At 45.2% G+C, this 71,489-nt stretch overlaps 2 protein-coding genes across 2 annotated transcripts in view; one reads left to right on the forward strand and one right to left on the reverse strand.

Annotated features, from left to right (window-relative positions):
- Positions 1-4,438: 4,438 nt before the first annotated feature.
- On the reverse strand, positions 4,439-42,769 carry ST3GAL6 (ST3 beta-galactoside alpha-2,3-sialyltransferase 6). Its single transcript, XM_010215023.2, has 11 exons — positions 42,683-42,769; positions 26,438-26,537; positions 25,637-25,705; positions 24,269-24,346; positions 18,745-18,848; positions 17,380-17,443; positions 12,334-12,429; positions 10,669-10,855; positions 9,438-9,575; positions 6,382-6,534; positions 4,439-4,616 (listed from the first exon to the last, which is right to left on the reverse strand). The coding sequence occupies exons 2-11, from the start codon at positions 26,524-26,526 to the stop codon at positions 4,536-4,538; spliced, it is 1,059 nt and encodes a 352-aa protein (XP_010213325.1). The 5' UTR covers positions 26,527-26,537; positions 42,683-42,769; the 3' UTR covers positions 4,439-4,535.
- Positions 42,770-70,288: 27,519 nt separating this feature from the next.
- Positions 70,289-71,489, forward strand: part of CPOX (coproporphyrinogen oxidase) — a 7,975-nt gene continuing 6,774 nt past the window's right edge. The window contains exons 1-2 of the mRNA XM_088533911.1: positions 70,289-70,709; positions 71,312-71,452. Coding sequence (XP_088390037.1) covers positions 70,289-70,709; positions 71,312-71,452 — 562 coding nt within the window. The remainder of the gene's footprint in view (positions 70,710-71,311; positions 71,453-71,489) is intronic.

Raw genomic sequence — 71,489 nt, forward strand, 5'->3', positions numbered from 1 at the left:
CCGAGGGCAACGTCTTTAAGACAATTTATTCCAAGGAAAATCATCTCTTTCCACCTGTAACATTCAGAGTTTCACTTCAAACAACCTTTGAGAGTGTTTTCAAAATACAAGTTGGCACTTTAAAAGTGTATAAAACTTAAGACAAATGGCAAATAAAATACATATTTACTTCTACTGAAAACAGATGTTGAGCCTTACGTGTTCTTAAAATCAGACTCCACTTAAAAGTTAAGATAATTATATTGCCCCTCAAGACATTTTTAAAGGAAAAACAGTGTAAGAAATGAGGCATCCCTCACTGATTACTAAACACCAAGTCTGTGACCCCATTTTAGTATCCATAGTTACTGGAAATATGATTTAATAGGATCTTTTAGGCACTCTAAAATTCACACGTAGTGCAATAACTTGTGGCTAATCTTTCGTATCAGCACTTCCCTTAAATATCATGGCAGAGGAAATGAAATACTTTTCTGACAGCACAAAAAAAGAGAACACCTAAAAGTCAGAAACAACAAATCTCTTAGTCAATACACATTTTCCTGCTGATTTTAAGTGTAATTTGGTAAATTTGAGCTGAGTCTTTGTGATGGTGCAGCACTTTGGGAGGGAGAGGGTGGCAGATGAGATTCTACTGACTTGACATTTAGCAGACTGCTGGAGAACAGGAAAAGAGGAAGAAAAGGGAATGAGTCTGTCTGACTTCACAGCTATTACAGAAAGATACATAGGAGATACCAGGCACCCAACATCATTGGCTGTTCACAGCATCCTGGAATACAAAATGTGACAGCTTTGCTACTGATGTTGTGACCAAAATAACGAACAGCTTTTAAAGGCAAGTTTCAGTGCAGAGACTTTACCTTCAGGACTGTGAAAATGGAAAAAGAGAAAGTCTTAATAGCAACTGACTCTCAGGAATGACCAGAGTACTTGGAGTTAGTGTTATTGCTTTTTCTGTAACAGTCCCAAGGTAAATCTTTGGTTCTGCAAAATGATTTTGAAAATGTGTGCTCAGATTAAACAGACACCATTAACTGCAGGTGTTATTGAAAAACATGTTATATAAAAGTGATACCTGTCCTCAGCGCAGAATATCAGAAATAACCATGTGAAGTGGAAGATGCTGATGAAGCGGGACTGGTGTATGCAGAAGCCCATCAAAACATCTTACAGAGGAAAAAATAAATCAGTTAGCTAAAAAAACCCTCCAAAACTACTAGCTTGTAAACCAGACTTTTGAAAGACACTACCCTACAGTTTATGACCAACCCCTGGCTCAGGCTCAAGTGAACGTTGTCTGTCTAAACATTAGTTGAAAAGTCACTCTGTGACACTGACTTCAGTGTGTGCGGACTCAGCATTCCTGCAGGAGCAACAGAATTGGGATGGGAGGATAAATAGGTGTCTCCATCAAAAACAGGGAACTTAAAGAAACATAAAGGAGCAGCTAAGAGGGATAAATGCCTGTAGACAGCATACTAAGTACATTGGGAAAATATCCCCCACCCCCTCCAAAAAAAAAGGAAAAAAGAAAATCCTAACCCCTACACACCTAAAAAAGCTGATGCAATGAATAAAGGAGACTAACATAAGTAAAAAGAGTTTGGGGGTACAACTTGTTGGGAGACACAAAGTCATTTTGCTCAATTATTTTGTGAGGGTTCTAACTAAAAGAGAGCAAAATGAAATAAAAAATGCAGAAAACTTCCCGAGGAAAAAATAGAATAAATTGATAGCTTAATGGGAAAATTAAAAGTCTCCGGAGAGGCAATAAAGCAGAGGAATCCACCATGTCTTCGAGAGCACAGCTCACTACCGTCACTTTCCGCAAAGGGCAGCACCAGCCCGAGAACCAGCTGCTATGAGAGCAGCAAGTGAAAGAGCTCTCCAAGCAAAAACCAGCAAACAGGCAAAAAACTCCCAGTTAGCCACTTGGGCAAGGCAATAGGGATGTGCCTGTACGCGTCGAGGTGGACACGGGCAGCAGAGAGCTCTGCAGCCCGGGAGCGCTGGGGAGCTCAACTCTGAGAGCAGGGACCGTGCGCGTTCTGGGGAGAGCAGAGGCCGTCCATCTGGCCCGGTGGGAGATGCACCACGGACCTCTGTGCCAAGAGAGCTCCGTCTGCACCACAACCTCTGGGAAAAGCCTTCCCTTCGTAGTCCTTTCAGTTTCAGTTACTCTTCCCAGCAGTCTAAACCACTGCAATTCTGCTCCTGTATAATCACATACAAACTTTTTTTAGTTAACTGAAGCCACCACCAGAAATAAAGGCTGGTAAAGCTAAAGACAAGGCTGGGTGTTTTCTGCTGAAGAAACACCTATTTATAGTCAAAATTTCAAGGAAAGACCTCCTCAAACCACAAAACATGCATGTTAAAGAAGGGGAGGAGGGGAGAAAGGAAGGAAAAATGAAAAACTGAATGAGAAAAACTGCCCTTGCCCTTCTGTCACTTTGTGGGGAAATCCTGGTCTCTTCCACTTCACCACCACAGTCACCTGCCCAATGCCCCAGTGCCTTCCCCCAGCCCAAGGAGAAGCAATTCCTGTGTGGCAGCTCCAGCAGAAGCTGTGCCCAGGGAACGATGCGCGGTCCTGCCCGGGGACACGCATCCCTGGATGCTCAGAGCTGCTGCGCTCGGGGCACAGCCCGTGCTGGGGACCCCTCTCTGCCACCGCTTACGGCACTCAGCGTAACTTCAGGTATGTCCAGTTTACTTGGAACAGGCCAAAGTTCAGCAGCCAAGAGGGGAAAACGCTACACGGCCACACAGGCCTCCTCTCCTCCGGATGCGACTCTCCCTCTCCAAGTCACACTGCGCGCAGTAATTCCCACACCGCAGAGCCAAGTCACTCAAAGGGAGATGAAGAGAACTACAGAAGTCTCTAAATACATCTCTCACACTGCAAGAAAGAAATTAGGGAAAGGTGAGATGACTCTTTAGTCCCTTCAATGCTTATTTCTTGGCGCGGGTACAGCGGGGCAGTTGTGTTCAGCACTCCTGCTCCCGGCCTGCTAGAGGTTCCACGGCTTACACTGCTCCCAAAGTACTGAAGATCTCGACACCGGTAGCTGAGGTTACTCTACCTATTTTAAAGACTTTTTCTTTGAACTTTGTGCTGTCTTGATCAAAATAACCACAAGATCTTCAAACAACAAACCTGCCACAATGGAAAAAAAAAAAAAAAAAAAACCACCTCTACACCTTATGCTTAGAACAGCATGCATCTTTGCATTGAATGCATGTATTTCACTGAATATTTGACAGCTGTCAAGGACATTCTCAGGCTGATTTAAATTCAGATATTGAGCAAGCTTGCCTGAGACAAATCTGTTCAGGAAACATAACTGTCCCATTACATTGCTCAACTTAAACCCCAAGTTTAAACCACTGCTAAGTGGTTTAGTTCAGCCACAACCTCTAAACATAAATGTCAAGACAGAGGAGAGGTAAACAATAGCCAAACAGTAATTCGACTGTTGTACATCTTATATATTCCCAGCATATACTACTGAAAAAAAAAAGGGACATTTATTGATGTGTTTCAAAGCTAGAAGTGTATTGCATCATCTAAAAAATGAATTGTGCTGCTATCGAAAAATCTATCTTGATTCTTGGGGAGAGAGCAGAAAGATGCACAGAATCCTGTTATGGAGATGTAGGAATCCAACAAACTCGATCTCTTAATTTAAACTCAAGTGTGAACTTCTCAGCCCCAGCTCACATTCCTGTTGTGATCTGGGGGAAGTGACAGCTCCACAGATGCTATTAAAATAAATCTTCAGTCTTCACACTCCCTCCCTTCTAAGCCAACGCACCATTTGTAGAATTTATTGGACACAGAACAGGGGGAGCGTATTTTTCCGTAGGCTGGTCCAACATGAGCACAGTCCATATCAACATTGCCACAAGTCAGATCGGGGCGTCTTCAGCCCTGGCTGACACAGACAGTACTTTGGAGCAGATGAGCAGTCCAGACTGGGGCTTCTTTGCTGGAGATGGACACCCTCTCCTCAGGAGCAGGGCAGGCTAAAACCCGTACACTCTGCACATCCCCTGCTCTCCAATATACAGTAATAGTTCACAGACATTGCTTTTAAAGCCACTTTCATGCTACCAGAAAGAGATTCAAGACTTTACATCCATCTACTATTTAAACATCAGTCTTCTCCGTCTTTGGACAGGGTAACTCTTTTGGAGGACGACATCAGAAAGGAAGATATTCCAAAGGAGTAACCTTTTGGAAAAAGTTCTTACTGATAAATAAATGATGCACATCACATTTTTTATACATCCCTGATACTTTTAGCTGAAAGTTTCATGTGTTTTTCTTTTTCATTATTAAATAGTTTCACAGAAATTCAGGCAACTCTTCAGGCTCCTAAGAAAGAGCTTCTGCCTGGAGAGGTTTCTGTGCTCCTTTTAAACAGTAAACAGTTACACTGCACTTAAAAATAAAAATATCATACAAAAAATAAAATTTGTTGAAATCTTGAAAGTAGTGATTGTTCTTCATATTTTCCATTCAGCTTTCACGTCAAATTGACCACAAAGTTCTTGTCTATAAGGTTCTTCAAAAATTTCTGTTCAGCATCAATGTTATGGTATTCATTCTGAAGAAATATAAGAAAATAATAAAAGTTAAATTCAAATTACTACCAGAAGCATTACTTTTTTGCTTGCCTTCCAATTTCCTGTGTTAAGTGGCGGATAAAAGGGTGGGAAGACTGAGGAAGGGACTTGTAAGCATGGGCTGCAGTACAATCTCCCAGGGAACTCGGTGCCACTGTTGCTCAAAGCCAGACTAGACTGTAAGGAAGAGGACAGTCCCTCAGGGGCAGGAAGGGAGGAGACGTGTTCTCACAGAAGGGGCTTCATTAGTAAAGCTCCCAACTCGTAACTGTGCTGACAGGAAGCAGCTGCATCACCACATTTACAACGCCAGGAGTCAGAAAATGACCAATCCTCAAAGCTCCTTCCAGGTTTTGGAAGAGCACACAGCAGACATTTGTAAAGCAGATGTGCTTCGCCACACAGCTTCTGTGCACTAGGTCAGAACCAACCCATCTTCCACGGTCCCTCACATAAGATCCTAGATAGAGGACGCCACTGAAGTAAATGGATTTCCCCCAAGACAGGAAGAACGTGTCTACCAAAAACCCACGTAAAAGGTCCTGCCTCAAGGGAGCGAACTGAAAATCTTTATACACACAATCCAACAAATTAAAATGAATGCAATACCAGTATTGCCTAAAACGCTACAAACAATTTATAAGACACGATAATACTAATTAGTTTATTACCTTTGGGGAGGTTAGCTTAAGTTTTAAGATTTTATGTCTTTTAGGAAGACACAACAGATGTTTCGCCAACCAGTGATCAACCTTACTGAAGCTTTGGATAGACTGCACGAAAGCGCTTGCTAGGAGGAACCTCAGCATGCATAGCTGAGGTTCAGTGCTGGAGGAAAGCTGTCTGGGAGCAGATGACATTAGGATTCATCAGCAACACATGAGGGGCTCCTATGGACATTGCACCTCTCCGTCCTCTGCGGGAAAGGCAGGAGAAAGAAAACAGCCTCAGAAGGACCCAACACACCGCACTGAAGCTCTGAGCGCATGGAAGAGAAAACTGCTCACGCTGAGGTGAAAGGCCCAGAGTACAGAGGCTAGGAGTACAGAACTGAAGGCAAGAGCAGAGAAAAAAACTGTAGGGAAGCAGGAGCCCTTTGCCCAGGGTTAGGAGAAGACCTGCTGCAGCTCCCTCCCTGCCTGAGCTGTGGCTTCCTCCTCCTGGAACCTATCTTTTCCTCTGTTTCTACCAAAACCACACTCAAAGAGCTGCTTTTCTTTTCTCCTTTCCATTTCTGAAGTTCAGCTCTTGTCCTAACTGCAAGTTTGTGGGTCTTCTTTCTTTCCTCTTAGCTCTTTTTTCACGAAATTTGGCAGCTATGAATACTTTTGCACAGCTGCCAATGAAAATGCAAATATGGACACTGCTTATTTGTGTTCTGACAATGCTAGCAAATACACTTACATAAAAAGAGCCACATAGCTTAAAAAATCAGTAATGCAAAACAGAATAGATAAATGGACAAAAGTAATGTAGACGCTATAGAATAAGGTGTAGCACTTAATTTTCAAATCAACTCAGTAGCCTCTCCATAACTGACCCAAATGAATGTTTGTGTTAAACACATTTTTTAAAAAATAAAGAGAAGAAGAAACTCAAGCAATATTAACACATGAGCAGTAAACCCCAGAAGACCACAGAGCTTTCTAACCTGCAGACCACGTTTTTTCTTCTAAATGCATTACCTTACAGCTAACAGCTATATATTCCTAAGCAGGCCCCTCCAGGTGAACAAATGCCCCTTACCTGCATCATCTGAGACATGGTGTCATTGCCATAGTAGTGCAAAGAGCTGTTTCTGTCGGTGAAGTCATACTTGAAGCCTGCCAGGTGAACTTCATGGCATATGTGAAAGGCGAGCGTGATGGCGATCAGACCCGTTGTCGGATGCTTGGGTTTCTACGAGGAAAGCACAGGAACACACACACACATATAAATAACTGCCACCACGGCAGAGAGGGCAAACCCAAGAGCAAGGGCAGGGGCACTCGTGCAGCCTAGCTCCCCTAGGACACATGGCTTTCACGCTGCATCGCTTGGGGCTCGTAGAAAAGCCTCCTGTGGCTTCTCCACAGCCAGGGCGCCTGCAGTGTTGGCCTCCCCTGGGACTGTCTTTGTAATAATTGCTGAGCCCCTACTCAAAACTTTCCCTCAGCTGAGGTCTCTCAGGCTTAGCAACCTCCCTCCACGAGACTTCAGTCAGACTTCTGTACATTGGAGACAGTTTCTCCTCTGTGAGATCTAGCTGAGTTAGCAGACGGGTTCAGCAGTTTCTAGGTGATGGAGACAGATCAACTGAACAACGTGACATGTCTCATTTCTTTATGAAACCAGACTAAAAGCCATTAGTGTACTGCTGCTCACTTGCCTATATTTGAGCTTTTTCCGAGCAGGGAAATTCCAGAAGAATAAACTTTCCCCCACTATTTTCACTAGAAAAAATGAAACTGCAGATAAAACCACTCATTTCTCCATACAGCAAGTTAGTTCATAAGTAAATGCAAAGTAAGATATCAAGAACAGGTCATAAACCAAACTGTGCAAAACTGAGAGCATCTAAGTGAAAATCAGTATTTCTTTTAAGAGCAAACAACTGAAACAACTGCAATCATCTGTCCTACCTAGTGATCAAACATGTTGATTTAACAGCAGCTAAAATGAGGTGAAGTCTGTAAGAAGACATGATCTCTTTCATTAGACCAACTGATTAAATTGAGGCAAAAAAAAAAAAAACTTGCAGAAACAGACAAATTTTCCAGACATATACACTCTTCATTGCTAAAATAATCATTTCATCAGAGATCAAAGAAGCCGAACATTTCTAGTATTTAGAGTTAAGCCTCAAAACTATGCAAACAATCATGTGCTTTTGGGGATTTTTTACTCAAGTGCCTAGTTACTTGCTTCCGAAAACAGACAGGGCAGAACAGTACTGGACCATTCTGCACATGCAGGAAGATGAGCTTGATGATGCAAAAAGGTATCTCTTTATATCATATGACAAACCAACAATCACCCAGAAAAGGAAAAAGTTATTAATAACAGCTCTGTCAGTTTTTAGGTGGATTTTTTTTTGACATTTTTACATCTTCCAGAGTACTCAGAAACACCGATGTAAAATGTACATAGTTGCCCGAGGGCTCTGCTGATTAGTAAAATAACTTTCTGCCTCTGAAGACCAACATCATAAACTTAGTTATGCACCTGTCACAATGTCTGTACTAGACAGACATTACTATAATTACTACATTAAAAATTACTACAGGAATGCTACATGTCAGGATCAGTGCAATCTGGAAATCTCTAGAAAATCACAGGCTGCAAAAAGCTCTGTCCAACTTTGGCTTTCAGAGGCATTCAGTTCACCTCAAAATAATGTGTTTTTAAGAAAGCAAGACTACTTTTAAAATAAATGGTCATGCTTAAAGCATGCTGCAGTCCACATCCACCCTAGGTTGGGGCAAATGGGACATGGTGGGCATGCAAAGATGCTCAGAGCCCTGTGACACTCTGCTTGGCTCTGGATAGGGGCACTCAGCGAGCAGGAGAGGAGCAGAGAGCACAGACGTGACCCACGGAGCTTGCAGCTCGAGCTGCCTGTGCCTCTGCATCACCACCAGGACATTGCACATACGCTTGGCTCGCTCACCGCCAACTTGACTTGACCTCCCACTGAAGAAGGAAAATACACGCAGAGAAAGGCAGAAGGGCCTGGGGCTTCAGGAAGCATGAAAGCCTTGGGCATTCAGGTGGCCCTTTGTCAGATCATTAGGCTGCCAATTACTTTTGGGGTTGAGTTTTCTCCACCCTTGCTTGAAGAGCTGAAGTACCACGGAGCCTTTGCAAGCATGCAGCTGAACTGGGAAATCCAGTTCGAGAGCTAATAAGTGAGACAAAGGCACTAATAGTCCCAAAAAGAAGAAGGAAAAAAAATCCACACACCAAGAAACACCTCGGGTTAAAAAAACAAAACAACTCCCACAAATATTAGAAAGTTAAGTCAAAAAAAAAAGGTTGAGGTAGACAATCCACAGCGAGGGCTTTGTCAGAAGTTTCCATGTGCGTCAGTCACTCGATCCTGATGAACAGGATGGGTAGCACAACTGTATCTGTACAAGCATTTATACTAAATGGTGCATGGCCAGGTCTGCACGACACACAGGAGGTCTCCACCTTGAAGTCTTACCTTACATCGAAAACACCCTTTAGTCAGAAACTAACAGCAGAAATGTGTTCTTGTGACCGAATAGTTCATCAGTGCATTACAACGTTTGGCATCAAGTCAGCAAGCATTAGAATGATGTTAGACACATCACCATGGCAAGGCAGGAGTATCCTGCATGGTCCTCATTCCTTAACCCCATACCACAGCAGGGTAAAAATGCAGCAGGGTAAAACTCTGAAAGCCTGGAGATTTCTTCTTTATTGTTTTTTAAACTATTTTTTAATCATTTAAGATCGCTTAATACTTATAGAGGCTCTTCAGATATGCTATGCTCCAGAGTCTGTTCATTTTTTTTCAAATTTTGTAAAAGGGATTATTTCAGCCTACAAATGCCATCTTATTTAATATTGATCATAGAACCCATAAAGAGACATTTTTGGCATATAAGGCTACACTCCACTTTCTTTCTGGACTATTTTTTTTTCTTATCTTTTCTAAGCATCACCTCAACCCAAACTCATGCAGCATAAACCTAAAAGATGTTCTAACACTGTCCATTATAATGGAAAGATAATGACTTCTGACTACACATTTGGTTGCACATAATTAAAAGGTTAATGACAAAAAAAAAGCCTACCTCCTTTTTGGGAAACCTTGTTGGGAAGTGAAGCCATTCATATGCAGCTTTTCTGGTGATGCTGGGATCAAGTATCCTGATTTGACTAGACTTATATATCATGTTCAAAGCTGGTTTCTTCCAAAAGCCTTTAGCACTCTGCAACAGTCAAGCAAACACACATTTTCAATTTTTTTAAGTTATCTTGACTTTGCAGTTTTTCTAGATCTAAACCAAACCGTAATCCAGGAACAGGAAGTTGAGGAGTAAAAGGAAAGCTGAACCTCCTGAATCTCAATAAATGCATATACCAAACTGTGTTCCTCCATAGACTAACTCCACACAACTGTACAGGCCTTGATGGACTACATGCACCAGTAGTGTGCCCTCAAGGCAATAAGGACTAATTGCATGGTTGGCCACATTAGCAAGAGCACAGCAAGCAGGTAGAGAGATGAGATCATTACTTAAGTACTCTGTCCAGCTGGGTCTCACAAGCACTGGTTTGGGCTCCCCAGCAGAAGAGATACACGCAAACTGCAGCCAGTTGAGCAGAGGGCCACTAAAATGCCTTGGAGGCTGGAGCATGTGGCGTGCAAGATGGGATTGAGGAGGCTGCACTTGTTCAGCCTGTCTTCAGTTAACTAGAAGGGGTAGAGAAGAGGCTGAGACAGGCTCTTCTCAGAGGTGCGCGGTGTGAAGGTGAGAAGTTCTACCCCACGAAGGTGGTGCACAGTGAAACAGGTGCCCCCTCAGAGAGGCCGTGGAAATATCCCTGGTGATATGCAAAACTTGCCCAGAGGAGGCCCTCAGCAACCCTGTCTGGTTTTGAAGTTGGCTCCGTTTTGAGCATGGAGTAGGGCTAACAACCTCCAGAGGAAAACACCTTCCAATGTTATTCTATGATTCCACTGAGTGGAAGGGCTAGAGCATGTGCACCAGAATATGAAACAGTGCTAGGGGAAAAAAAAATTAAAAATACGTGTTTCTAGGAGGAAAACTGCTTTGGGGTTGGACTAGATGACCTCTAGAGGTCCCTTCCAACCTTAAGCATTCTATGATTCTATAATCTGAAACTGTGGGGCAAGAAAGAACATAGAAGCGTATCACAGGAAAGGGAAACTGAACAGACCGATTGGGAAATCTGCTGCTCCTCCCAGCTGGGGCAACTAAGGTTAAATGCTGAACAGATATATTACATGCAAGAGATATGTGTCAAGCCAAGCCAAAGTGCATAAATAATTAAACTCACTATTTTCTGACCACTTAATATCTCCCAAAGCCACTTTAAATCTCGTGTTTTGAAGACAATGAGAACAACAGTTGTATTGGGGTCATAGTGGACTGGATCCGAGAAGATGGATTCCGGATAAGAAAGGCGGAAAGTGGTCCTCCTCCCGACATCCTCTTCGTACCCTATAACAGGACCGTTATTCATTCTGCAGAGGACACACAGACACAGAGATGGCAGTGACTATACCACACACCCGGGCAGAGGTCTGGAAGGCCAACAGCACATGCAGGTACACGGGGGGTTCGTGGCGCAGCGTTTATCGCCTTACACGGTGGAGGAGTCATTAGGAGATGCTTCCTGCACTCGCCTACTGACTCAGAGGCATTAAACACACACGGGAAGCTGGCCGAGATGGTCTGGAATGCAATTACACGATGGCTTATCCCGTATCGCTCACACAGGCAGCCTTCTCGCTTGGGCTCTAATGCAGAAACCGCAGAAGACTGAAGAGCATCCAGCTTGGAGAATTATGGATTGTTCTGCTTATGCCTCCAGATGATCCAAACCGTTCAAGAGGCAATGCAGGAATGTTTTAATATTCTTCACTGTATACATGGGGGCAGAGATTATGGCTGTTTGCCTGATACAGCTGTGTATGTGAATGCATGTATACACACATGTTTGTATAAATGTATGCATATATATGAAAAAAGTTGGACTATATTTGTGAAAAGATTTTAACTTATAGCTAATTGTATTTAAATGCATGACACTAATCTATACAAGGATTTCTATTTCATGAAGAATAAGTAGATCTACAAGGAGATTTTGAATTCAAATGTTACAGCCAAATTAATAAATAACAATAATAATGCAAATAGCTTGTTTGCATTATTTCACTCTGAGGAAAAGTAGTGTGTTTTTTTACCTTCTTTTTGGAAAGCATAAAGCTGCCATGCACCTAAAGTTTTCTAAAGGGAAGATTTTATGTGGATCTCTATGTAGTTTCAAGTTTATAAGAGGAGCTACAACTGAAGAATTCCACTTCAGCTTATCAGCAGGTATTTAAAAGCATGTCTAATTCTAGGTTTTGGATACAGCTTTTTATGCTTCTGTTTGAATACTGAAACGGTATTATGAAACAGCACGACAACTGATGGCAAAGCAACCAAAACAAGGTTGACGCAATCTAGAAATGGAAAAACTGAAGTGGCAGCAGAAGAGTTCTAAAGAAAGGAGAGCTTAGGGTGCCAGGTATGCTACCTGGCAGGACACCTACAGGCAGGAGGGCCGTTTCATCACTTGCCATCTCAGTTTATGCAGAAGAGGAAGCATGTTTTTTCTCATTACACAGGAAACTCGTCTGGGATCAAGGGGCAAAGAGGACTTGAGGCTATCACATGCTCAGACTCATCTCTGATAACATCACCTTGCAGGTGCATATCTGTAGGCTAAGCAGGTTGCACACCACCCAGGGTTCACTTCTCCCCCATATCAGTCTATGTAATAAAACTGTTTTTTTTTTTTCTACGTTATTTTTAAATGAACCTATGAAAGATTAAATAACTAAAAAAAGAATCTTCCAGGAATTTTCATCCATTTTCATGTGTATTAATAACTGAACTGTCTGAAAACAAAGGCCATTCCCACATGTACAAAAATTAAAAGGATAAACGTTATTACCTTATTATCACATCATATGAGTCAATTTTCTCTCCTAATGTCTTATTTCGAAGCACTCCTCCATTGCCAACCACAACACACCTTCGACAGGCAACACTGTAGACAGAACAAGCAGAACTTGAAAACCCACCATTTCACTTAGATCATTAATACCAATGTTGACACATCGACATTATGGGCATTTAGTTGATTTTACTGAACCGTAAAAGCATATTTAAATGTGTCACTATGAAGGAAGTGCATGTTATTGAGAAATAACCAGCGGGATATGCTTGATAAACAGCTGCATTCTCACACCACAAGATACAAATTAGACAGCATTACTAAGGATCTAAAGCACTTACAGGAAGCTATAAATTACATCTTATAATACACCCAATCAAAATAACTAATCCTTTTGAATTTGGAAAATATATTTAGAATATACACACAGTTAAAATGCACATGGGAGTACTCTATAAATGAAAATGCTAAACATATGCAATGAAATTCTAATGTTAAAGTCCCCCAGTGAGCTGTCCCATGTCTTCTAGTTGTCTCCTTCACTCTATACTGCTTTAGTGCAAAGCAAGCTAGTAAAACGTGTGTCTGGTTTTGCACAGAGTGCAAACAGGCTTGCTGCTGAGCTTACTCCAGATTTTTGCCTCTTCAGGGAAGTTTTACATCCAATATGAAAGACTGAAAACTCCTCCTTTCTACTACAAGCATTTTGGTTATAAAATGCATCTTGGCCAAGGAAAAATGTTCGTGTTCTGTCCAGGCACATTTGCAGTTTACTGAGCATGAATCCTCCCCAACATCCCACTCACAAGGCTCTTCAAACAAGAAAAGGGCTCCATGCTATTTCTTACCATAAGGGACCAAGAGACGAAGTAATAAAAACCACCAAAACCTATATTAAATGGGGAGAAGTGCCTTCCTTCTACTCTTCTAACAGCCACCAGTGATTTCCAAAGAAGAGCTGGGATGTCAGCTTCAAACCTGCTGCTCTAGAGGCACGTCTGCAGAGGCAGTTGCTTGCATTTCGTAAAGATTTTGTGATCAGCCTGTTAAGCATCTCTAAATTTATATGCACCTGTCCTACAAAATCCAGCACTGCTAAATGCAGTTCCTGGGGTGGGCCAAGATTTTAAAAAGCTAGCATGATTTCTGCAGTGTTTCCTCAAACAACTCTGTAAAAGCTAAATATTCATCAAAAGAATGTGAGCTAATGCCAAAATTTCATGAGATTTGGTGTCTCACAAATTAAGAGTACTAAAAACCTGTTGACCCCAGAACACCCACAAAATTCTCTTCTCTCTACTCCAGGGTTGCTCCAGATTATTCATTTTCCAATTTTCCAGATTGTCAGTCTAGCTTCAAGATATCCTGAGCAAGTACACACATTAACATATACATCCTGGAACACTTATGGTGGGAGGAAGGGAAGATAAATAACCCTTTTTCTGAATTATGCTGCATTACTCACACCTATACACAGAGTTCAAAGCAAGACCCTGTCTCTATAAAAAAGCAACAGCAAAGGAAAGGGAAGGGAAAAAGGGAAAAAATGTGGACAAAAAGGGTAACCAGTAAGCGGTGAAGACAGAATGAGGGAGAGAGGTGAAAAACAGCCTCTCCCCCCTTATTGACTGATACAGTCAAGACTAGTTCATGACTTAAACAGTTGACTAATACTACTTGTAGAGAAATACAATGAAACGCTTGACAATGCTTTTAAATTCCAGCCCCCTTAACAGTTTTTAACTGGCTTGTTAGTGTCAACTGCCTTCAAATAACCAATAAAGCATCTATGATTGGTATGTGATCTTTTGAAACAGTATCAAAGTTGACAAGCAGATTAAATATACTTGACGTTGAACATAGTCAAACAAAGTAGAAAGACCCCCTTTTAATCTCTGTCAAGCTCAGGAAGTCAGATAGCGCCAACTCAAACAGGAAATCTCACATTAACGTGCTATTTCTGAATTATTCCTCTCCCCGGCCACGCACCCAGCCTCAGCTGTCTCTAGTTACAGTAGTTCAGCCTGTGTCTGCAATAGCAGAGGTCCTGCCGGTGAAGATAAGCAGCAAGGGAAACTGTTTATGCTAGAAATGGATAACATTTCATTTACACTTGTGGGCTACGTGTAACCACACCAAAAAAAAGAGACCATAATCTCAAGGAAACCTAGGTATGGAGATAAAGGATATATAGCAAGATCAGACTTCATTTAAAAGATATTTAAGTTAAACCGACACGTTCTTACGGTAGCTCACAGAAATAAAACACACCGGTTTTCAGGAGACTCTTATTCCCAGAGTATTTTGCCAACCCCACTTCTCCAAGTTTCCTTTCTCATAACATTTCCTTATTTGAAAAACAAATAACCCTCACCCCTTCTTCAGATCAATTAATTGGTAGGGAGAGAAATAAATTCAGAGGCTTTAAGCAACACAAAGTTTGCTATAAGTGAACTATAACAGAAAGAAGGTCCAGCTTACCAGCATAATATTAAAGAAGGGGAAAAAAAGTTAAGACTTTAGCTATAACAAGCAAAGAAGCATTCATAAGAAGTATAACTCTGCTGCCACCACGCAATTTAAATCAGGACCTGTACATACCCTAAATATATCTCAAAATCTAAACATAATCCCTTAGTCACTCCCTCAAACCTTTGCCCTGCGTGAAAGAGCCTCTTAATTAAAACGCCAAACATCATTTTGCTTATTGTGTTTATGGTGAAATACCAAAAGAAATGCTTTCCTGCTCATATAAAAGGAAGATAATGTTAAGTGGAAACATAGCCTTTAAAGGTCAAAAAGTTCACACCTCCCACATTCCACTGAAATACTGTTTCTTGGAGGGGAGTGTTGAGGAGGGAAGATCTGGACTTCAACTCTTTCAACACTCCCCATTCTCCAGTAGCCTCCCGAGGAATGCAAATTATTTTCTTTGCAGTTATTTGGTAAAAGAAGGATGCAGAGGTCACATCTCGTTGACTCACTATTGTGTAAATGCATCGGGGGGAATTTACTGCTGATAAGCTCAGAGTCCTAAGAGCTCCTGTCGAGTACTCACAAGGAAATAGGGGGACTGGGAGTTCAATACATATTTGATGGATCTACACCGCTACACAGGAAAAGCCTTCTCCTGCAAGCAATTCCACTGAATCAATGACACAATTCACTCCGGGAAGGTTTCCAAAGTTGTACTTTCACCCAGTAAGGATCCTATCTTACTTTGAAAACTTGCACCATTTTTGGAAAAAAAATAATCCTTTGTACTTTGCTGTGTAGCTTTATGAATGTTGCAAACAAATCCAGTTCATGCACAAATATTTGACATTCATGAAAATACTTCAAAGCATTTTCCCCCCACACACACGCACACTTAATAATAAGTTTACAGGAAAATTCAATGTATATTTCTATTCTGCCAACAAGATTAGGTTGCAGCAATACAGAACTGCTTAACAACAGAGCAACAGAATTACAGGAGAATTTTGCTAGGATTATTTCCGCAGAGCTTCATATTGTTAAATCACTATTTCAGTTATGTGTTTATACGTCTATAGAAAAGTTCTTCCTTACTACAGCGATTCATGCCCTATCAATATTGTAGAAGTCTAATCATGGATTAAGAAGAATATCTCATATGAAGACATTGTACATTTGATTCATTTAAACAACTGCTTTTAATTAAATACTGAGTTCTCATTTTGCTTTTGCACTACTAAGGTATGTTACTTTCATTAAAAGGAAGCATCCCTCTCAGAAGCACTAAACATATCTGTGTCTTGAACAGAGAACCTACTTTCAAAGGGTGAGCAACAATCACCTTACTTTTGATTTACAGGAATTATTTATAAGATTTTATGTTGTACTATAAGGTTATTCACTTTGTAACCAAATTGATTATAGCACTGAACTTATGATGGCAGTGAATTTCCAGCACATTTGGCATTCTCTTTCTTCAAACCCCAAACTAGCCTGGTCTTTGTAGGCCACTTCTGTATAAACTTGCTGATTTTCACAATCCTGACAGAGGGTAGTTCCTTGCTGTTTTTTTGCTTTGTTTTTAGCTTAATAAAAGTGAACTTATCAGAATAAGACACTAAACACAGGGAAAGGAAGCTGTAGAGGAGGTGAAGAAAATAGTAACTACCCCCTGCCCCTCTGCCCCCCCCCCCCCCAAAAAAAAAAAACCCACTTGGGTTGGTCAGGAAAGTTGCATGTTAAAAACAAGATAAGTCCTATTATTTTGTTCATATTCCAACTAAGTTTAATTAAAATGTGAACCTTGCATTTGACCCGAGGCATAATGTTCTGTTTGATCTCCTTGATTAAAACAGCCAAGTACAGCCAGCCTCATCATTATTTGCATCCAGCTCTTAGGTATTCTGCCTATTAACATGATATATGGTAGGTTCTCAGTCCATGAGCTGCAAATCTAACAAGCCATTTGCATCGCTTGGTAAACACATCATCTTAGTATATTTGCCAACCTTACTGCCCTACCTACAAAAATAAATACATCAAAAGCCTGAAAGAAGTGGCTTCTATCCAAGAGATTTAAACAGGACAACGTAATAAATGGAAAGTGAGTTATCTAGGGCGTGCTCCGTTCTACGCTCCGTTCTGCACAGATAGAGCCACAAAGTGATGACTGCTCACTTGAGATGCTTTCTGAATAGACAGTTAAAGTAAGCTGGTTTACACAAATAATGGCTTTGAAAGAGGATACCTTAGACACTTTCAGTGGTGGTTTCATGCCCTTGAGCATAAATGGCACTGTGGTTATTAGCAAACTTTTAGGGCATTTAGAAAAAAAAATTAAGTTTAACTTACCTCACAGAAAGATTATTCTCGTATGTTGGTGCTACATATGCTTAAAAACAAACTACTTCAAAACCTGTAACCAGTGGCACATTGCTTTACACCATAGATCAAATTCTCTACTTGTGAAACTCCAGGATGCTGTTTTTCACTGATGCTGTTTTTCAGGCAAGTACTGAGCATACTCAAAATGCAGGAACAAAAACAGCAGCAAACAAACCATCTCACCTGTCTTCTTCCTTACTCAGGCCACAATTTTGCAGTCTTGAAAGGGCTAAACGAAAGAATTGCTCTGGAAAGCAAAGAGGAGAGTGAAGATTTTAATGAAATACTCAGTGTTTCCCAGTTTAAAAAAAAGCCTGCCACCCTGACTACAGCATTTTTAGTAACTATTGTTTTTACACACTGTGCTTAAACAACTTAACTTGTAATTTAGGGCCGTACATGAATCAAGGATGTCAAAGGAATCCAGGTTTCTCATGGCTCCTTTCCAGGGAGTGTTGCCACCCTCATATTCCCTTGTGGGCAAAAACAATGGGATTTGTACCTAAAAGCTCCTGAGAAGTATGAGGGCTTTCCAAGACTCATGCCCTAATGGATTTTGATTTTGCCTTTTACTTGCCTTCAGCTGGAAGAGATGCAACCTTGACGCAGCCTCCTTCCCAGAGGAAGGCCTGCACAGCCTGGGCATGGGAACCACTTTAGCTGTCTTGAGGTAATTCACCCAAACAGCTTGTGATAACTGCAAAGCGGGACCGATGCATCTTGTCAGTCCTCCCTCACTGCCTGTTTTGACACTTCTGTAGCTCTCATTGCAACAGGACTTGAGTGACTCCCTCTCAAATGTGGTTTTCCTGTTTGCAACCCCAGAGAGGCAGGAAAACGCACCATCCTCGACACACAGATGGAGGGCAAGGCAAGAGGCTAGTGCCCAGATGTGCAAGGGCAATAAAATGGCGCACAGCTCAGGGTTAAAAACTGAAGTCACTCGGGCTTTACAAGCTTTCTCGAAAGCACATCCGAAACTTTCAGAGTCTCTGTCCTAGACTAAATGGTGCCTGAGCGAGGCAAGCAGCAGTTACCACCAGGCAGGGCCTTGGTACGGGTGCAGCCGTGCGGTGGGACGGCGGGACTCTGCTCTGCAGCCTCAGTGACACCTCCCCTGACAAAAGGAGCCATCCTGGCCAAGGGAAACATTGCCGACCTCACTGCCTCGACCTGGGGACACTGCCACAGTCCTCATGGGGACGCCGGTCACCTTAGGTGTGTCGGGAGAATCCCAGGGCACTGACACAGCCAATGCTCCACAGAGCAGAGTGCTGGCTGAAGATCTTCAATACACCAGCACAAATACATGCAAGCTGAATTTAAACTCCACTCACCCAATCTCCTGCCTTCTTCACTAAAAGCAGCATTTGGTTTGTTAAAAACAGGATCCAGATCAACTGGACTAAGTAAAACAATTAAGTCGCTGGAAGGTCTCCCCCAAGGTCTGGCATCAGTGAACAGACAATACCAGGCCTAGGGATTCAGATGACCTAACTGCAATTTATGTATTTTCGCTTCAAATATGGGTACATACAGAATACAAACCTGCTCTCTTTATTCCATAAGGTAGTTCAAACTTTTCACTTCCGTGGAACTCTGCCACTTTGATAAAGTCATTAGCACACAGGAATGGGTATATTTTGTCGACGCTAATAAAGGGAAAAAGGAAAGAAGTTTTTAAAATCCACATGACAAATATTAATATATTTAGAATATTATTACAGTATTATAATGTTATATTCATCATGTAAAATTTAGGTAGTGACTGAAGGATAAAAGGACTAATTCTCTGGTAGTACAAGTTATACAGATTCACTAAAGTCACATGCACTGAAGAAGCTGACACCGTGAGGCAGAATACTGGAAAGAAGCTATAATCCAGTAACATAATCAGTAACAGCAAATAAAAATAATAATGATTAGGTGTGGTAATAATATAAAAAGAAATGGATTTGAAACAAGATGTTTTAATTGGAAAATATCTGGAGCACTTCAGCACAATCGAGAAGTGCTCCCATGCCAAACAAGTGGCACTTTACTGCTGTGTTAACATCAGTAAGTAGGTTGGGGCAAGAGGAGCAGATCCATATACCAAAACAACACAAGGGTGCCAAGTCCACATGGCAGGGATTTACTGGGGGCTGACTAGGCATGGTCCCATGGACTAAACACCCTGTAGCAGTTGCAGTACATCAGTTGTGCACTTGCCATGCACCTTTTGGCTTAGCTTTGTCTGGAAAGAAATCCAGCCCACATGCGCCACTCTGTGAGTGTCACATAGGAATCCTGGAATCATTATGGCTGGCAAAGACCTTTAAGATCAAGTCCCACCGTAAACCCATCCCCACCCTGCCTGCTAACCCATGTTCCTAAGGCCTCATCTACACATTTCTTTAACACTGCCAGGGATGGGGACTCCACCGCTTCCCCGGGCAGCCTGTTCCAGTGCTTCATCACTCTTTCCATGCAGAAATTTTTCTTAATGTCTAACTTGAATCTCTCCTGGCACAACTTGAGGCCATTTGCTCTTGTCCTATCAGTAGTTACTTTAGAGAAGAGATCGACAACCGCTTCACTACAACCTCCTTTCAGGTAGTTGTAGAGAGCACTAAGGTCTCCCCGAGCCTCTTCTCCACACTAAATAACCACAGCTCCCTCAGCCGCTCCTTGTAAGGTCTGTGCTCCAGCCCCTTCCCCAGCTTCGTGCCCCTTCTCTGGACACACTCCACACCTCCATGTCCTTCTTGCAGTGAGGGGTCCAAAACTGAACACAGGATTCAAGGTGCGGACTCACCAGAGTTGAGCACAGGGGGACAATCATGTCGCTGGTCCTGCTGGCTACACAGCTCCTGATACCAGCTAGGAGATTGTGTGCCTTCTTGGCCACCATCATGAGGAGATATGCCTCCAAAGGGCATTCTTCCTGCAAACTGACGCCCCAACACATCACACTTCCAATGTGTCACGATAGAACAAGTCACTTGTTCCTGGCAAAGGCAGTGACCATGGCCAAGGGTTATTTCGCGCTGAGGAAGGGAGTCTATCTGCCAAGTGCACCGAACGAGCAGTGGCAGACCCTGTCCTGTCACGCGCTACTGTGCCCTTGGCTTCACCTCATACTTAAGGCCACAGACGCTCGCTGAAGCGGCTGGCTGCACTCATCCTGCAAACTGTGCCTTATATTAAAATGCTGACATACAAGTGTGCAGTCACAAGGAGAAAGCCTAGACTGTTGACCATAAACACGCACACAACCAGAACATGACTTGTTGCTCCATTAAGAATACTGAGAGCTGCAAAAGAAATAACCTCACCCTCTCGGTTTCACAAATCAAATGCCTCACTCATTCAGCTCCACATAGTTAGAAGATACCAACAGCAAAAGAGAATCAAGAACAGGGCTTTAGGTTAACAAAAAGAGATCTCCTAACTTCCTGAGACACCGCACTAAACATCCTTATTAAATTTAATAGCGTGCCTTGCTGTTGAGAGGCAGCTGGTAGGCTTAGCTGTAGTAAATAATTAATGCACTGCAAAAGAATTCTTAATTCTAACTCTGTTTCCTTTCCAATAAATAATTCTGCCAGGCTAGAAATCCTTTCAGCCGCCCCAGGCTATTACCAAAGTGCACAGACCAGCTCTTCAGCTCAGGCAAACTACCCCTCATGCTAATAGACATGAGACACACTCAGCCCTGGCTCGGTACCTACCTTCTCCTTGCTGTTCATCTTCAAGACCTTTCCTGCTCCCCTGCAGGGGAGCAGGGCTACCCTGGTACACCTGACAAGGAGCCAGAGTGGGCCCCTTCTGTGAGCAAAAGGGCTAGTGTCACCCCTGTGAGCTAAGCAGCTAACCATAGAATCATAGAATCATAGAATGCTTAGGGTTGGAAGGGACCTCTAGAGATCATCTAGTCCAACCCCCCTGCATATGCAGGGACACCTAAAGCACGTGGCACAGGACTGCATCCAAGCGGGTTTTGAAGATCTCCAGAGAAGGAGACTCCACAACCTCTCTCGGCAGCCTGTTCCAGTGCTCTGTCACCCTCACTGTTAAGAAATTTTTCCTTAAGTTCCTATGGAATTTTTGATGTTTCAGTTTCCGGCCATTTCCTCTAGTCCTATCAGTGGCCACCACTGAAAAGAGACCATGACCGTCCTCTGCACTCCCTCCCTTGAGGTATTTATATACACTGATTAGATCCCCTCTCAGCCTTCTCTTCTCCAGGCTGAACAGGCCCAGCTCCCTCAGCCTCTCCTCATAGGGCAGATGTTCCAGGCCCCTGATCATCCTTGTAGCCCTGCGCTGGACTCTCTCCAGCAGCTCCACATCCCTCTTGTACTGTGGAGCCCAGAACTGGACACAATACTCCAGATGCAGCCTCACCAGGGCTGAGTAGAGGGGCAGGATCACCTCCCTCGACCTGCTGGAGACGCTCTTCTTAATGCAGCCCAGGATCCCATTGGCCTTCTTGGCCACGAGGGCACACTGCTGCCTCATGGTCAACTTGTCGTCCACCATGACACCCAGGTCTTTCTCCGCAGAGCTGCTCTCCAGAAGGTCGGTCCCCAGCCTGTACTGGTGTCTGGGGTTATTCCTCCCCAGGTGCAGGACCTTGCACTTGGCCTTGTTGAACTGCATGAGGTTTTTCACCGCCCAGTTGTCCAGTCTGTCCAGGTCCCTCTGGATGGCAGCACAGCCCTCTGGGGTATCGGCTACTCCTCCCAGTTTGGTATCATCAGCAAACTTGCTGAGGGAGCACTCTGTGCCTTCATCCAGGTCATTGATGAATAAATTGAACAGGACTGGACCAAGGACTGACCCCTGGGGGACCCCACTAGCCACAGGCCTCCAACTAGACTCTGCACCGCTGATCACCACTCTCTGGGCCCTGCCATCCAGCCAGTTCCTAATCCATCTCACTGTCCACTCATCTATCCCACACTTCCGGAGCTTGCCCAGGAGGATGTTGTGAGGGACGGTGTCAAAAGCCTTGGTGAAGTCGAGATAGACGACATCCACCGCTCTCCCCTCGTCTATCCAGCCGGTCATTTCATCATAGAAGGCTATCAGGTTAGTCAGGCAAGATTTTCCCTTGGTGAATCCATGCTGACTACTCTTGAGCACCTTCTTGTCCTCCATGTGCCTGGAGACAACAGCCAGTATGAGCCGTTCCATCACTTTTCCGGGGACGGAGGTGAGGCTGACTGGCCTGTAGTTGCCTGGGTCCTCCTTCTTGCCTTTTTTGAAGACTGGCGTGACATTGGCCTTCTTCCAGTCTTCCGGCACCTCCCCCGTTCTCCAGGATCTTTCAAAGATGATGGAGAGCGGCTTAGCTATGGCATCTGCCAGCTCCCGCAGCACTCTGGGGTGCATCCCATCAGGGCCCATGGATTTGTGGGTATCGAGGTTCCTTAGGTGCTCTCTGACCCAATCTTCCTCTACCCAGGGCAAGTCTTCCTCTCCACCCGCTTCTTCTCTTGCCTCTAGGGCCTGGGGCTCTAAAGGGCTGCCCTTGGTAAACACCGAAGCAAAGAAGGCATTGAGCAACTCTGCTTTTTCTGTGTTATTTGTAACCAAGGTGCCCATCCCGTCCTCCAGCGGACCCACGTTCTCCCTGATCTTCCTTTTGCTGTTAATGTATTTGAAGAATTTTTTTTTGTTATTTTTAACGTCCCTTGCCAGCTTGCCTTCCAGACGTGCCTTAGCTTTCCTTGTCGCATCTCTGCACTCCCTGACTATGTTCCTGTATTTCTCCCAGGGGGCCTGTCCTTTTTTCCACATTCTGTATACCGCTGCCTTCTGCTTGAGCATTGCCACAAGCTCCCGGCTCATCCACGCAGGTTGCCTGCCCCCTCTGCCTCCCTTCCTACACACAGGGATGCACTGTTGCTGGACGTGGAGGAAGTGCCGCTTGAAAACTAACCAGCTCTCTTGGGCCCCCCTGCCTTCTAGAGCACTAGCCCATGGGATTCTACCGAGGAGGTCTCTGAACCAAAACCAGGGGATGAGGGCAACAGAGGACCACTCTGGGAGAAGAGAGACCAGAAGAGATCCTTGTGCATTTGCTGAAATAGTAACAACAGTGAACCAAAGTCTTGCTCTCTTGTAGAAATAAGCACAGAAGAAATGGTGCCTTTGCTTAAAATTGAGGTCTCCTTTAGCCAGGACGTGGTCTAAATGTCTCCCCAAGCCTTCCTCAAGGTCATGTTTGCTCAGATAAAATACAAAGCCCACAACAGAGCCTGCCCGCTTCTGTTCCTGCGGCATTCCCTTGATCTCTTTTATCTAATACATATGCTTCTAATTCGGAAAATTCCCAGCATTTCCCCACACACATCTTGGAGGCACATCTGTGACCAAGCGTCTTCTATATTTCGTGTAGAAATTCTTATTTTTTTCCAGTTTCCTGCTTCTTTAAGAAGGTTGCTTTCTACAAATACCTTAAAGCAGAGGACATCCAAAACACATAATTCAACAGTGCTATCAAAAAAGCAAACCATGGACAATCTCAAATGTTGATTCATTAAGAAGGAGAAAGGGGGGATATCTTATTTCATTAAAGCCTGCGTGTATTCGAACATATTAATGCTCCTTTTCAGACAAACTGAAAAGACTTCAAGAACTTCTCTGGTCTCTGGCTGCTACAGAAATGCTTAGCTATCAAAACATCTTAAGCTTGTAATTCCAAGCTCAATGACAAAATGACTGAGTTGCAGCCATTGTCATTAAGGCTTCTTTTACAATAAAAGAAAGGGTGGAGGATTAAGGCTTGTATTTTAACCAAGAAAATAGTTTCACTGTTACTAGTTATCATATCTGCAGACAAAATATTTGTTTATTCACTGCGTACGCATTATGTCAAGCTAGTTGTATTGCCCATGTGTAGAAGAATGGCAAGCTGAACAATTTGTGTTGCCAGAACCAAGAAAAGCAGCAATGAACCCACGCCTAAGATCCGTGCTTCCTGAAGTGAATCCAAGTGTGAAATAGTCCAGGACGTGTAAACACTCAATAGTTCTCCTTAAACTGACACAACCTTCTTCCCACCTTCTCACACAGGACTCACCCCAGCAAAGATTCAAAAGCTGGTTTCAGGAGACAAGTGTCTAGATCATTCTTTCTTTCCACAGCTGTGGGTGGCAGTCTGCAAGAGAAGGATTTCAAAGAAATGGCAAGAACAGAAACACAGAACATCAAGCAGCTGGAGGAACTTGGACAAACAAAAGTAGCAAGCTGGCTACTGAGTTACCACCCAGACAAATTTTTATGATTGCCTTTGTATTGCGAAGACAGACTTTCCTAGTTGCAGGCTCTTTTTACTAGCAAGGCTTTTAATTTCACAGTGCTGCTCCAAGGGGTTTGTGCTTTTCCTTGCCGTGCAGCTACCACGGCAGATGAAGCCAGCAGTTAGATGTGGGGGCCACCACCAGAGAAGCCTTGTGGTGATCCAGCCTGCAGCCCTACCAGACACAGGTCACGGGCTCCTCCGAGATGAGGCCCGGGCGCTCTCTGGAGAAGAGAGTGGAGAGCACCGCACAACACACTTTGAAGAAAGCGAGATGCTTTGGGGCTAAGTCACTCCTCTCATAACCAGGCCAGAGGGCTAAGACTTAGGCTTCTAGGCACATTCCTGCCTTAGTGCTTTAGCTCATTTAAGAACAAACATAGAGCCTGGGAGGGAGGGTAAAGTTCAGTTTGAGCAACACTTGCATCTGGGCCGCATTAAGAGCAGAAGGATGAAACCACTGCATTAAGAGCCACAAGCCAAACAGGCCATTAAGGTTAATTGATTTTGTAACCTCAACTTGTCATGTGAATATTGACACCAAGAAAGCACCCTGGGAAATGTATCAGCCGGTCAGCTAATTGTTTGCTAGCAACAGCCTCACAAATAGCACTGCTTCAGAGAGAATGAAGGCCTGCATGAAGTTCTAGCATAGATGCTCATTAGTCCCTCAGACCTAATTGCAGGACTTTACTGGAGCAACATCTGCTCATACAAGCATTTGCACATGGCAAGCAAGTGGAACACACCTCTGATTTATTCTGTTTTAAGCACAAACTTTGTCCTTATAGTCTTGCTAATTTAGTTGAGGCTGCACCTCGGAAACGCAGACCTTTGGAGACTGGTAACAGATGTCCTTCCAACAGATCATTGCTTTTCACAGACAGCCACTGTAAGCAGCTGCAATATTAGCCCAACACTGGACACGACAGGGACAAATTCCCTTCTGCTAAACATGTTACAGCTGCGTACATAACAGAAATGGTCAGTGCACATGGCTGCATAATGAGCAGAAAGCCTCAGGATAATGGGTGTAGATTTTAGTGTCAATCCTTCCCCCCTGCCCCAAAACCAACCACAACACACACATTATATATACATACACACACACACACATATATATATAAAGCACTCAACTGTTGAACTTACTGAGTAATTCCAGTAGCCTCATAGGAAGAAGGAGCCCTCACAGAAGAAGTCTGTCCATAAAAGCTAATCCTGCGAGAGTGAAACACAGTAATGCTGAGTTTTGCTATGAGCTGTAGCCAACATGGACAGCCTTTCATATCAGTCATATGAGACAAATAAAGGCAAATCAATCACTCATTTTAAAAGCTATCAGTATTACCTTCACAGTGCAAACACACTGTCAGCCTTGATTTGCAAAGGTCTGCAAAATGAATTCTCAGCTTCTTAGATAAGCACCTTGAATTTTTAGGTCCCAAATAGCCTATTCTGCAGGCACTGGAGACAGCCAAGTCTCACCTCCCAGCAATTTGCCTCAATGAGTTTCAGCATTTCAGAAGGTACCAGTTCCACCTGCAGATACTCCCATGCATGAGGCAGGTCTCTCCCAAGCTGATTATTAGACACCTAAGGGAGGGAGCTCACAGTAAACGCTCTGAGACAGGGAGCAGGGAGTCACACAGGTAAAATCTCTCTCCTCACCTGGACTCCCGTTTTCAGGAAATTCAGAGGAACATCCTATCTTTGAGCTCCCAGCTTCTCCATGAGACCAACTCAAATTGGCTGCTGAGTTTAAAACTTGCATAAGAGAAGGGGGGAACAATTTCAGAGCAGCACAACTCCATTCATTCTTCACAGTGCAAAACAAACCCCACAGCAGTAATCAGTCCTAGCAAACATACTCATAACACATTGACTAGGGGCCACAGACATCACACAGACATGAGGGTATGAGCACTAGAAGTGAAAGAAACATCCTCTTACCAGTAGAGGTTATTCCTCCACAAATTTCCATGAAGTATGCCGTACATAACAGCAGCAGCCAGGATAAAAAACAGAAGGATTCGTTTCATGACTGGTAGACCTGAAACAGAAGAAAAATAAAACAGGAAATGTAAATGAAGGTTATGATTTTGAAGTGAGCTTTCGTAAGACATCTTTGGACCTAGGAAAGGAAATCACTGCTATGACAGCCAGTCTCCCCCACCACAATTGGGACTGGGGATCACTCTTATGCTGGGTCCCTGTGACAGGAGCTGAACACCACACTCCTCCACACCTCATGCATGTGCACAAGCTGCATAACAGAAATACTAACCAAGGCTTGCTTTGGGTTCCTTCTGGAGTTGCTGGAGAAACAGGCTCTTGCAGAGGCACAGGCTAGGAAACCCTTTCTATCCACTGGCAGCCCAAAGTCACTCGTGTCTTTGGTCACAAGTTGGCCTTTCGGGCCACCCAGTCGCTGATTCCCACACAGACCTCACGGCCATGTGAGAAAGAGGAGCCAGGACCCAGCCTGTGGAAAGCGCTTAAGAACCTACCGACTTCTGGAGAAACAACAGAGAGAGTGTTTGTTTTTCAAACAGAGCTTTCACCTTCTTGCACAGCTTAATAAAACAAAACCAGGGAAACGCTGAGCTGCTGCATCTGGCACAACTTGCTGAGGGAAAAGCAACAGGTTTGTGCTCCTCTCATCTAACACACTGAGCTGCCCTTTCAGTAGCTATGAATGAACTGCTGTTACTTAACCTTCCAAAAGTCCAAAATAGCCATTCTGGCCACAAATTACTGTGGAAATTTACTAGAGAGCTATATCCAGCCATTATTTTCATTCCTCTCCCCATGTGGCAAGCGACTCCACTAGGAGTATGCAATCCATGTCCACCTACCTGCACACCCGTATTTTTAAAGAGAAGGTAACAAGCAGTTCTCCAGCAGAAATAAGTGCCCATGAGAACATGTGTACTGCTCATTTTTCCAAGATAAAGGCCTTTGAGGTTATGTCTCCCTTTTTTTTTTTTTTTTTTTTTTTTTTTTTTTGGGTTGAGTGAGTGGCTGGGTTTTGCTTTTTCTTTTCTTTAATTCCATATGGCTTTTAGAATATTTAGAGTTACTGTCATTTTACACCTGCAGGAAAACAGACAGCCTTACAGCATCACAACCCAGTCTTCAAGGCAGACAGAGCACATGATTTACAGCACTGTGCTTTACACTGACAGCATCTTAACACCATCCCTTCCATTAACGACCAAGAAATAACCGCAGCAGAGAGCTGCATTTTGTTAAAGTCATGAGGCAAACTACTGCAGCTCCCATATGCTTCCGCCCTATAGAAATATCTAATAGTGTCTCTGCCGATAGCCGTTTGCCATAATGAGCTGTGCGCAAGAAGCCAACCACTTCCGGATGTTTGGTTTTTGTTTTGATTTTTTCTCAATATCCTTCACAAAAATTTAATTGTAGGATCAGACTGGGGTTTGGTAACATCCTCTACCAGTACCAAAGCCACACAACAGATAAGCTAGAATCTGTTGATTTTAAGCATAGCAGTTCAGACTGTCTGCTGCATTGGAGTGAAATATGTATATGGGGCAACTATTCCAGCTTCAATTTTCGTCCTTCCTTGGGAAACGACAACATCTCTCTTGCAGCTTGAACTCTCTTGATTCCTCACTGCAATTTTTTGATAGCCATTCTCTACTTTCAAAGCAAATCATGAATGTTTGCAATAACTGTGTAAAGGTTTTCTTCCCTAAAACCTCACGAACATTACAAATAACCCACCTATAAGCCTGGTCAAGTGTCAGCAGCTGGCCAATTCACATGAGACACTGCTTTCCTTGGTTTTTCATTTTACTGTCAGTGTTCTACTTCACAAAAGATTTCTAAAATACCACGCGCTGCTGCACAAATGTAGAAGTGTAAAAGTTGCATTGACTGAATTAGGGAGTCAAATGGAGACAGTCTATGTTTTATTCCCTAACTCAATGTAAATTTCAGTTAAATCAACAGAAGACAACGATCAGCTCTTCAGATAACGCTGTTAAACTACCATCTTACACTGAAGGCGGGTAAAAAAAATCAGTAATTTAATCAGTTGCCAAAGCAAAGCTTCACTAAGAGAATGCTGCCAAAGAGTCAGACCAAGCTAAGAAGAAAAAAAGATTAAGAATGAAAAACAAAGCAAAAACCCTATCTTTTCAAAAAGAAAAGAGAGGGAAAAAAAAAAGGAAGTTTTCCTCATCTCTGCTGTGGCAAGGTATTTACCAAACTATTCACTGTGCCTGCAAAAGCAATCATAGCCTTTAATGAAATATTCAGTTTGGCACACACATGCTAGCACAACTAATCTAGCTAACAGGGCCAACACTGTTGTATTGCACACAAATGGGTGAGCGCCTTCTCACTATCTCATCGCCCAGTTCTGGCTACGTGTGGAGTTTGAAGAGAAGAGCTTGGCAGCGATGCAAGATGCTCGTTTCAGTAAAGGCTTTTCTTTACACCCATTTTAATAAACAGATCTATTACTTGTTTACAGAAGAAACTAGGCGTGGGTTCTTACCAGTGACAGCTTTTCCAGCTCTCCCTTCTCTAAAATTAGCCGAAAAGCATAGGAAACTAATTAAATGAAAATATGAACTCCTACGATGCAAATTCCCGTACTTAGAGCGGCAAGAAAATGAGCAATTGAGAAGACGGGGTCGAGACACAAAATGACAGTGACACATTGGCTTATTTAACAGAACGCAAACGCCAGCATCTTGCTCTAAGCTCGGGAGCCTCACAGACAGAGCTCCCGGGGCTGTTGGGCCAAGGTCCATCAATTTATCCTGGTCCTTCTGCTGCGGGAAGGTCTCTGCCTCTCTCTGCCCTTCACCTTGCACAGGGGGCTGAAGTCCCCCGGCTACAGGACAAAAACCGCCTGGCTGGAGGCGGCGGCTGGTGGCTTGGGCAATCGCCAACCGCACTGGAATCACCTTTTTTCTTCTCCTAACGCTTGTCGGCCTCCCCTTTGCCTCTCAAGCTTAAAATTGGATTGTTAGTAACACAATGGAGGAGGTTTTGCCATCTGTCCTATTTATTTAGTAAAGTGCCTGCGATTACTACTAAGGTAAATATTTAACTCAAAAGGGGTGATTACTAAATTAAATGCTACTCATCTTACAACAATTTCAGCTCCGAACCTATTCTTGGGACAGGTTTTCTTCAACTTTCTGCTGCTGCCAACTAGCTGGCCGCATGAAAATTTCATCTCACTCTCAGTCCTTATGGTTGTGGGGATGAATGGGAAGGGAGCTTGAAAATGTGCTTTGAGCAGGCCTTTAAATTTTAAAGGGTCAGGGGAGAAAATAAACAAACAAACAAAAACCTTCTAAAAAGTTGTTTTAAAGAATCACATGAATTTTAAGGTATGTTTACTTTTTTGTAGGACTGCAGTAGCGATTGCCGATCCTGTGAAACTGCTTCCTCCTGCTGCAGGCGCAGCGCGTGTCCTGTGGCACGGCCGCACCGCAGCACAAGAAGCAGAAGTGAGCCTCAATGTCAGGACTTTTCTCGAGTTAAGTTGCCAAAACACGGGCCCAGCGTGACGCACGTACACATATTTATTCTGCTGAACCGATACCTGGTGCGTCGCTGACTTTCCCAGTGTTGTTTTTCCAAGAAGGAAATGCTGAATCTGGCAGTACAAGAGCACTGCAGTAGAGCCTTAACTATATTGAAGTGATGAAGTCATTCTTGTGCCTTCTCCTTTCACCTTTTCCAGAAAGTTTTTCATCATTTATGATGCTGCTTTCAATGTTTGTTTACTAAGAAACAGAAGTCCTCAGAAATATTAAAATTTAATGAGGAAGGTAGATAGCTAGTGAAGTGAATTAAAACTGTGATTCCGTGATGCTGCGAACAGTGATTTGCTTAGGAAGCGGTAACTTAATAGCTCCCTGAGTAGAAAAGATTTCTTTACAACCTGCCCTCTGGCCACATACAGGTCATGAAGTAGTTATTCTTGTTCATGAAACTAAGGTTTTGCTTTGACCAAAAGGCATCAGGAACTCCCACCTTCACACACCGTGCAATATCACAAAGTAATGTCAAAGATAAAACATGTTTTTGACAATATTTAAAGATTTCTTGTACATTCAAAAATGATTTTTAGACTTTCTGTATCTGCAATGTATCTGAACCTAGTGCCTGTAAATGATGAAGTGACAAGGTTGAAAGAGATGGTCGTAGTGAAGAACTTCTTGACTCTACAAGCTGGAACCTCCTTTCCTTCTAACAGCGTATGGAACTAGCCATTCACTAGCAATTTTCTTACAGCAGTACATTTCTTATTTTGTGGGGAATACACTGTTACTTTACTGTTTGTGCCTTTTGACCCCAGACACTAACATTTTGCTCTCATCAGAGCATGGCTGGTAGCTGGGTCGTCGAGGAGGAAAAGCAGCTTCCGCCGTCCCCACAGCCCAGTGCCCTCTCGCTCTGCTTCTGTCCCCAGCCTGCAGGGGCAGGTGCATCAGTTTGCTTCTCTTCTTGTGTGACTCTCCAAAACAAACCTATTTATAAGGCCAGAAAGTCTTCCCAGGCAGCCATGTCCTCTGCCTAAGAGGTATCGATAAATAGTTCAAGTCTGGTCAACAAACACATCGCCATCTCACCCCCTTCAATCTCAGTTCATGTGGTGGAAGAAGAAAGCCACCTTGCTCCAGAAAGCCCCAAGACTGGCATGGTTCATCTCAGTGTCTTGGGCTCAACAGACAATGCCAGCACCTTCTCCCCTCCAAACCCTCATCTCCAGCCCTGCTCTTCAGCCTCATTCCCGCTGAGCACAAGGAGCTGGGCACAGCAGCTCCTTGTCCTGGCCAAGTCTTTGGCTCAAGTCCCTTCAGTGCTCCCTGCTCCCTTGTCCTTTTCTCTTCCTCACCCAGTCCAAAACAACCTGCTCAGTGGTTGTGAATTCTCACTTCTCTTCCCTCTGCCTGGGCACCCAGCAGCTTTTACACATGCCCTGTAGCGGGGGGAGGAACAAAAAACAATAAAAAGGAATGTGCCAAAATAATAAAAAAAAAAGTCTGCACGCACTCTGCAGACTGTTATTTGGATAGCAAGATGACACAGGAATGCAAGCCTGTGTCAGCTACTACCAGCTTTTTGTATCTTGTATCTGTTAAAAGAAGCTCCTTTTGGCTGCAAAAAACCTGCTGCCATCCTGTGCTCAGAGGTACTGCAAATAATGGTGCTCTGTTTCACAGAAATCTCTCTCCTGGCTTTACTAAAGCAGAATTCAACCTCACATTTACCGACACCAAGTACTCACTCTGTGAATGAAGAACAGTGCAAAGCGCAGCGGAGCTTTAGGTATCATTGAAACAGCCCTCAGCTAGGAAGGGTGTTAGCTGTAGCGGTGTGGTGCTAATTACCTTAGCCCCGCTGAGAGGTGGATCATGTTATCTCCATCACGGGGGGCAGCAGGACTCGTAAGGCACCTGTGAGAGCTGAGCTGGTGTTTCGGCCGCGCGCAGCCCAGCCCAGCACGGACCCCCGGCACCCGCTCGAGGTGACAGCGCGCTGCGGAGCACGGACGGACACAGCTACAGCTGCAGGAGCAAGGAGGAGAGCTGCCTTGGCATTTTCCAGCTGGTGAATGTTGTTTTTAATTAATTTTTCGCCTCCAAGAAAGAAAACACAATTCCCTAACATTCAAAAATGTCCCGGGGCTCTTTCCAAGAAATGACACACTTTTTTTTTTTTCCCCTCCCCCTTTTGTTTTTTTTTCCCCCTTTGTAGTGCAGTTAAAACACTGCTAACTTAAATCCAAAAGGCAGTCCTGGGCGGATTCGCATCCAGCCTGTGGCTTGGAAGGGAGAAGGAGAAACAACAGCTACCGGGCCCTGCTCTGTGCAGTGCTTTCTAAGCATCACGGATTTGCAGGAACCTTGCCCGCAATTAGGAACAAGGGCAGGAGCAAGTCCCTGCACTCAGCTTCCTGCTCGTGTTTGTGCTTCGAGACCAGGACAAGCGGGAACCGACCGATTCCTGCAGAGCAGCCCAGGAGTTGGGAACAGGCCGTTTTAGGCGTTTTCCTTATCCTGTCCCTGCACAGGCTTCCCGCAGTCGTCTTCGCTTCGCCCTTGCGCTGTGCTTGAGCGCGGCCCTGCGCTCGCTGCCACGGCCGGAGCTGCACGCACGACAGCAGCCTCCACAGCTTGGGTCAAAAACCAACGCGGGCATGCAAAAATCCAAGCATATATGAGCTGAGCATATAGAGTTCTGCTTGCTCAATTGGCTGAGTTTCAGTCAAAGCAAATGCAAATAAAAATAAATAAATAGATAAAAATCTAACCCCCCCCCGAAGTCCCCAAAACAACAAAAATACCCACCAGTGACGCAGCCTGGATGGAAAGGTTTCCTCCAGCCCTGCTGTGCTCTCCTGGCTTAACCTTTAAAGCCTCAACCAGCCTAAGCTACCCTGCTATTTATATATTACACATCATAGGTGCCTGCAGAATACATGACAGAACAAAATACACAGCGGGTAGCTAAATCCGCAGGATTACAGCCTCCCCCCACGGAGCGCGGTGCCAAGAGTGTCCCCTCGCTGCCCGTGCAGCGCGCTCCCGAAATCAGGGCCCGCGTCATTCCTCCCGAGGGAGCGTGGCACTCCGGGCTGGGGCTGCTTCCTTCCACCAGCCCCCTCGAGAGCCGGGCTGGGGACAGGGCGCTGGGGAAAACAGGAAGCGGGCGCTGGGAAGCTCCGCATCCCACCCGGGCACGGTCATTGTTCCCCCCTCCGGCTCAAGGTCAAGGCAGCAACCCCGCCGTGGTCTCCCAAGGAGGAAAGATGGGAAGAGATGGAAGGAAACGGAGGCTAGAAATAGCAGGGTTAGTCAGGTTTCAACTGCATTCGGTCATAAATCCTATCAGCTTGCTGCATTCATTTTTTTTCCCCCCTAGATGCCACGATCAAGCAAAGTAAGTTAATGCAGACAAAATTCTCTGGTTGGTCTTTCTTATACATAAAAATGCACCACAGCCCTAACAAGTTCAACTTAAAACAGGGCACACTTCACACCTTTTAATAATGCCCAGGATATATCAAAACATCCATCTCTGGTGGGTTTGAGCCATTGGTTTAACCTCAGATCTCGCAAAAAAATGGGTAGGAATTATACAGTTAAATTTGCCAGTCAGCCTGCGGAAAAGTAAAAGAAATATATATAATCTTAGTCCAGACCAAGACTAAAGTAAACCATATACAAAATGAAGAACAAAAAAAGAAGCATAAGAACAAAAGTAGTGCTCTCAAAGGGGCAATTTTTTTAAAAAAGATGTAACTGAGAGTACTAATTTACCTGCCTCAATACCAGCACCTTGAGAATGAAATGCTCCTCATCTGCATCAGCAGTAAATCTGAAGTAAATCAGACAGACTAATCCCTCGCTCAGTCAAAACAGCACAAATCTTTTTGCACATTTTTTTTCTTTAATTTTAGCTTTCACACTAACATCTGCAAGCTCCAGTCAGGATTAGGCCCAAATACACAAGGACTGTGGTCACTTGATGCCACAGATCCTATTCTGGATATTTTACTATTTTATATTTTTAATTTTTTACTATGCCGACTAAAAATAAAGACAGAAAAGCAACTCACCATCAAGTTATGTTGTGCAGATTTGTGTGCAATAAAGGGGCCAGCAAATGGGTGAGAACATGCTCCTACCAACAGGCAACACTGAACAGCTTGCTTTTAATTTAAATAGGATTTCAGGCTTTGACTACAGACATGCTTTGCAGGTAGATGCTCACTCTACAGCAAAATGCTGTTTTTTGCTGTGCTGCTCCCTGTTTTTTCTCAGTAACTGACATTATTAAAAAGAAAAAAGAAAAAAAAATAAAACAAGCTGCTTGAGATAAAGTTACTACCCAAAGCAGATCCTGCAAGTCAGTCTGCTGTGATGTGTGCATGCCAATAGAGAGCTCTGAGATTCTCAGGAATGTAGCAAAACAAGCCAATGAGGAGTGAAAAGCTAAATTAATTGAGGGGAGGGAGGGAAAGGGGACAGGAAAAAAAAGTAAAAGAAGAAAGGAAGAAAATAGAGACTAGTGGGAACACCTACTCCGCACTACTGTGCTGCTGGCAAGTCTTGGAAATCTCCCAGGGCTGCTCGCTCAGAAACCAGTTTGAGTTGCAGGAGAGGAGCAGAAGTTTGAGAAGCTTCTTTAGGAACATTAACGCATTCCGGTTCCAGCACACTCAGCTCAGCCGTGCAACAAACACATCCGTTCGGGATCTTGGAGACTAACCAGGACACTTAACTTTACTACTACCAGTAGATAGCTAAATCTAAACAACAGCATCAATTTGGAAAAGCTCAAATACGGTAAATATCTTAGCTGTTTTCAAGAAAAAAAAAAAAAAAAAAAACACCTTTATCTGTAACTTCACTATCTTAGCACTGAAGCTCAAAAAGAGTCCAAACTATCTACTGCAAAAAGCTCCCAAGAGAAGCTCTAATGGAAGTTTCACAACTGGGAACGCACCGGGAACGTGGAGCACTTCCAAGCTGAGAAGGAGCTGCTGCCCAGGCAGCAGGAGAGCCTGTATCCAAGGCCCGAAGATTTTAGTACCTTGTTTCATTTTTTTCACATGGGAATACAGGGAAAATTATCACCCAATAGCCAAAACAGCACTTACCCTGGGGACAGCAGAAGCTGCTAGATACCTAGCATGGATGGAAGTGCAATTCCTTTACCACGTTATGCTGAGGCCTCCTAATTGATGACTCCTTGCTAATTGGGAAAGGCTGCCCTTAGCTCACACCTCTCAGAGCAAAACCCACTCACATCTCACTGCTTTCCCTCCTTTTTCCAAGAAATCACAGATTGGTAAAACAATGAACTTTCCCCAGGGGATGGAGAGGTAAATGCATCTCATTTGAAGATTAAGAGTAACTTTAATTGCATTTCTTCCAGAAACAATAAAGCCCCCAAGGCAAAGGTGCTGACTCAAAGCTGCAAGCCCAAACCCAGGCTGCTCGCAGTGCAGCCGTATGAACTGTTACGAGGGTGCTCAGCCCCGCGCTGCTCCCCGCAGAAGGCACAAATTCCCTTCCATATTTCCCCACACCAGCCGCAAGGGTCCCGGAAACGCCAAGGTCTGGGCGCGCGACCCCTGTGGAGGAGCCCGCAGCCCGTGCTGGCCCCCGGAGCCTCCGTGCGGATCCCGGATCCCAGGAAAGCTAATTGCCGCGGGGGGTAATCTCCCCCGCCATCTGCCCGGGAGGAAAGCTGCCTAAATTAGGCAGCAGGGAAGGCCGGGAAAGCTTAAGCGCTTTGCACCGTGCTACACGGAGTGGCCTTTCCTTTTTTTTTTTCTCCCCCCCATGACTTTCAGCTCCCGGCCCTGAAGGTTAACACGGCCCAGTTCTTCTCAAAGTGAAAACAAGCGCGTCACCGTTTGTGGTTGTTTTCCACCACTCCTCACTCCTGACATTGAGGGGACTCAAAAGCGGCACTTTACCCCATCCAGGCAAGCAGGAGTCACCCTGACAGCTGTCCTGTCCATGCTCTCCTAGGGCCGCTTCTGCTGCACATCACCCAGCGTCGCCTCCACCTGCTGCTCCCTGAGGCGCCCCGTGGGAGAGGTTTGCTCTGGGTGAAGTAGTGCCCGTGCCACCCTTGCGTTCCCAGCCTCGGCCACCACCAAACGCCGCGGCAGCGGGACAAGGCTGCGGATTTTGCAGAGGGAGCAGAGTGTTCCTGACGCAATGAGCTGTCCTTGGCCAACGGGGGCTCTGCCACGCGCCAGCCCTGCCCAGGGTGCCACACACACCCTGCTCCACGGCATGGAGAATCCTTCACTTCCCCAACCAAACTGACCAAGGCTGCAGTGGGGACATCACAAAAGGTTTGGTATCACCTCAAGGTAAACGTGAAAGGCCTCCAGGGCAAGACACTGCCGCCTTCCCCTCACCACACCAAGCACACCAAACCCAGGATCAGGTTCTACCAAGACAGCAATTCATCCCACAGAAATCACAGGCCTCCATCAGAGCATTAAATGCAGTTAAGTCAAAGGGCTTTTTGTTCTGCTGGATTGCATATGCGTTGCATGGAACGAGATTTACGCAATCATGTTCCTGATGTGCCTGCCCCCTCCTTCTCTACAGGACTTTTGCATCCTTTTGGCTAATTTCAGTCCAGTCCAGCAGGAGATTAGGGCTTTAATATGTCTGAGATCTCCACAAGTTTTGTGAAAACAAATAGGCTGCTCTATAGGAAAAAAAAAGCCCTGTAAATTCACCTTGCATTGAGAAAATTCTACATAGGAGAAAGGCATCGGAAACTGGATTTCATTATTTCTGTTTGTCATGGTGTCTGTGTTCCCAAGATGGTGCAAGAACGTCTGCACACAAAACATAAAATAAAAATAAAATCTTTGAAGAGCCTGGCACAAGCACGTAAGTTTTCACATGTCCAAAACAGAGTTGCCTGAAGTTAAACATTTTAAATATTCTCTCCAGGTACTTAAGAGATAGAAATGATATCGACTTCAGTAGCCCAGCCTAGAAAATGAGACGCCGACATCATCCGAAAGAGCCTTTACTGCAAGAAACGTGTTAATCTGTGAGACCTGAAGAGTGAGATTTCACTTCATCATCCTCTCAAAAAAAATAAAATAAACTTCAAACAACATTCTCAATTTAGATTTAAAAAAATCTCCGAACTAAGAGGAAAGCTAAGATTTGGGGCTAAGCCATCTGTGACTTGATGTCCCGTGCTGCAAACAGACTTACAGCACGACGCGAGCACAGAAGAGCCAGGGATGGAAAACAGCTTGTCCGTCAGAACCAGAAATTAAAACTGCCCCAGGTGAGGGTTAGAACAGCCCTATATGACTTTGCTGATTCTCACGTGAGGAAAGTAACTGTCACCCTATTTCATTAAATATTGCAAAACGTTTGGACAAGCAGAGCCGGCTGTAGCTTTCCCTTACGGTAATAGTTTCCTTTGAAATAGAGGTTTTTGTTTTTTCCCAGCAAACTGAACGGAAAGACAGCAACTTGTCTACACAGTCCGGACTAGCTGCCGCACGCTGGCGAGCCTTGGACGCCTTCGCCAACACGGACAAATCCCGACTTGCCCCGGCACTCCATTCAAGCGGCTTCAGCATTCTGCCTCCATTCAACCTCGTGCAGATCTCTTCTGTTCAGACAGGCCCTACAGGTCTCTCCCACCTCCATCCCCAGCTCTGCTCCAAGCCTCAGCGCTGCGCGTGGACCTCAGGCTCTCGGCAGCGCCGCGAGGAGCCGGAGCGGGACTTGCGCTCGCCTGCCCTTCCTCCTCCCCACGCGCACGCTGCAAAAACAACCCAGCGCGGAGAGGTGCCAGGGCCGGCTGCCCAGGAGGGGCCAAACTCACGGGAGGAAGAAAAAAGGAAGAGAAAAAATAAAACTAAACCATGGCAGAAGCAGCGTCTCGGTTCCTTTCTCACCTTGGTAAAGGGATTCCTCCTCGCCTGCCCGCGTGCCCAATGTTTCTACGTTAATAACCCCGGCTGTGTTTGCATTCCTGCCATCACGTGCGCAGCTCCCTGCCCCTCTCTGCTCCCAGCTAACTGAGGGCCTTTCCCTCGCGCCCTTTTAATTCCGCCGCCGGCCGCGGGGCTCTGAAAAGCAGCATTGAAAGGAAGTGGCGCCCCGGCCCCGCTGCGTTCGGGAAGCATCAGCCTGCAGATCTGGGCTAACAAAGAGCTTTTCTGAGCTCTGTGGCAGCTGATCCTTTCAACGTTTCCATCTTGTACTCACAAGGGCTGGAAACTGTTCTTTTAAAAGTTGAAGAGTCTGGGGAAATCTAACACTGCTAGCCACCCACTTCATAAAGCTTCCTGCTGGCTAAAGGCTCAGCAGAAAGTAATTTCCATGTTCTGGGAATGGAAACCTTGCACTGTAAAACAGATTCTAAGAAGAGCTTAACTTATTAAAGCTGAACCTCATTCCATTCCCGTCTGCTCTTAAAACCGGTTCCTTGGTTGTTCCGCTCCTGCGTTCGCAGCAGACGGGAGGATCAGTTTTGCGGCTTCTCATATTTTCCAACCTTCTCTCCCCAGCCGGGGCGAGCGGGGGCTATTCGAGTTTCTGCCTCGCTCCTCCCGGCTCCCCGCGGCTGCTGGGGCGCAAAGCGAGGCCGAGCCCGACGCACCGCGCTGCTGCTGCTGCCGCAAACAGCCGAGCGCCGGGGAGCGGGCGCTGCGGGGAGCGGGCGCACGAGCACAGGCTGCCCTCAAGGCCACGCTTAAAAACACACTTACGCGGTTCCAACAGTGCCAAGGGACACTTTGCACTGAGACACCCGCACCGCCCCTTGCCTTCAGGACAGAAGGACGTCCATCTTCTCAACACTGAGGAGCTCCCCTAGCAAAATGAACTTTAAAAGGGTGGGATAATTTAAGGCGATATGCACAGAACAGAGCAAGAAGCGCTGCTGCACGTGTATAGCCTACCACAGTCTGTGTCCACATTCATCCAGAGCAACTTTCAAGGGCAGCAGTGCTGCATCGCAGCTGCCTGTTCTCTGTTTTTATGGCCCAGCACGCACCAGACGATGCTGCCCATCTCAGTGCAGCTCTTCAAGCGATCTGCACAACTACCAGCTTGTGGCAGGAGCCATCACAACACTGAACTGCAAAGCGAAAGCGTCAGTGCAGCACCAAAAGGAGGCTTGCAAAGGAAACGGCATCACGTTTTCCTCCGCATCTCAGCACACATCAAGAAAAGGTGGATTCACACGTTCTTCTGTAGCAGGAGAATGAAAGAAAAACTTAATGGCCAAGGAAATCCCCCAAAATAAGTAAAGCCCAAAGTTCTATTCCAATTCCCCCTGAAGGCTATGAATGGGTACAGAACTAGTCAGGTATATCATTGCAAACATGGCAATAGAAGAAAATGGATTAAATGGGAAGTTCAGGAGAATTTTATTTTGTTACTAAGCTTTCGGTTTTCTGAGTAAATTGCTGGTAGGAACTAAACTCAGAGAGACCAAAAAAAAAAAAAAAAAAAAACCCAACTTCTAGAATCAGTTACTTTATAAATGAATTTCCCAGCGCTATTTCCAGCTTCTTCATAAAGCCAGGGTAAGTGATGAGCAAAGTATTTGAGTGTGTGACAGGCAAGGGGTTACAAGCTTTATAAATGTAACTCTTTTTAAATGTACAGTGCACTTTTTAGCTGATTAAGCAAAAACACTGCAAGCACCTGTAAGGATGCATTTCCATAAATAGGGGCGCTTCAAGGGATCTTGAACCCATTTCAAATATGTACTTGACCAGGAAGCCACAGCAGAGTATCTTACTGTACACGCACATGCAGTGAAAACAGCCTTTAACATTTATAAGTAAAATAACCTTATTCTTAAGGCACCAGGACAAACAGAACTGGTGCTACAGCTCAGTCTACAACTGTGAGAAAACATAGAGCTTCTCCTTGCAGGACATGGATTACCCCACGGAGACTCGTGGTGGTCCCCAGGTTGCCCATCTGACTGGAGCCTCTTCCAGGCTGAAATACTTCAGCAAAAATCTCCAGCAACACATAAAGCGACACAAGAAGCAGAACCCCCAAAGGGAGCCCGGGCAGGGTGGGAGATGGCTCCTCTGGGGAGCGAGACCCCAACCCTCACAGGGGACTCTCACCGCACTGAGCCCGGTGGCAGCAGCCCGAACGAGACGGGATGAGAACATTAAAAAGTCACTCTTGCTGTTGTACGGAAGCATCTTCCTACTCCCTGCCATCATCCATCCAAAACCATCCAAAAGACCAAGCAACCCTCCCAACCCGATGAAGCTGTCCCTGCTCGCGAGCGCCCAAGGCCTCGGAGGGCGGCGCGGAGACGCCCCGCAGGAGGCGCCCGGCGGCACCGCGCGCAGCCGCTGCCCGGCGGGGCACACGGAGGGCATCGGAGCGGCGTCCTGCCCGCCCGGCGCCGCAGGTGCCTCCTTGCCCGCAGCACACGGGCAGCGCGGCCCTCACGGCCTCCTGGCCAGGCCCTCGTCCCACAGACGAGTTTCCCTTCTGCTTTAGATGGGGCAGGAACGGGAATTGGGCATGGGGGGTTTCACAGGTCTCACCGGGCGATTGCTACACCCCACAGGTGAGGAGGTCTCCCGCACCTAGGAAGGCCCTCAGGGAGGCCAGGACTTCTTTGCCGTTAGTGCAGTTGCTTTAAGGAGCTGCATTAGGAGCAGCTACTCAGACCCTGCTGCGGCAACAAGCGCTGCTGCAGGAGCAGCGCCTTGCAGCAAGCCGGAAAGAAGAACCCCTATGTTTATGTCATGCATGTGGGAAGAAAAACAAGCGTATTGCTGCTGCAGTCTTATGTAAGGAAGGAAGAGTACTTTAGCTGTAAAAACGTTGCATCTGTGGCCAAGTCAGATGGGAGAGTTTCCTGTTAGGAAACAGGTGGGCAAAAAGCCTCACACCTACTTCCTTTAATCTATCCCGATAGTTATTTTTTTTTTAGACATTATTTTTGAGTCATCGCTGTGGCACAATGACATCCTCCCCTTTTAAAGCTACATATCCCTGCATACAACATGACACAGTAGCACAGCCTTTATGTGGTTCAGCTGCAGTGGGGCTGTCACCTTGCCGGAAACAATCCTGTCCTGCTGCAAACTTCATCCTTTCCCAACTGCTTTGCAACAGTACTGTGCACAACCAGCAAAAATAAATAACAAATAAATAAATAAAAGAGAAACACAAATGAAGAAAGTGAGACAGAAAGTTTCAACAGGGTGACAGGAGCGCAGTAGTCACAAAAAAAAAGAAAAAAAAAAGAAAAAAAATACAGATCAACTCCCGCTGGCTTTGCTAAGCTCTGGTTCAAGCTTTGCATCAGGAAAAATTCCTGTTCACGTCACCGGGCATTTTAACTTGTTAACGAACGAGGACGGCGGGTTTGCCCCGCCAGCTCTCAGCCCCGAAGCAGCAGCTCCGCCGCCAGAGAACAAGCCCCGGTCCCGGCGCAGCCTCCAGGCAGGGACAGCCGGCCCTGCGGGTCCCCCGCGCCACCAGCCCCGGGCCCGCCCGAGGCCGCGGCCCCTCTCGCGAGGCCCCGGCCATCCCCAGGGCCCGGCACGTCCCTCCCGCCGTTCCCACGTTCCCAGCGGGAAGCGACCCTTCCCGGGAGCCCCGTTACCCCGTAGCCATGGCGACACCGCGGGAGCACAGACCGAAAATAAGGATAATAATAATAATAACAACAACAACAACCGGACCGTCCGCAAGCAAATCGCCCCTCGGTTTTTACTCACGGGCTGCTCGCTGCGGCCGCCGGCGCCGCGCGGCTCCCTCGCCGGCAGCCCCCGATCCGCTCCGCCCCCCGCCGCGGCCTCGGGGCCCGTTACCGCCCGGCCCGGCCCGGCCCGATCCGCCGCCCCCCGCCGGCCCGGCGCGCCGGGCGCCCCTCACCGCGGCCTCTGCGCGGGGATAAGGAAGCTCCGCCAGCAAATCCCTTAAGCCGCCTTTCCCGCGGCGCAGGAAGTGCTGGGTACGAGGCGAGCGAAAGGGCTTCGCCCCGGGGCTGGCGGGGATGGAGCGCCCGGTGCTGCTGGTCCAGCCCGCGCCGCTTCCCAACGCCGGCCTTAGCAGGACATCCGTGAGGAGGGACCTCGGAGAAAGGCCCGGGCCCTCGCACCTCACCAGCGCAAACCACTTAGGAGTTTTAATTCGCTTTAAATTCGGCTTGTACAGGCAGGTTCCTTCCCCGTGGAAGTTCAGTGAATTCCTGGAATGCTGTCAGGGAAGAGCGTGCTGATGCGTTGCAACAGCCTCTGAATACGTGGACTCCCACATGGGAGAGCGGTGCTGCCGGCGGCTGCTCCCGCCGGCACTCGCACCCGGTTGATTTTAAACCTGGTCGCGCACACAGACCTAGTGTGAGAGTAGCTGCAAGTTCCCACACTCGAAGCGATGTGGGAGGGCGGCAGAAGATGCCTCACAGCGGAGTCTCCGGCAGGCACGCTGGAGCTGGAACGAGTGTTTTCCGTGTGTCGCCTCCCAGCACCGCCCTTAAGGCCCCTCAGCCCCTGCAACTGCTTGCAGGAGCTGCCTTTGCTTTGTTTGGCAGAGCCTCTCGCTTGCTAGTCGTCCATAGCACAGATACTTAGCTTTACACCAAATAAAACATCTGCAGAGAAAAGAGAGAGAGCGTGGGGTACCTGGCGCTCTGTACCGGGGCGGTCGCGGCTGCCGGGCTCTTGGCAGTCCAAGCCTCGTAGTCCCGCGCCGCTTGGCCCGCCGGAGGGCTGAGGAAGAGCAGCTCGTTTCAGCAGGGCCGTCTGCAAGAGGAGCACAAAAGGAAGCACGCTGCGAGCTCAGAAGCAGACGTGATGCTGCTCCAGCCTGCCGCGGTTCCTCCTTAATTTATACCAAACCTTTTCAGGGGGAGGAGAGCGTGCAGCTCTCGCCCAAGCGCAGGAGGCTAAAACGCTGCTTGGTACACAGGGGCCCAGCAGCTCAAGCTCTCCCCGACGGCGGCCAGGCCACAGCACTGTCCCCTCATCCGTCCCCTCCCTGGCCAACCCTTTCCTTCCGACACTCGCAAGCAGCCTGTCGCCATCTGCGAGCCGGGGAAGAGCCCGGGCAGCTGCAAGCAGCAATGCCAAGGGCAGGGTTTTCCCTTTTCCGAGAACTCTGAAGGTGGTTTCCCCTCCTGCCCACCACCAGCTCCAGCCAGCCCTGGGGGAAGCAGACAAGCCATCAGGGGAGGAATTGCTCCTCCAAAGAGTGGCTGCTGGGCGCCAAGTGAAGGTGGAGCCTGTGCCAGCCAGCCAGGAAAGCCGTGGGGTCCCTAGCGCGACAGTGGGGTCCCTAGCACGAGAGCGGGCTCTCGCTCTCGCACTGCAGAGCCTCGCTGCGTGCCGTGGAGAGCTCACGTCTGTAGAGGAATTAATAAAATAAGATTCTGCCACTCAGCGCTCTAGGTGTCCCTGCTTGAGCAGGGGGCTTGCACTAGATGATCTGTAGAGGTCCTGTCCAAGCTCAACCATTCTGTGATTCTGTGTGTGTGATAATGAAAACAAGCTACCTGTTTGAAATCATGTGCTACTGAAATCAATTTCCAGCATTACAATTCTAGCTACTTGCACTCCTAAATTTTCCATGGAGGGCTCCAGGGTGCTCTTAGTGTGGTTTTAGCTTTATATGGGAGCAAGGTGCTCTCCTCTTTTCCCAGCATCCTGTATTTGAAGGGCAGCAGCTCCTGTTTTTTTTTTGTGTGTCAAAAAGTACAGGGAATGACCAGAGAAAAAGCCTCCCCTCTGCAGCAGCAGCAGTTTTGTTTGGCCTGTATGTATGAGTAATGAGATCACAGATTAAAAGCAGGAAAATATTGTCAGTTCTTAAGGGACTATCCCACTCCTAGGCCAGCTGAGAAGGCTTTCCGCGTGTTCTGGGCTGGGAACCAAAGCTCACTAATTTGTCCGGTTATGAGCTGAAAAATCCTTGATACTTGCTCTCCCCTTTCCCAAGGGGATCCTCAGGTCTTCACTCTTTGCACGCTGGTCTTCACAAAGCCAAGCTGCTGCTCAGTACACAGCTAAATACCTGCCTTCTAAAAGAAGTTTATTTAATGCAGCTGTATCTCTATATCTGCTTGGGATATGCACAAAAGCAATTAAAAACAGTATCACTGAAGTTGCACCATGAAGCAAGCAGAAATCTGGAAACACCAGAAGATCGGTTAAGCAGCTTTGCTTCAATCCCCTTGCCCATAAGTTTCACGACAGTCTTAAATTACGTAGTCAGTATTATTTTATTTTGGCCATGCTTTATTTGCAAGGCCTCTCCTTTGTTTAGGACGCAGGATGGACTTCGGGGAAAGAGCAAATTTTTGCAGCCCAAGACGCTAGGGCCCTGCTTTATTCACTGCGTAGGACCGGAGGAAGCCTTAAGGAAATGGATTCTGTTCCTGTCTCTGTTCCAGGCAGGATGTGTACTCTGCAGCTGCATCTTTTGTGCATGAGTTCATGAGCATGGACTAATTTCACGCTGGCTAACTTTGGTATTGATAATGTCAACTTTTGGGCAAGCTCAGAAACAAAGGAGTAAAGAACACGTATACGTTATCACCACCAAACCACTGACTCGGAGAGGCCAAAACAAATTATTGACACACCTCTCAAGCCAGTTCCTACGTGATAGGATGTGGCAACTTAAAGCAAGTCATTTGACTTCACAGGGGACAGCAAGTTATGTGCTTATCAATTTTCTGGAAGTTTTGGGAAGAGCAGAGCACTTGCACTTGCGGCCACTGTCCTGGGGAGATACCGTGCCATGAGCAGATGATGAGTTGCTCCTGGTTTGATATATCGCTATACATTGCTATAAATACAAATTACTGCGTCTAAAATCTTGAGTGCTTGAGATTCCAGGTAGAGGTGGATTCAGGTATAAACTGCAAAATCTATAGTTATTTCAGTTCAGTTTCTTCTGGCAGCTGCCACTATTCATGACGGGCACTGGAACGGAAGTGGGTGTTCAATGGTATCCAAATAGATCTGACTAAATTCGACAAAGTAAATGGCAATTTGAACAACCAGTGTAGAGCAACAGCGTAGCATTTAGTTCTTAGCCTTCTTCCAAATGATCTCACAAGCAAGAAGCTAGTTACTGACCTGCATCACTGATAACTTTATTTAGTGGAAAGTGTGAGCAGCCAGTTCTCTGCAATATATTCTGCCACACACGGACAGAATCAGCAGTGATTTGACAGCAATTAACAGCCTTAAAAATGTTTTGGAGAAAGATAACTACCAGGAAGTCAAATGAATGATCCTGCAAGCAGAAACAATGCACATGACCATAAAGTCAACAGATTTTTTTTTATTCATTTCAGTTCAAAATCAACTCTCCTGAGACAAAAACCTCTATCAAAGTCACACATAAATGCCACAGAAACCTTAAAATAGAAAGCAATAACTAAAATAAATCGAAATCAATGACTAAAATAAATCCAAATAACAGTCATATTGAAGTCCAGAAGAAACTATGTACCTCCCGAATCACTACTAAACTGAGAAAAAAAGTTAACATCCAAAATGTTTGCAAAAGAGGAGAAAGACAGAGAGAAAAAGATACAGGAAATGGAAGGAAGAAATGTCGAATGTGGGAAAAGCAAAATGGTGGAGAACACAGAATTAACAGAACGGAAAGTTGCAGCGTCATGGGAGCGATTTCCTCCCCTACAATCCAATAGGCGGGATGACTTTGCTAATCCACCTCTGTGCACGCGTTGTGCCCCGCACTCTATTACACACCTCAGGCCCTGCAACTGAACCCCGGGAGAACCGCCCCCGTCATTAGCGATTTTAGGAGATGAGTGAAACGACGCCGCAGGACTAACCGCGGCTGCGGCTGCTCCCCGGGCGTGCGGCGGGCACTCCGGCTGGTCAGCGCCACCCGCTCGGGCTGCGCGGGGCTCCGTGGCACCCGGGGCTCCGTCTGGAAGGGAAGACACCAGCCAACAAACCATATAACGGCAGGAAGCGTTACGGAGGGGACCCGGGTTCCTGGGACACCCGACCCAGTGAGCATGTTATGACGCAGTATTTCCCAAGCAAAGTGAAGGCCTCAAGGCGTGTATCTGCACGGAAGAGTATCTGCAAAACTCATCAAGAAATATATCCTCCTGTAGGCACTAAACATCTGCTTCAATAGGTTTGGAGAGGAAAAACAGGTCAAAACACACCTATGTGAAGCAGCAGAAGGAGAAGGCAAAAGGTTTTGCAAAGGTATGGCAGCCAGTGGTTGTCACCAGCTCAAGAGCAGTGTCAAACTGCAGCTTCCGCCCCTCCGTTTGCTGCTGTGTTTCCATTAAACCTGCTGCTGCATGGGGCTCAGGACAAGCTTCCCGCTTTCCCTCCATCCTTCCTTCTTGCCAGTGGGCTGACATGACGCCCCCTCTATGTGTCTCCAAGGCCAGCCCAAGCCTGAGCTTCGCAGCACTGAAAGCAGCCAGAACAGGGCAAGGGCTGATGCCTCCTCCCTGCAAAAGGCAGGAGACCAGCCTCGAGATCTGCGAGTCCCGTGCACGCAGCCAGGGTGACCCCTTCCTTGCCCATAACCCAGAGGCACCAGGCAAGCAGCAAGGGGAAGTGCCACAGGGAGCGACCCGCCTGGCCGTGATGCCGCATGAGGCCTTGACTCACTGCCCGCTGCTGTGTCACGGCCCCGCTGCCGCCTGCAGCCGGGCTCCGAGCTCAGGGAGAACAAGAAGTGCTTGTGCCTCTGGGTCCTACCCCCGCGGCCTCATGTGCCCGGCCAGCTGACATAAGCTGCTGTGGGGAACATGAAATATTTGCTTTTTTAAGATAGTTGTGTCATTCCTACAGCGCCCTGCCAGCTCTCGCTGCTCCTCAGCAGCTGGTGTGCTCTTGTTTTCTTTAAGAAGAGGTTAGAGAAGCCTTTTCCACGCAAGCACAGCTCAACGCCCACTTCCTTCCTCTGTGTGTTTTATGAAAAATAGCTCCCTCTTTTCCCCTTGGATTTCCCATTGCTCAGCCTACCTCTTAGTCCTCCAGGGACTTGGGCTTGTGTCCTGTGTCCTGCTGGCTTCACCCACAGAGTCACATCAGTATTGCTAGCACCAGGGCAGCTCCTGTAGCTCTCACCTCCAGGCTCCTACCTTTAAATTTTGGGCCTATATTTGGCCAGTGTGAGCTGGTCTGGATTCCTTTACCAGTCTGCAATGGCTAAAAGTCTGGGAACACATGCATGACATTACCTTCCTCCTGGTGTTCTCTAAATTGAGCCGGGGCTTAAAAACATGATGCAACAATAGAAGACTAGAAAAGTGCCCAAATAGCCATGGCCAGACCTCAGGAAAAAGTAGACTAGAGCTAGATGAGCCACTGTATATCAGGAACAGTAGCAGGGAAGCCCTGGAAGCCCTGTAATACGTGAACCAGCAGGCTGATTTCAATGAGAGAAGGAGACAGGCCAGGAAGGAGAGCAGTGCTTTGCATGTTTCTCCGAGCTAAGACTTTGAGCTTCTTTGAACACTGTACCTTTTGTGTGAGAACAGCAGCTGGGAAAGTCTGTTGTGCATTCCTTCCCATGACTTAATTACCAGCTTGCAAATTGTGCCAGGCGAGGACTATTGCTATGGGCCAGGCGGTCTCCCCTTGCGAGCAGGTCAGGTACCCACAGCGAAGAGGGTCCACGATGGGAAGGGGAATCCGGCTCTCCCGGCGCTCCCAGGGCAACCTTGAGGCAGGAAAAAGAGGCCTTGGCCTCCTCAGCTGGGACACACTCAAGGGCTGGACTTTCCTTTTACTGCTCTGCTCCTGTTCCAAACAGGAGACCTGACCCATGTGAATTTTGTCAGCTGGCCAATATGCAGGATACTTATAATCAGTGTTTAAGTGCTTAATCATTTTATCAAGCCTCTGGAAAGCACCAAACGATATCAGGAGTTTATTTAAATACAAGGCACTTGTCACGTAACCCATCATCATTTAATTTATCATACAATTCCCCATTGCACACCAACAGGAAACTCCACTTCCAGCCTCCCAGCCCACCTGTTTGCAGCCCTTGTTATTTTGTTTTGGGTTGTTTTTAATTTGGGCACCTCAGTGAAACTTAACCTTTCTTGTCCGCAGCTAGAAAATAAAGGTGCAAGAAGAGGTCTGTCACTGAAATGTTATGATAGAAACACTGCTGGGAATTGTGCCACGGGCAAGTTTAACTTCCCAGATACCATTTGGGAAACAAACGCTGCTAATAATAAACTTGGGCCCAGCTATCCATGTGTACGGTAGCTGCTAGATTTCTCTGAGCAGCAGTCACTGAGATAAAAAGAGACAACCCGAACCTAGCAAGTAATGAAAACACTGGGAAAAGCTGGTCACAGAACATAGCTTTGGACTGAGCGCTCAGCAACTGATTCCATTTATATTAAATAGAATAACAAACAGGGACAGGCTGATATATTAAAAAAAAAAAAAAAAAAAAAAACTTCAGAAGGGCAAACTTTGTCAAATTAAGAAAACTGAAGGACTTGAATGTGAGTGAAGCTTGGAATATAGCTAAATCTAAGCTAGAAGAAAATCTATGCAATATGTATATATAAAGTGTTTTGAAACACTCTAGTCCTAAATAAAACTCCCCCAAAAGGGGGATTTTAGATAGCAAACAGTGTTAGCCAGCAAAGACAGCTCTGGTGCAGAGATCAAGATGGGCAGGCATAAAGCCAGACTTGCCAAAAGTCAAATGAGATAGATAGGCTGCATAGAAAGCTACTGAAATAACCCGCTAATAAAAATTCAGCCATTCACAGAAAAGGAAGACATGTCTTAACAAGATACTAGATACTATTTCTTTACTAGAGGCAGGGAAGCACTGCTGCAATTCTGCAAAACTCTGGTGATATTTTCTCTGGAATACAATATACAATCTGGATTTTAGCAACGGGGAGACTATTCACACTTTCCTGTGAATAAAACTGAATCAGAGCTGATTTTGCCCTGTGGGTATGTTGGAAGAGGGGAAAATTAATTATAGGAGGTAATTACTTGGGACAAACAGTCTTGTTTTGCCAGTTTAGCCAGCTACCCTATGATCTAGCGCAGTTTTGACAACGCTGTATCAGCCACAGTCAGAAAGTATCTGCTCAAATCAACTCTGATGTATGCAAATCCAACAGTTTTTCAAGAAAATTCTATTCAAATAAGTAACTCTGCCAAGCGTTTGTTTTATGAAGTGAATAGTTACCTTGAGGCGACAAGGCGATGATGTGAGAGCAGCAGGAGACTCTACGTCCCACGGGTGGATTTGTTCCCTAACTGCTGGGATGCCGAAGGGTCCCGAGCGCGTGGAACAAGCGCAGGACACGCACACGTGGGTGCTCCTGGTCCCCCAGGCCTCAGACCGATCACTGAGCAATCTGGTTTTGTTTGTTTGTTTGTTTTCAGAGTCAGATCTACGGCAAACCCCAGCGTTTTTGAAACTGGAAGCCTGCCAACACTACCAAGCCAACATTGTTGGGATTTCTGTCCTGTGGAGAAATTAGCAACTGCCTGTCATTTCAGTTTGGAATGAAAACAAAATCTTTGCGTTTCGAAGTCCTCGGCAATGTGGAGCTGCTGCTCTCTCTTCCCATCTCTTTTTTGAGGAGGTGTCAGATGTCTTTGGAAGGACAGATGGGAAAATACGGAGTTTGAACAAGAAGCAATCGGTAATTGCTGGCAGATATTACATGGCCAGTTTCAAGAGGAAAAGCCTCTTTGACAAAATTCATAGGTAAAAAAAATTTCAACATTTCAAAAACATATCTAATCTTTGGCACAAGAATAAAAGAGATTTAAAGGGAAGATAATTTTAAAACTTAAGTGAAAAAAAAAAACATGTGGGGATTTGTAGAAGTATATCTAGTATGAGCAGCTGATTTTACCATATTTCTTTAGCGCTTCTTTATGGTTCAGTTTGCTGGAAATGCTGAAGATGCAGTTTTGTTGGCTGTTGAGCTGGTTATGCTGAGCAAATGCAGCTTTCCCCAAAGAGCAGGAGGAAGGAAAAAAAGAAAAAAAAAAAGAAAAAAAAAAAGAACTTGCACCTTTGAGCAGGAAATATTTTCTTAGACTCAAATACTGCAAACTGGAATTCAACAGAAAGCCTGAATCAGATTCTTTTACCTATTGGTATATTTAAAATGAAGTTCATCCACAGTCCTCAGAGGCAACACAGAGACAGCCAAGCTGACTCGTATACAAGGCTAGCAAACAAGAATCCCAGGCCAACCATCATGATACGTGTTTGTGGTCTGAAACTGTTCTACTATCACCTATGTGTTTAAGTTTTGTACCATAATCCTTAAGCAATATTTTTTGTCAAAGCAAAAAATAAAATAAAATAAAGAAGAAAGAAGGATGCTCCACTGCGGAGTAAGTAATCACTCAATTGATCAGTATACTTAGTAGTCAAGCCTGCTAAAAAGGAAGAGTAAACATAAATGCCAATGCAGGAAGAGAAGTAAACTCTGACTGGTGTCCAGCCCAGAAGGAAAAGCATCAGGAATCCACCAATTCAAATGTCAGTATACGTAAGTCTGACCGTCCTGTGTAGGTGACACCTGCAAAGAAACCTGCATCCATTTAAAAATAAATAAATAAATAAATAAAAGTCTTATTTATCTTGTCTATAAAGTCTGTTATCTGAAAGTAAGAACTAGTAACTATCAGAATTGCTTTATCAACTATATATATATATGTTAAAGTTCCCAATATAACTTTGTGTAAAAGCTCATTCATATTCACAGCACAAATTTTTCTCTACCTTTTACACTTTCCATGTACCTGAAGGCTCAGCTGCATCTAGTGGTTAATCTTATTTGAGTTATGACTGTGTACTCGATTCCTCAAGATAATATGGTGTGACAATGCTTTGCCTTGCAAAAAGCAAGAGACCCAAACTGTAACCACCAATGTTACTTCTGTAGATTATGGAAATACGTTTTGGTCAATGTATCACTTGGGAAACATTTCGCCACACGCACCCGAGCGTGGGTATCTGCCGGGGTGGGGGAGCGCCGAGAGGGCGCTCACCAGCGAAACCTCTAGTCGAGAAAAGATAAGACTCAGATTCTGAAGAACTGCCAAGCAGTCGTAGAAATACGTTCCTGGGAGTGACCTAATAAACATCTTCTCATGCTCAAGCAAAACTGTTGGTTATCAGAGAAGGAAAAAAACTGACTACGCTGCTAATCTACGCAGCTACAAAATGCAGCCAAGCTAACAGAGCTGGAGTTACTCCATGAGTATGAAGTTGCGCTAATGATCTCTGCCATCAGAAACGCCTGATGGCCCCAAGAAGAACAGCTTGCTCACGGCCGCTCGCTCCAGCTGGCTCCTAGTAGCAATGAGGAGGCCCTGTCAAGTCTTGAACGTGATCTCCTTAGCTGCTAGGGCTGCTCCTGGCAGGGGGCTCCTCGGCTGTTCCTCATTAGGTGCTCCCGCCTGCTCAGGAAAAGAGACACTGCAGTGAGCTGATAAAAAGGAGTTTCCTTCCTCTAATGTGGTGATGTTGAACTGATGTTAAACTTAAAGCTTGGGTTGTAGCCTATACCTTAGCTTTTCTCTTAATGCCTCTCAGTGTTCAGTATTCTCTTTTTTTTTTTTCTCCCTGGGAAAAGCAAGACACACATGCAACAAGCTGTCCTCCCTCTCAGTCCTCCTTGCACTCTTGCTTTTCTGTCTAATTCTTGGGCCACTTGAAAAGAGAGTCACCTGCTACCAGGGCCTGTGCTCCTGAGAAAGGCCCTTTGAAAAGCCAGCCCTGGCTGGTGCTACACCCTGTGCTCTCAGTTCTTGGATCAGTGCCTCAGAGTGTCCAAAGACTTTGGCATCCCATCCTGGACCACCTGTGAAGACAATAATAATAATAATAATAATTTTAACAAATTTCCCCTAGTACAGATCTATTATCGCTCCCTGTGTATTTTCACAGATCTGTTTTGCTTGAACTTTGCTAGGCTCTGCTAGATTTCCTATCTGTTGATGCAATGCTGAAGGCACAGCACGTTTAGGCTTTATCTTGACCGAGGCTGAGAAGAGGTAGTGTTACTGATATGGTTGACAGCCACCTCCTCTGCCAACAGCCCATGGCTGGCTTGCGATTTCTCACCCTCCCATGTCTCCGCAACAGTGCTTCCAGCTCTGGCTGTTTTAAAAAATGCTTTTAATGCTAGTTAGGATTTTTAAATTTTCTCTTTTTAAACAGATCCTTCATTCAGAGGGCCTCCTTGCTCCTTCAATTTTTTTTTAGCACTTTACATATTAGAACTGCACTATATTTAATTGCATACTGTCTTGGAAACTTGCATATCTATCAAGGGCTGCCACAGCTGTAACACCAGGGCAGCCGTCCCAGAATTCATCCTATTGATTACTGCTTATAAAATATTTCCTCCACACGATTTAATAAATGCCAAGTTTTCACTTGGTTTCAGACATCCATAAAAGAGAAAACATCTCCACAACTAAAGCTGTTGCTTCAGCTTTTGTCAATGCACAAGGCCCTTCTTGACAGAAGAAAAAAAAAATAGCATATTTCTGGTGACACCTTTATTTTTCTTACTATATAAAATCATGCTATCATAAACGTTTTTGTTTATGGGTTTGTTTTAAGCTTTGTTTTAAAACTGCAAGCAAGCATCCTTTCTGACTTAATATCCAATTAGAGGGCAGTATGAAATTATAGCTTTTAGTGTTGAAACATAATTATCACATCTAAGTTTGAGAAATACGGTTAAGCACCCAGTAAGGTAATCCTCTAGAGCTGTAATTTTCCTTTCCTATCCTTTTATTATTACTATTATTATTTTATATTTTTTAAATTTTTATTATTATTTTGCTGTTTAATTTCACTGTTACTCACAAATGTAAAGTTTCATCAAGGTTAGCAGTACTGTGAAATTTCTACAAAGCCCCTTCTAGCTACAGGTGTTCTTCTTGCAGTATCCTTTAATACTACGGAGAGCATGTTTGGTCATTGAAACATATGCAACCTATGTCATTTTGTCTCACCAATATTGCCTACAATTCTGTGCCAATATGGAATATTTAAAAAAAAAAAAAAAAGAGGCTGTAATAACACTCACAGGTTCTGCACTAGACTTTAAGAAAGATTCCCAGCCCCTCAAGCAGTGGCCCAGACTCACCTCCTCTCATGGCAATATTTGACGTCTTACAGAAAGTGCCAAACACAGCACTGCTTTTGCAAAAACTTGAGAGATTTTCCTTCTGGCAGCAAGCTGCCCATGAAGCCAAAGACGGAGATCTGTGAAGTCAAAGGTGGAGATCTGTTTCTGCAAAAATAAATGTGTGGTTCTGCAGTTTCTTCCTTGTGCCACATTGTTTAACCTATTGCCATTTATTACACCGTTATCACGTGTATGCATTTTGCACCAATATACCAGGGTTGGTGTACATTAGTGAGAAGACCGATCAGGTAGGAGAGTAGAAAGAAGTGAGGTGAGTGGGAGAAGAAAGACAATGATAGGAAGAGATTCAGGAAAGGAGGAAAGGGAAATGGAAGGCAAATTAGAAGAATAAGACTGAATCAAAGAGAGGAAAAAGGAAAGATACTCTAGAATTTCTTTGGCAATAATACTCGCCCTCTGAATGCTTAGAATAATAACTAAAAAATCAGCCAAATGATTGCCATGATTATCATGGCCAGAACTTCCAGCCCATTTGTGTACCTAAGGAGCTCACTTCTCACCTGTGAAAACTTCAGCCCAGACAGGGCCTGTTTTCTGCTAGCATTAAAAACCATGTAGCTACCTGCTCCCTCCTCTTCCCAGTGCAGGGGACCAGCTTTGCCAAGGTGGCTCAGCGGTCACCAAGCCCTTAGATTCTTTATGTAACCTAACATCATCTATCAGTGAATGAGGCAAGATTAGGATCCAGCTACGCATGTGTATGTCCTCAGGCCTGGGGAGAGCCCTGCATCTGAAAACTTGCAGACACAGACAGACTGCTTGTGGTACAGTAAAACAGCCTTCTCTCTCACACATACACTTTTTTTTTCCCCTGATTGATAGCAATATATGGGTCAACTGTGAAATTAACCAGGAGATCTTGCCTTCTAATACTTGCTTTGCTGGGGCTCTGATGTGACCACAAGAAAGCCATGTCACTCCCAGTTCAGGTCTCCACAGCCATACAATTGTAACTTTCTGTATCTTGTTAGCTATTTTGCTAATTACTTTTTGTCTTTCATTTTGACTCTTTGACACTAAGCTTTCCTTCAAAAGAAGAACCCTCCCAAGTCAAGGGAGCTTTAATTTGGGTTAGGGCAGCCATCTGGTTGGGCTGGCAGCACTAGTTTACGTTTGCAGAGAAGACCACAGTTGATCAAGTGAGACTTGACAGGAATTTTGTGTGGAATCGCTCTGTCTACACTGTTATTTTAGCTGAACACCAGCACAAGTGGATCACGTGCCATGTTTTTGTTGTATAAATACAGTCTTTAGTCCTTTGGGCGTCACTGAGAAATGATACGTGCCACAGGCACACACATTTTGTTAAAGTAAGAAATAAGTCAAAGTTTATTAGTCTAATTATTCTAACATCTCCTTGTTTGGTTTACCCTGAGCACTGGGGGACGGAAGTAAAGCATCAATACAGTGACGATGAGCACGGCTTGCTCCAAATCCAAGTCCTGAGCTCAGATCCTCAGAGCTTTTGAGTATGTGGCCACTGACAAGACGGATACAAGAGCTGCTGCTAGGTCCAAACATGGTAGGTAGAAGGTCTGTCCTGTAACTCCCAGGGGAGGGTCACGGTTGGCAGAGCTTTTGCATTTCACTCTTTAGGAACACGTGTGTTCTTCTAGGTGTCACTTCTAGGCTTCGCTGAGGCCACCAAAGAGATTCTGGCATCAATTCACCCAATAATGACTCCTTTTTTAGTGTCATGAATGCTACTTCTCACAGTGGAAGGATGAGCCATTAAGATTAGATCAAACAGAGGACAGTCGCATACGCAGGCCAGCTGCATGCACAGGCTGCTGACATTCATTCTCCAGCCGCAGGAGAGTGCTGAGCCTTGGCTGCTCTTTTGCTTTGGCACTCTCCCCAGCCGGGCCCCCAGAGTAATGCAGGGGGCATTCCTTGGCAGAGAGCACACTGTATTTTATTCTGCGTGCTGCAAAATGTGTGCTCCCTATGCCTGTGAAGAATATCCATCACCACTCCTGGTAAATACAGTATCAAAAGCCTCTATTCATATTCTTAGCGAGGGTAACTTGAAATACCCTCTTTCCCTGGCGCCAAAAACCAACTTAAAAAGAAAATAATGCTACTCCACATGGCTACATCATGTAATATCTGCTTTTGCTTTCTGAAAGCTAACTCATACAATCACATGATTGCACATGACCTTCAGTCCCCTTGATAAAGGTAATCTTTCATCAGCCTAGTAAAGATCTAAAGCTGAAAAATCTTAACCTTGAGGCAAGAAGGCAAATAGTAAAGACCCAAATTATTACGTATTTTAAACAAATATTTTGACTTTGGAGTAATCTTTGAATGGACAGCTCAGGCATTTTTGCATCCCTAATATTTCATTATTTTTTGCTGATAATCTCATGGCCCAATTTTACTTAAAAGGCGGTAGAGTTTTGAGAAAATCGTTAGGGAAAGACTGCGCTTTCAGCATGTTTGTGTGGTACAGGGCAGAAGAAGGCTGCACTTCGAGCTGCAGAGCTATAAATTGCATCTGAGCAAATGAGGCGCCAGGCACTATGTCAAATGTCTTTCTTCCACATCATTGTTTCCATTTTACATTTAGAGAACTCCTGGGCATAAAACCAAGCAAGTGAGACGGCCTGATGCCCAGATAATCAAAGGTGATGTGGGCTGGGGACTCCCTGTTTCTGCGCTTGCTCTGCGAAGACTTGCAATGTGGCTCTGATGAGATCAGTGGCAGCCAACAGTATCCACGAGCCGTGACTAGCAGCTACAGTGTCTTGCACAGGCTGCAAGATGCGGGTCCAGACCCTGTAATGTCACACACTGTGTGAAGGGAGAACAGGAAGACAGGCTCAGTGCCCAGACCTCATTGACTCATGCGCTCATTTTGGGGTACTCAGCCTGAGACACCTCACGCTGTTTTTCAGAACTCCCAAGGGGAAGCAACTCTCAGCCACAAGAACCAGGGCTGCAAGTCCTCAGAATCCCTCAGAACTACCCTCAAGAAGTGAATAGATTCTAGCTAACACTTTATGGCCAGCATTTCTGCTTGGCAATATTTTTAAAGGCCTATAGTCTGCCCGTAGGAAACTCCAGTCAGAAATAAAGCTGTTTTACTAGGGTCCCGCACACTGTAATTCCCTTAGATATCAAAGTTCAGCAGTGCACCAGCAAACCCTCTGAAAATGTTGATAGTTGTTATCGTGCCCCTCACAATGTATTGCAAAGCAGGGCAGGACACACCTGGCTTCTCCAAAGGGACAGACAGTCATTGCTCAGTACTTTACATTTAATATCATTTGACTGATATGCTTCAACAACTCTAATAAAAACTTCAAACAACCATTATTCTTGTAACTGAAGAACCCCAAATACTGCTCAGGCCATTATAATAAAACAATAATAAATATAATCAGTGAAAAAACATACTGAGAGGAGAAATAAAGCAGCGAGATCCAACCTGCTGCTATTTTATTTCACATCAGCACTGAGAAGGGCAACAATATGTTAAAAGTTTGGGAGGAATGATCTTAATTGGATCTGCACAACAGATTTTAAGAATTTTAACATATCAGCAAGTGCCTTCGTATCAGAGAAATGGGTGGTTACCACAACTTCCTAGGGGCTCTGGAGCAAGTACATCAATGAATGTGAAGTTCTGCACTCATATTCAGTGCCTGTTTGTGTTCTATCCTGGCAAAGCTCCACTGAAGTCCACTTTTGTTCATTGGAAAGACGAACCCAAAAGCAAACATGAGACCAAAGCGACTGTGTTCCTCCTTCCTTCAGCAAGGCTTGCCCTTGTGAAAGGAGCCTGGGGCTCTGCACACTCTCATGCTGACTCTGGAACTTACTGGAGGCTTTGAGTTCAGTTATTATTGGATCTCTACCCAGTTATTTTTCCTCGGTTCAGACTGCAAGGCCACCCGGGACTGGGTTCTAAGACCCTATTTTGTTTGGGTTTAAATTTTGCATGCAGCGTATAGGAAAGAGGCTGGCACTCCTTGCTTAAGTGCTGCCTGTGTTGCTCCTGATTTCAGCGAAGCAAAGCCAGCATGCCCAGGGGATCTATTTTAGCCTCGGCTATCCCTTGGACTCAACTATTCACACATTCGAATCGCTCGCATTGGGATGCCAACTCCACACCCTGTGGTACCAGCCTCGAGATAATAAATGCTTGTCCTCTGGAGAGGATAATCCTTCACCGGTGCTCTGCAAACAGGCCTACGATTTCCATGATGATTAAAGAACCAGAGTTCACCTGCGGGGCTGAGTGTCCTGCCAGAGATTCTTTGAAAAGTATGCATTTTTAGCAACTGGGCAGAACTTGCTTTCACATACTTTAGGTTAAGCAACCCAGCTTTTGAAAATGAAGGTCAAGAAGCAAAATAGCTGCTGTATGGAACCAGCTGACTGTGCTGTCACTCAGTCACGTACGTTTTTGAGCTTAACCAGTGGGAAGTCCTGATTTTACTTTCTCTGCCAACTTCTTTCTGCAGCTTTGCCACTTCTCATGAACACAAGAACTGGTTATCCTGCAGTGCTGTTTCAACAAAAGTCAAGTCTGTCTTCAGTAGAAAAAGATATGTCATTGGGGATACTGTTAAAAAAGAAAAAACGTAACTTATGGTTTCCTTTTAATGAAAGAAACTAGTGATTTATACTTGAAAGGAAGAGGACCCCTGTTTGGAAAACAGTGCTGCTATTTTTTAAAGAATCTTTAATGTCTTCAAAGGCGGTGACATTTTCCTTCACTCATCTGACTTCCTCTGCAAAAATGTATGGGTGGATTGAATGAGCCTTGCACCTCCAGAGCTTATCAGAACCTACATCTGCTTTCTTTCACACCAAAGATGTTCAGAATGTAAAAATATACTGCTCCTCCATGCGCTTGGTCTGTCTTTCACCTTCTCTCTAGTCTTCGTGTTCTTTCATCATTAAAGGAGCTGCAAATAGAATCAAGATAACAAACCAGAAGTCGTCTCACATTTAGATTTGTTAGAATTTGTGACAAGTGGAAGACATCCTACTTCCTATTTGTAGCTGCGATGCCTTGCATTATACAGGATGTGGCTTCTACCATACCTGGTGCAAATGCAACAGCATCTCTTTTCTTTTTTAGCATCCTTAATCAGCCTCACAAGGTAAGACAAGCAGGCACAGGTGAGTCCCAGCTGGAAGACATAAAAGCCCTCAGCCCTAAAAAAAGTAAGAAAGATAAGCTTGAAAGCAGCTCTGAGGTGAACATTTCCTCTTCTGCACACTTTCTGGCTACTACGGAAAGGCACATCCGCCTGCTATGAAGGAAGTAAGTTTTTTCCATCTCTGAAAAGAACCATCCCACTATTGACAGAAAATAAAAAACTGATTCTGTGATGTTCATGCTTGCATTACAGACCTTGCTGGAAGATTTTTTGGTTGGTGCTGAGTTGCAATAAAAATGCTGTCACCGGCTTTACTTCATCGTCTTATTTTCTGTTTGTATCATCAAAGCATAAATGAACCCCCCTGGGGTAAGCACTGAAAATAACCCAGAGCCTGAAGCTCAGACTCTCCTTATTTTAAATCAATAGCTCAAAAAATCGACCTCTAAATGCTTTTGGTATTTAGGATGTAAATTTGGAATAAGGTACAGATGGAATTTCTAAAATAAATCTCTGTCTTAAGGATATCTTGTCTGGTCTTAAGGATAGTTTTTCAATAAAGAATGAGGAAGAGATATAAACAGTGACAAAAGTTCAAATATATTATTAACTAAATCATTGGCATTTCTGTCTTTCGCAGGAGCAAACAGGGTATTATCTAGAAGGGGAGAGGATGTCAGACACTCATCTCCAAATCGTAAGTTTGATGTTAGATGTAATTTTTCAATATTAAATGAATAAATAAACACTTTATAATTTGTCTGCTAGCAGGACAGCTTAAACCCATGAAACTGTCTTAGTATAGTATAGTAATTTCATTAGACAAGGCTGGAGATTCACTTCCAAAAGACAGACAGGGCTTTTGCCCTTACCAAAGAAAGCAAGTACTAAGTTGCACATAATCCTCAGATGAGTTTAACATATATACAGGACCTTAGAGTTCTTCAGCTCCCTAACTCTTTGGTTGATACATGGTTGATGGTTTGTTTTACAGAGGTGCCAGTACCTTGTTATGGTAACTTCAGCAAAAAATGCCACCTTTGATCTCTGGCTTTGGTTATATCAGGGTGAATCTGAGGCAATCCCACAGTGTTATGCAAGTTTCTCCACACACAGGTAAACTGAAGTGAGAATCTTCAGTTTCAACCGGAACCGAAAATGAGACGGATGATAAATACTTTCAGCTCCAGGAATGAGATGTCCTGATAGTGCTGACACAGCCACCTTTACCTACCTCTCTGAATTGTCATCTGGCACTGAGCAGTGTGTTTCTTAGTACTGCAAACTAAATGGGAGACAATCCTGTCCGACACTTATGAGAAACTGCCCTTTTCAGGTTTTCTGAGAGTAATTGTCCATATTGACACGTCATTTTCCTCCAACAGAAGCATAAAATAGGGGCATTGATTTCTATTGTAAACCAACCTCCCTCCCTTCCTTCCTCCCTTCCTTCCTCCCTTCCTTCCTCCCTTCCTTCCTCCCTTCCTTCCTCCCTTCCTTCCTCCCTTCCTTCCTCCCTTCCTTCCTTCCTTCCTTCCTTCCTTCCTTCCTTCCTTCCTTCCTTCCTTCCTTCCTTCCTTCCTTCCTTCCTTCCTTCCTTCCTTCCTTCCTTCCTTCCTTCCTCCCTCCCTCCCTTCCTTCCTTCCTCCCTCCCTTCCTCCCTTCCTTCTTTCTCTCTTTCTCTCTTTCTTTTTCTCTTCTCACTCTTTCTTTTTCTTCTCTTCTTCTCTTTTCTTCTTCTTTCTTCTCTTCTTTCTTCTCTTTCTCTTCTTTTTCTTTCTCTCTTTCTTTCTTTCTTTCTTCTTCTTCTCTTTCTTTCTTCTTTCTTTCTTTCTTTCTTTCTTTCTTTCTTTTCTTTCTTTCTTCTTTTCTTTCTTTCTCTTTCTCCTTCTCTTCTTTCTTTCTCCCTCTCTCTTTCTTTTTTCCTTTCCTTTCCTTTCCTTTCCTTTCCTTTCCTTTCCTTTCCTTTCCTTTCCTTTCCTTTCCTTTCCTTTCCTTTCCTTTCCTTTCCTTTCCTTTCCTTTCCTTTCCTTTCCTTTCCTTTCCTTTCCTTTCCTTTCCTTTCCTTACCTTTCCTTTCCTTCTGGCAAATATCCTAGATTTTGTAATTTAATATTCCTGCCAAAAGCACTGGAAACATTTGAGATGATCCTCATGAGATTAAGGACAAACCATGGATTACATTCTTGGCATGAGACTGCGCTGGAAGCCTGCGTTTTTTTTCTTCCTGTTCCTGAATATTTGTGAACAAACCAAATAAGGCCACTACAGAATTAAGAATAACTTGATGGTGTTTTAACTTTTGTTCTCAAAGCATCCCACACTCTAAGTAAGTGCACTCTTGCTTTTAGTCTTGAGAATATACTCAAGTTGAATGTATGTGTTTTGCTCGTTAGCCTTGCAGATTAGCAAAGTAAAAACACCCTGAGGTATGGCTGAGGACATGGCTTCCCTTTTTCTATTGCCCAGTAGTAAATGCATGCTTGGCCATTAATTCTCTTCCATTTCATGGATGTCAGGGGTCAATAACATAAACACGGTTAAGGTGAATCAGACCCAATCTATAAAAGCCAAGCTCCTTTCTCTGTCAGTGGTACTTTGGCATAGAGTCCAAAAACTAGGGCAAGACTGACTCTTCCTTTAATTCAGTCTAGTGAGGTCTGGTCATTTGCTCTTCAGCGATGGGGAAGACAGAGGCAAATTTTGCACTTGTGCATTTAAGAGTTTTTCCATTACTTTGTTCAGTTCCCTTTTCTGAGTCCACTTACACTGCTGGCCTGTGTAACACCCTCAGCCCATCGATCACGTAGTTTGTTTGGGATATGTAAAAACAATTGACTTTTGCTTAATTTAAGACTGTTGCCTGGTAATTTCAATGGTCAGCCTGACTGTATGGGGAGAGAATAATCTTTCCCTAACCACTGCCTGGGCTAAATATTGGATACGTGGCCATCCACAGCAGAACCATTATCTGTCCACCACCTTATGCTGGGGTGGAGGCTGAATTTGAAGTTCAGATGGAAGCATAGAGATAAAACAAAGAACACAAGTTTTATTTCTGCAATGACTGGGCTCACAGATTACAGAGAAAACATTCAAAAAATAGAGATTTAGTAGACTGCCTTGGCAGAATAAGCCTATGGTTTTGTACTTTAAGCAAAAGAAACAGCTCACGCCAAAGAATTACCCCCTGTTGAACTTCACCTTCAGTGTTTTTATTTCTAGGAGGGCCTGGAAAATATGTTAGCTCAGACATTTTCTATGACCCAAGGATCACAACACTGAAAAAGTCAATGAAATACACTGAATACAGCTTGCCCACTGAGTTCACAAGGAACACATACATATATATGCAGGAAAGGGGATAGCAAAACTTAAAACGTATTAAAATATATCAGGGTGTTGAAGAGTTTCAAAGCCATTTATATTTTACAAAACTGCAATTGACATAACTGAGCTAATGACAGTAAATCCAAAACACTGACTTCAAATTACCAAGAACTCATTTTGTTTAAAAATCAGAAGAACCTTGCCTATTTCCTGTAAGACTATTCCTCAGAAAAGGATGTTCTCCCAAATGCTTAAATGCTTTTATGAAGACCTCGAGTTATCCAGTATATAACATTACTGTAATCCTCTCTGTACTTTTTTTGTACTTTGTAATCATCTAGAAAATTTCTACAGCAGTATTAATAACTCACTGTTCTGTTACACTGGATGGTTCAAATACTGCTTCACAAGTTTGCAGACTTAATGAACAGAAGTTAATGAGAAGAGATTAATATCATGTCAGCCTTCCCAGCGTATTCCCAATATCCTTCCCTTTACTTCTTACAGCTAAATATAAAATGAAAAAGAAAGTGATCACAGTGATAGAAGAGGTTCGCAGTCATATCAGGGTGAGGCAACTGAGTCAATATGCAGCTGGTGCAGTATGCCTGTCTCCTTCCCTTTCCCCAGTTAGCAGAAGTAGCCCCTCACTTACTAAAGAAAGAGACTGTAACCACACTAATGCTTGATTGAAAAAATCACTTTTAAATCTGTTTTGACACTGTTCAACACAACGTTATTGGTAGCTACCAAGCAATTGAAGTAGCTAGAGTCTGTCTTAAAAAGCAACAAAGGCAGGGAGTCCTCTGTGAGTCACAGTTTTCATGTGGCCCTAGATCTCCTGGCTTGAAAACTAAAAGCCAACATTTGGATTTTCATTTTTATATAGGAGGAACTTCTCCAAAGCCCCTCATTCAGAAAATAAGAGAGAGAAATCTTGTTTCTCAAGGAAGCAGGCATAGTGCTTCTGTGGTTCATTTGTATCTCACATTAATGGAGATTGAAATCTGGAAGAGAGTAAAGGTTTAATACTTGTGAGAGAGTAAACTGTGCAGGAATTTTCCACAAAGAAGAATAAAGAGAGCTCTCTGTGTGCTTTAAAAGAAGATTTAGGGTGACAGCCCTAAGAAACACAAGTCTTGGGGGAAAAAAAACACTGATGAGCATGTGATAATCTAGCTACGGACCTTCAAGGGAGCTTTTACAGACTGGGGAAGGAAGGCAGCAGGACAGTGCTCTGGGTTTTATTACACCAGAAAAGAATGAAACTGAAGAAGTATTCGGAGTGCCAAGATGGAGCAGCACTGGGATGTAGTATTGTTGGGGACAGTTTGTTTCATTTAAATGCTGAAAGATTGAAATCACGCAGAGCTCACGACAAAGCACCCTGGCAAGGAGGTCGAGTTACATAGATAGGCAGGAAAGGAAATGTGATGCTGAGGTGGTGCAGCTGTCCTACAAAGTCTAACTTCTTCTCAGAATTTGTGAGATCTACGATTAAAAAAAAAAAAAGTCTTACAGGACAAGTTTTTGGCACATACTAATATGTAAGAATTGCTTCTGTGTCTTTCAGTAGATCAGCTTCCTTCTCGCCTCACTTTTAATTCTTGCAAGACAAACCACACGTGACAGGGCTGCCTTGGGAAAAACAACTTTTTAAGCAAACATTAATGGTTTCCAAACTAATTCTCATAAACTTCCCCACAACCTTCTTGTGTCTGCCCTTGCTACCTCCCTCTTCCCCAAAGTAGAGCTCTACTTTGTACAGAGGCTCCTCCACTTCTCCACCCTGGTGCAATCCTGAAAGTCCCTGTCCTCAGAGTCGCCTGTACACCCTCCAATGTCATCTCAGGCCTGAGTAACTCCACTTGACAAAATTGCCCTATACACAGAGCAAGACCAGTTTATGAAGGATTAAGAAATTGAGGCAATAAAGAAATGAGAGCTGTGATTCAGCAACCGCTGTTATCTCGCAGCAAGACTAAAATCAGAGTTCTGCCTAGATGTGTATAGATGGGACTTTTTAGATGTTCTTTTTCAACCCTGGGTGCTAACAAAACTGGGTGCTAACAAAACATCCCTCTCTGTTTCTCAGAGTTGTAAGAGGAGAAAATTTTGCCCAAGGCAATGGGTTAATTTAGAAATCCACTAAACTGATGTTGAAGACCTGAGGTGTTTCACTTGAGAAACACAGCCATTTCACAGGTAAGCAATGTCTTCCTCGTATATAATTTGCACATGGTGAAAGCTGCTTGGTTCTCAGCATGCTCCATAGATCCATGGAGCCCTTTGGTAGAGGATTTTCCAGCTGCAGAAGAGCTAATTACCAAGAGAGTCTAAGCAAGCATTCAGAAGCCACCAGCAAGATAAACCCCAACACTTTTAGGAAATCCCTAACCTGTAATGACAAGTATTTTGAAAATGGATATATATATATATATATATATATATATACACACACATACATGAACAAGCTTAAAATCCAGTGAGGTTTCTATGCTGAGGAAAAGACTTCTTCATTCTCCCCTACCCTGTCCCATGTTTCACATCCACCCTACAAGATAAAAAAAAGACTGCATAAGATTTAAACCAAGGGAGAAAATTAGGCTTGATAGATAGATCTGGTCATTGAATAATAACCATTGAAAAACTTGTACTTGCAGCTTTTATAAACTGCATGGAGCATAGGGAAAAAAAATTGTGCTGGCGAGCACTGCGTTTTCTTTTTTAGGCACGGGTAGTTTTGGAGGTGCTGCCTTTACTTTTCAAAGGAAATGACAACACTTGTGAAGAGTTTACTTAGTAATGCATATACCTATTTTCAAATACTGACAAGAAAATTAATCCTATAATTTGTAGTCTCTAACTTGACAGCAATTAATGTACTCAGAGGCCTTAATACTAGCCTTCTCAAGGCCCTGCATGAAAACCTGCTCATCTGTTCCGTGAAAGCCCTGCCTGTCCTTGCCCCTGCAGTACAGTTCAGTAGTAAGACTGCAATGGTGTGTTAAGCTTACGGCTTCACAGACGCTCCCCCCACACTGAGGTTAAAAATATTACAGCCAGGAACCATCAGGAGACCAGAACTGACAGCGTCTAAGTGGCCACAAGGCTCCTCTTCTGTTTGGTCACCGCTGCTTATACTGGTCATCTTCCTTCAGCAAATAGCACCTATTTCCATGGCAAATGCCTTCCCCATCCTAAACTCCCTCCTGCTGATTTTCCACATAGGCATCGCAACCTTCCCTTCCCCCCTGCTTATGCTGGAGTGGCCGTGGCCCTGCCATAGCTACTTTTTGACTAAAATTTCTATTTTAATAACTGCAACTGTTAAAAAGCTGAATAGTATACAAAGTTTACTTACATGAGGATGATCAGTGAGTGTAGACTGCAAGATTCTCCAGCTTTTTTAATCTTGAAAACTGCAGCAAACTGTAGTAAATGAATGTGAACAAATACAAACTGTTACTTTTTAATATGATTTTGCCTTTGATTAAAAAAAAAAAAGAAAAAAAGAACCTAATGACACAGTTTTTCCTCCTGCCACTAGGTCTTATACCCACCTGCAGGTATGGCAAGTCTCAAAGCTCTTTCAACCCAGCAGCTGGAGTTGCTGGCGATACTAGAGCCACAGTGAGAAAATCTAGCCCCTGGGACACCCTCCGGCCTTCCAGAAATAGGCAGCAGGCCTATTCCAGAACCTTCCAGCAGGCTCCCTTTCCCTCCCATTTCACACCCCTAGGGTCCTCCTTATCATTACTCCTGCTGTGGTGGAAAAAGCTCTGAGGGTTCAAGCCTGTTTGCCTTTTCTTCACCTCAGAGAGGCAACTAGGCCGTGAACTCCCATGTCACCCAGCCACTGCTGTAGCTCTGCTACTGTCTCGCCGGAAAGGCTTAGAAGATACAGAGATAATTCATATCTCTATGCAAGGTTTTGCCCATATGAAATACTAGGGTGGTGAATTATGAATCTGTGTATTTTGGCTCACTGTTTCTCAGTGCTCTCAAGTTCGTAACTCATCTGTAGTTTCCAAAAAACACAAGTCCAAAAGTTTCTTGAGCCTCTCACCTCTACAGTAAAAATGAAAAGCTCATGATTTTAGATCCACAGCCTGAAGTTCAGTCCTTACAGTTATACGAGAGGATTTCAAAGACTGCAAACCTCCGGAGCTCAGTGCAGCTGCCCAGCGAGGGCAGCTCCAACCACATTATCACAGTGCACGTTTGTTGCTCAGAAATGGCTGCGGACACAAGTCTCTTAAGACCTGTGAGCTAACTCATCTGGCCCTTTCACTCAGCTCTAAACAACGCACCGATTATTCCAGGGAAGAAGTAGGGGTGTGTATTTTGGCTTCAGGGTGGACTTTCATGACAGCACACATTACATTTAGTCTGTATAAACAGACCAGTATGATCAGTATGAACCCACCACCCAGGCAAACTACTGAGATCACAGACATGGAAGGAAAGGTTTTCACCTTTTCTTACAATCTTCACATCACCTACTGTTGTCAGCCCAGTACCCTGAGCTTTTACTTCTGTCTTTGACACATACTGAAATATTAACTTCATTCAGCTTATTCTGTCATGCAAAACCTTTGTGGCAAGCTCTGTTAAAGAGGACTATTCTTCCAGATTTACAAGTTCTTGGCATCACTTTGAAGTTACAATCAGGGCTTTGTGCAATACAGTAAATTGGATGAGATTGGCTCTTTTAACTTTAGAAGCAATAGAAGTGCCAGCTTGAATTTTCCTTTCACAAGGAATCCTTTTCTTCCAGTTTCCTGATAAGCTACTGAATTAACCAAGTACTCAAAAGTATCAAACAGCCGCAGTTAAAGCTCTATGTCTGTCTCGGTCCGATCAGACTCGATCATGCTTCACTACCTTGGAACATGCCATGTCCCTTGCTCTTTTGTTTGCTATTTTTGCATAAATACTCACGGAAAAGAAAAGATAGATGGGAGCTAAACGCAGTGTGACGAGAAGCTTCAGGTCTTTATTATTTTTAAAAAAATTTTTTATTTTAAATAGAAGTAACACCAACAGACAAAAAAAATCAAAGAGAAAAAAAGCTATTTTTTTTTCTGCTGAAATACACTTTAAATAAATATGTAGATAAGAACCCAGTTCTTCAAATCTTCTTGAAGGTCTCCATCAGTGACGGTTGTGGATAACTAGTACCTATGGATGGCTTCACTCTCAAAAAAAAACGCACTCCACAACTCTCCCTGCCACATTACATACAGATGGGAACAACATCCAAACGGATGACCCTCTAAGTGCAACCTTCTGTCAGCTCACTCAGTAAATCTTCAGCCAGGCCTTTAAAACCGACACAACAATTTTGAAGGAAAGCCAGGACCTTGAAAGTCCACATTTTAGATTTGGCAGCAAGAGCAGGAGGCTGGCCTGACCTAAAGTAGCTGCTGTGGTAGAAATTCTGAGCAGATAATGAGGAAAAAAAATCTCTCTCGTGGAGGTGGTGCACTGCTGAGGCCCCGGCAGGGCAAGGAAACTCCCTCCTTGGAGATTTTCCAAACGCAGGTGAAGAAGGGAAGCCCCAGCCAGCTACCTCATCCAGCTCTGGAGCCAGCCTATTGTGAGCCCCGGGGGGCTGGGCTGGAGGCCACCAGGTCCCTTCCAGTCTGCAGGACTCCAAGGCCACTGCCTGAGTGAGCGGGAAGGGGAGGGCTGCAGTGCCTTCTTGTGGTGAAAACGCCAACATGGTCTGCACCAGCCACCCTGACAAGGCTCACCCTCGAGGCGAGGGCAGCCTGGGGCCAGCGGAGCCAGGTTGCCCAAGCCAGCGATGGAGTTAGGTCTCCTGGAGAGGCTTGAAACTGGAGGGAAAAAGAAAGCTCTGTGGAGGAATGCAAGGATCATCCTCCAGCAGAGGAGACAGTGCGGACTAGGACATGAGAGAGAGCAGGGCCCGTCCAAGCAAAAAGAGTAGGGGGAGGCTCTATGGCAAGGCCGTGTGAAGGCAGACACAGAAACAGAGTGAGAGGGATGAAGGAAGGATGCAAAGATGGAGGCAGGTCTGTGAGGAGCGGAGAACGAGTGGGCAGAGCGGAGTAATGCTGGGTCCCGAACGGCAGAAACGATGGCTGTACGTAGCACACGCAACATTTTTTGTCTAGTTTAGGGCTGCAAGAAGGGGTGAAGCAGGAGGTGAACTCTCTAACAAAGGACAGAGGTTGTGCTGGACTAAACTCAGGACAGGAGTGTTTCTCTAGAGGACACGTCCTGCAGGAGAGGACAGAACAGCAACGCTCTGCAGCAGAAAGAAGGAACTGTGCAAAGAGTTCAGTCTTTGAAAAAAGAGCATCACATACAGGAGGGCTTCACTGGGAAAACCCAAACTATAGATATATTGATAGGCCTGCAAGAATCCCATGCACACTGAGACAACACAGTCCAGGGAAGCAAGCACTGGTGGAAAATAATGTTGGCTGAACTCTGCCAACCAGCATACATTGCCCAAACCTGGAGAAACATATATGAAGGGATAGCTTGTACCACTGGGTTTTATCATAGCAGGTACTTTTGAGTCTTACCTCCTAAAAAAAAAAAAAAAAAAAAAAAGGTTGACCACCTTAGATTTAATTAAAGTGGCACAAATCCCCATATGGTTGCGAGCAACCTAAGCTAGGTTCTATGGACAAAGCTATCTAAGAAGGCAGAATTCATATTCCCATTTGAACATCTTTAAGTAACTGCATTTAAAATGAAACCTAAAATTACACATTTCACATTAGTGAAATTCTCTCTCACACACTAGCCTTTCTTTAGTAATTCGGTTATTTTCTTCTCTCTTACTCTGCTATTCCATCAGTCCCAAACATCCAAAAGCCTCATACAACAAGATCATAACTTCTTACTTTAAATACATATACCCATCTGAACTGTTTTACACCCACCAATTTATACCTTTACCTCAGTTCTGATTTATGTACTTTTTGTCACATTAGAATCACTTTTTTTCCTCTCCTCTCTCTCAGCCCACAGCATCCACTTACTAGCACACAGGGATGTGATTCAATTCAGATTGTCTGCTAAAAAAAAGCAGCACTTGACACACATTACCATCACTGAAGAATATAATTGTCCATTTTTTTCAGTTAGCAGAAACTTCCCCAGACTAGCCGTACAAAAATTTACCATTGGTTTCTAGAAACTATACAGTGCAGATAACAAGATGTGATCAACTACAGTTTGCACTCAGACTACTGGGGAAAAAATAAGGAAATGCTCAGCAACATGAGTGCATTTCACATGTCTTTTGGTCTCAGCCCTTACGTATTCTTTGCGTTACAGTAGTGTCCAAATCCCACTGAAAGAACAGAGCTTCACTACACCAAGTAGCACAGAAGTGAGCATGACATGTGTTGGTTATCACAGGAACGTCTGGGTATATCTAAGGGATGTAACTTGGGAAGAAACTGAACTATCACAGCAATCTGGAATAAGGAAATTCGGGAAGAGTTGCTCCGTGTCTAACTCCGCAGATCTACCCCTATGGACACATACTCCCTTGGCCACAGAGCTCTCCTGGAAACAACATTCCCTGTGGTTCAGGTCTCCAGCACATCCTGTCCTCCCACAGGGCTCGGGAAGATCCTCCCCTCCAGCTGGTAGCGACAGGAGTGCACAGTAGAGCAATCCTTCCCTTCCTACTGCCCGCGGGTCTGCAGCTTCACAGCATCCTCTGCTGCCGAAGAGCAGAATCAGACATAGGAAAAACACTCACACCTTCAAGTGAGCATTACTGCTTTACACAGAACCCCATAAAATTATTCTCTAATGAAAAGAGCCAGGTATTGAAGCCCTGAGAACCGCCCGTTAGGTTGATCTGCTCTTGTGAACTGTGGAGGTAAAATGGCCCCAAAATGACGGGAACCTGCCATTTCCTGGAAAGATCCATGGCCAGGTACAAATCCCGCGGGGCTGGGGTTTGTAGGTAGCTCTTTATTTTTCTCAGCTAAACCCTGTTGTTGGCTCTCAGTCAACATCACTTTTAATAAATATCTCCACAAGTTTACTAAAACAAAAAAAAAATCTGCACTGGTAAATCACCTGCTTGCAAGGAAACTTTCCTAGCTCAGTTCAGCACAGCACCATTGCCCACTGTTGCACTGTCACTTATGTGTTTGTTTGAAAAAAGAAAAATGTGACTTTATTTGATCAGTAAAGTTTTTTGTCATGGTCCTAACTGGTTAGTTGTGCTGCCCACGACTGACATCTGACCGGTACTGTTGAACATTTGCCCCTGTATTAACCCATGCCCTGATCGCTCTGAATTCCCATTTTAGCGGGCACGTCAGCACCTTAATTTTAGAGAGTAAATATGTATATATAAAGTAATGTGCATAGAGGAACCATAAACGTAATCAGAGAGACACACGCACACACGGCGCCATGATGCCCCTGCCCCCGAGCGGGCGGTCCCGGCGCCATCCCCGCCCCGCTGCCGCTGTCAGCGCCACCCCCGCCGCCGTCCCCATCCCCGCCCCGGCGCCGGTGCCGCCCCGGTGCCAGTGCCGGCCCTGGTGCCGGTGCCGCCCCGCGCCGCCGCAGCCGCAGCCGCAGCCGGTGGCTGCTGCGCGACATGGCGGCGGCCGCGCTGCTGCTCCGCGGGGCCGCGCGGGGCGCGCCCGCCCTCGCCGCGGCTGCTGCGGCCGCCCGGGGCCGCCGCGCGCTGGTGTCGGCGCCGCCGCGGCGGGGCCCGGCGGGCTGGGGCCGGCGCTGGGCGCTGGTGGCGGGGGCGCTGGGCGGGCTGGGGCTGTGGCGGGGGGCCGCCATGGCGGCGGCGGAGGAGGACAAGGAGGAGGAGCAGGAGATGCGGCGGCGCTGCCAGCGCTTCATGGCGCCGCCGGTGAGCGGCCCGCGGGAGCTGTGGCGGCGGCGGCGCGACATGCGGGGCCGCATGGAGCTGCTCATCATGGAGACGCAGGCGGAGGTGTGCCGAGCCCTGGCGGCCCTGGACGGCGGCGCCGCCTTCACTGTCAACACCTGGGAGAGGAAGGAAGGTCGGGACAGTGGGGAGACCTGGGGGTGGCGAGCAGGGGGACCTCGGGGGACCTGGGGAGGCCAGAGGTGACAGGCTGGGGTGACAGGAGTGGACTGGGTAGGACCTGGGGGAGCTGGAAAGGGACCAGGGAGGACCTGGGGGGACCAGGAGTGCCAGGCCAGGGTGGCCTAGGATGACCAAGGAGGACCTTGGGGAACTGGGAATGCCACGCTGGGGTGACCCAGGTGGACTGTGGAGGACCTAAGGTGACCTGAGAGGACCAAGGAGGACCTGGCGCTACCTGAGAGGACTGGGGAGGACCCAGGGTGACTTGGGGGGCCGGCAGTGCCAGCTGGGGATCTGCAGGAGGCTGCCAGTGCTGCTGTTGGAGGCTTAATAAGGCCATGTTTCCCACGCGGATCCCTCCTAAGCCATTGCCATCAACCCGCTGCTTTGTGGCACCGCTCTGCACGGTAGCACGGCTTGAGGAGACACCTGCCTCACAGTGCGCTTGGTGGCCACGAGATGGGCTCACCCCGTGGACATGGAGGGCAAGGGCGGCTTGGGGACCGCAGGATGGGGTAACCCTCGTGTGGGGTAACGGGGTGCTTGCGTTTGCAGGTGGTGGCGGCATCAGCTGCGTTCTGCAGGATGGCCACGTCTTTGAGAAGGCAGGAGTCAACGTGTCGGTAGTGTTCGGGCAGCTTTCCGCAGAGGCTGTGCAGCAGATGAAGAGCAGGAAAACCCTCAAGGACAAAGATGGTGAGAGGTCTCGCAGAGGAGTCTTTTTTTTCTGAGA

This window comes from Tinamus guttatus, unplaced genomic scaffold (genome assembly GCF_059628265.1).
Source record: "Tinamus guttatus ecotype Peru unplaced genomic scaffold, ASM5962826v1 Tinamus_guttatus_pri_ptg000035l, whole genome shotgun sequence".
In the NCBI taxonomy this organism is placed as follows: domain Eukaryota; kingdom Metazoa; phylum Chordata; class Aves; order Tinamiformes; family Tinamidae; genus Tinamus; species Tinamus guttatus.

Bases quoted from the DNA above. Each gene is read 5' to 3' on its own strand.
- ST3GAL6 (XM_010215023.2), bottom strand. From the start codon at position 26,526: ATGAAACGAATCCTTCTGTTTTTTATCCTGGCTGCTGCTGTTATGTAC. The intron at 18,849-24,268 runs GTGAGTCCTGTG...TCCCTTTATTAG, and splicing joins GCTTTTGAATCTTTGCTGGG to CGTCGACAAAATATACCCAT. The intron at 6,535-9,437 runs GTAGGCTTTTTT...CTTTCCTCGTAG, and splicing joins CAAGGTTTCCCAAAAAGGAG to AAACCCAAGCATCCGACAAC.